The 60,948-nt window shown below is 41.8% G+C and overlaps 3 protein-coding genes across 6 annotated transcripts; 1 reads left to right on the top strand and 2 right to left on the bottom strand.

Annotated features, from left to right (window-relative positions):
- Positions 1–2,324: 2,324 nt before the first annotated feature.
- On the bottom strand, positions 2,325–33,707 carry mmd (monocyte to macrophage differentiation-associated). 3 transcript variants are annotated; one of them, XM_041873635.2, is made up of 8 exons: positions 27,269–27,680; positions 25,919–25,967; positions 25,578–25,659; positions 25,172–25,332; positions 24,487–24,561; positions 5,682–5,783; positions 5,344–5,413; positions 2,325–4,028 (listed from the first exon to the last, which is right to left on the bottom strand). In XM_041873635.2, coding segments are annotated over exons 2-8 (696 nt in total). In that variant the 5' UTR covers positions 25,921–25,967; positions 27,269–27,680; the 3' UTR covers positions 2,325–3,824. The 3 variants fall into 3 exon arrangements, with proteins under 3 accessions (XP_041729569.2, XP_041729566.2, XP_041729568.2); XM_041873632.2 differs by lacking the exons at positions 25,919–25,967; positions 27,269–27,680 and adding an exon at positions 33,062–33,707; XM_041873634.2 differs by lacking the exon at positions 25,919–25,967 and having other exon boundaries at positions 27,269–27,679.
- Positions 33,708–45,468: 11,761 nt separating this feature from the next.
- Positions 45,469–48,650, bottom strand: LOC121556805 (transmembrane protein 100). Its single transcript, XM_041870712.2, has 2 exons — positions 48,235–48,650; positions 45,469–47,075 (listed from the first exon to the last, which is right to left on the bottom strand). Exons 1-2 carry the CDS (start codon positions 48,503–48,505, stop codon positions 46,543–46,545), a joined length of 804 nt encoding a protein of 267 aa, XP_041726646.2. The 5' UTR covers positions 48,506–48,650; the 3' UTR covers positions 45,469–46,542.
- A 1,238-nt stretch (positions 48,651–49,888) lies between these two features.
- Positions 49,889–56,371, top strand: LOC121556815 (phosphatidylcholine transfer protein). Of its 2 annotated transcripts, none has more exons than XM_041870721.2 (6): positions 49,889–50,065; positions 51,548–51,665; positions 53,177–53,256; positions 53,665–53,836; positions 54,010–54,077; positions 55,183–56,371. In XM_041870721.2, the coding sequence occupies exons 1-6, from the start codon at positions 49,937–49,939 to the stop codon at positions 55,261–55,263; spliced, it is 648 nt and encodes a 215-aa protein (XP_041726655.2). In that variant the 5' UTR covers positions 49,889–49,936; the 3' UTR covers positions 55,264–56,371. The 2 variants fall into 2 exon arrangements, with proteins under 2 accessions (XP_041726655.2, XP_045072038.1); XM_045216103.1 differs by having other exon boundaries at positions 49,890–50,071.
- Positions 56,372–60,948: the final 4,577 nt, after the last annotated feature.

Below are 60,948 nucleotides of genomic sequence, written 5' to 3'. Positions count from 1 at the left end.
ACACTTCCTTGCTATTGATTGTCCTCGATGTCACCACTAGGTGTCTCAAGAAGACTCCTGTTATGGGTCCCTTCACTCAGATGACCAAAATATGTCACCGGAGTCCTTTTGATGGTAAAACTGAAAAGGTTTACCTTCAGTCATATTCTGGTATAAACTAAGATTACTAATATTCGGAGCCATGCGTATGTTCACTAGTTAGAAGGAAGTTACAATGGAGGAGGGTCATTTCAGGTTACTGTAGCTGCTGATTGTTAGACTTTTGCAGTTCTAGTAAGCCCCACTACCTGAGTGATATTACTCTCAATGACACTGCATAGCTTACTGAAATCTCTCTAATTCTGGTATAATACTTTATTAAATATCACAATTTACCAAATATAGTGTAGTGTTCCTTACCTGTTGCAGATCATGGTCCAGCCAAGGTGAGAGTAGAGATGATATGAAGTTTTCACTGTAGAGAAATGGCTGAAGGAGGTGGTTTCCCTTATTCACATTTCTATAGCTCATCCATACAGATACCGGTTTTGTTAGTTGTGTGTGAGTGTCCATGTACTTTAACATGCTATTCTGTACCATGGACGTACCATATGAAAGAATAGGATAAAGCCATTACCAGTCCCACATTGCCCACATACCTCCCTGTAGAGTGACTTCCCTACCTCACCCATGAATGGAAAAAAAGTTACCATAATTCTGAGTCTATTCCAGTGCCTTGAATACACTGACTGTTCCTCAGTCTCTCAGCAATGTAATGTCATTGTCACCACTTGGATAGGTTCAGATCTAATGCAGCAAATATTCTATATATATATATATATTTACAATTATATTTTGTTTTACTTATTTAAAACACTGCAATGAACTAATTACCATTGTATTAATGGCAACACCAATGGATTGTTTCACAGAGGGTACAATAATCAAAATAAAAGGAGTTTTCTGTCTTGTATGTCATGGAATGAATGCATAACATATGCTATTCAGTCCTTGGCCTCCCTTTCTTTCCGTAATTTGTAGTGTCTAATAAAGTATTTTCAGTTTCTTTTGATGAGTGTCACACTTGTTATTTCTGCTAGTGTCAAACATTTTCAAACTGTTTACTATATACACTGAGTCTATATAGTACTTAAGCAATAAGGCCCGAGGAGGTGTTGTGTCGTGCCTAAGAGCAGCCCTTAGCCATGGTATATTGGCCATATACCACAAACCCCAGAGGTGCCTTTTTGCTATTATAAACTGGTTACCAACGTAATTAGAGCAGTAAATAGTACTTTTTTGTCATTCCCATGGCTTTCAGCCAATCAGCATTCAGGGCTCGAACCACTCGGTTTATAAAAAAACATTAACACCTGCTCTTTCCATGACATAGACTGACCAGGTGAATCCAGGTGAAAGCTATGATCCCTTATTGATGTCACTTTTTAAATCCACTTCAATCAGTGTAGCTGAAGGGGAGGAGACAGGTTAAAGAAGGATTTTTAAGCCTCGAGACAATTGAGACATGGATTGTGTATGTGTGCCGTTCAGAGGGTGAATGGGCAAGACAAAATATTTAAGTGCCTTTGAACGGGGTATGGTAGTAGTGCCATGCGCAACGGTTTTTGTCAAGAACTGTTTTTGTCAAGCTGGGTTTTTCACGCTCAACAGTTTGCCGTGTGTCTCTAGAATGGTCCACCACCCAAAGGCCATCCAACCAACTTGACGCAACTGTGGGAAGCTTTGGAGTCAACATGGGCCAACATCCCTGTGGAACGCATTCGACACCTTGTAGAGTCCATGCCCCAACGAATTGAGGCTGTTCTGTGGTCAAAAGGGTGCAACTCAATATTAGGAAGGTGTTCCTAATGTTTAGTATACTCAGTGTACATTTAGGAAAGTAATGTCGCATAACTAGTATTTCTAAGGAGTAAAATAACATTTACAGGTGGCTGGGTTAAGGTCAGTTGGGGTTGTTCAGGACATGGTACTAAATGAATGAAACTGCTGGTATAAACATTTCAGTGACGTTTGTGTTTTCCTCATCCACCTGCCAGTTTGATTGATCAAAAAGCTCCCAGGCCCAGCAGCTGTCTCAAGCATCAAGGTCAGTGATTGGAAGGTCTCTTGCTGGGACTCTGTCTGGCTACCATTCTGTCCATGGAGGAAATGAGCAAAGGGGAAATGCAACTCCTTTAATGAAGGTTTGGTTTCCTACACAGAACAATGGAGAAATGTGTTTTCTGTCTGTCTGAACTACAGTGACAAGCACCCAGAGGTCAGCTATAGTTTGAACCTATAAATCTAGTACACATTTACAAGAAAGGGACAAACTGAGAAGAAGGTAACGATGTTGAGGGCATTTATTTTTTATCAACACATTAGTGGCCTATTTCTTACAGAGTGAAAATAGTTTTCTATATGTACAGCACCAAAACACCCAATGGATAAAGTAGAGAGTTAACAAGAAGCAGATGTTTTCCCTACAAAGGCCAGTACGGGATCATGTGCCAAAACAGAATATACAAATATTACAAAACATTGTGGTAAAGGGAGCAAGACATTTCAGAAAATCTACAATCCTTAACAAAATCATCTGATTTCTCCACTTAGCATAGCTAACAAGATGTCAGGGAGGGGAAACAAAGGCATGCTCACCAAGGGCTGTACAGTGTTTTACACAAGGAACATGTGTGAACACTTGTTCCAAAAACTGTCTCTGGCAATTTGAGAAACAAGTGAGAATTCATTTGAGACACAAAGCTAAAAATTGATAAATCTACCAACCATTAAAAACCATTATAGGGTTGGTTGTACATGAGTTTCTCAATAATATGTCATTCAATCAATTCAACCTCAGAGTATAATGGTACTGGTCTTCATAGTTTCTCAACTGAAATGGCAAATACTCCTCAAAAGAAAGGTAGGGAATGCAGTACCTTTGAAGATCCGAAAACACATAACAAGTGAAAATGAATACAAAGAACAGAAGGGTAATTTAGGATGTGAGGAGAGTTTTAATCAGGAAGTGTGTGATATACTAGAACTATCTACTGTACCATAAGTGTGGCAGCAGTGATAGTCTGTGCAGAAGTACTGTACATCTCAGATGTACTGTAGATACTGTATCTTTCTGGAAGTTCAGTCCAATCACAGATACCCTTTTTTAAAGGCTATAACAACTCAAATACTCAGCTTCTGAGCGCTCCATATTTGTGAGAAAGGATACAATTCCACAAATCAGAGTACTTATTAAACAGCATATCCAATGGTTCTTTGTGGTTCTTATCATACAAAAGTGCTTCAGAAAAATAAGTCTTCACTTAGATACTGATTCAGACATTTTGTGTCCAATGTGTACAGTGCACATTTACCTCTGAGTGAAAAGCCCAACTCAATTGAATGTCCTTCCCTACTGCTTTTCAATCAATAAGATGACTGACAGAATCACTACAATTGACAGATGATACTAAGTATGGAATGTGGCCGACTTTCACTTGATACAAAACACTGATATCAATACGGCCCAATGTATCATTACGTGCAGAGAACAATTGCCAAATGGAAGTCAAAAGTTGATCATTTTAGTTGTTTGGGGGTTCCAACTGAACAACAGTTGTACAAAAGCAGAATTACAAGTAGCCTTTGTTCAAGGTTTGTACAGTCAAAGATAAACCGAAAAAACTGTTCCCCACCCGAAAACAGTAAACAATGCATGGTCGTTTTCGTAAACTTTCCTGTGTGCAGCCTCAGTGGGCAGTTGTGGGAGTCTATGTGCTGGTGCCTCTGTCGAGAGGCACAGGAGGGCACTGTGTTTTCAGTTAGCCTACTTGACGCGGTGGGGGTCAGGCGTCCCGAATAGTATTAGCAGGGGGACTCCTGTAGAGGTACTTCCAGATAGCGTAGTAGTGCACGGCTGCAGCCAGCGCCACAAACACGTGCCAGATGGCATGGGCAAACGGGATGACCCCGTCCGACTTGAAGAAGAACACGCCCAGGCAATAGATGAGTCCCCCACAGGCCAACTCGTACAGTCCATCCTTGTTGTTCTGTGGAAAATTTGGGGAAAAATCTAATGTAAAGGACTATAATATTATTCTCCAAGGTTCAGCATATAGTACTGTAATACAAATACCAAAAACCTTTGGAGTCTGGGTGAACTACCACAAGAAGTCCACAAGGGGGCATAGGAGGCTGAACAACAGATATTCTGCTGATTATATTGTGCATGGGTATTCAACTCTTTTACCCTACGAGGTCCGGAGCCTGCTGGTTTTCTGTCCTACCTAATAATTAAATTGCACACAGCTGGTGTCCCAGGTCTAAATCAGTCCCTGATAAGAGGGGAACAATGAAAAAATGCAGTGGGACTGGCTTCAAGGTCCAGAGTTGAGTTTGAGGGATATAGTGGTACACAAGTGAAGTATGGTGATGGAGGCTGTGATCACTACGCCTTGGTGATGGATGCTACTGATAATGTATAGTAAGTAACTAATACACACATTAACAAATTCATTAACTTGATGTTTTTGCAAAAACACCTGATGACAGTAGGCTTTACAAAGGCAAGCACCTTAAAAGGGCAACTCCACCACTTTCCAACCTCATTTTCATTATCTCCAGTACAATTCCAGTGTCAACACATGTGAAAACAGCACATTTCTATGTTTTGTAGAAAAAAATGAAGTTAAAAGTTCTACCCGATGACATCATCAAAAGTTCAACCATTTTAAAAACAGTGATTTTCAAACACTATGAGATTGATGTTGACGTGGGGACCAAGAAAATCCCTCCCTTGCCTTGCACAACCTTGCAGGTTTTGAAAATCACCGCTTTTATTATTTTAACCCTACCCTGTGATGTCACAGAAAAGCATTCCTTTCTTCTTATCTTTTAGTCATTTAGCAGACGGTCTTATCCAGAGCGATTTCAGTGTGTTTTTTTTTTTCATACTGCCTCCCTGGAATCAACACACCCGTTGCAAATTCTACCAACTGAGCTACATTCCTGCGGCATTCTCCCAACCCTGTGGGCATGGTCACAGATCTATCGAACCACAGCTAGCACTGCATCATCCTTAACCCTCGCACTCGAGACCTGGTTTTTAACCACAGATCATAGAAACATGCTGTTTTCACATAAGGTATCTGGCTGATACCAGATATTCTAGGGCCATTTTAATTAAGCTATGTAAAATCGGTCATGTTTAATGCATCTGCCAGATACCTCGAGACAGAGTGTCAATGCAAACAGTAAGCAGCAGATGCAAATGTAAGCAGCACTGCCACTAGCGCTGTGAGTGTGGGTGGTGACTGAGTAAGGAGATTACAGCAGAAAGTCAATATGTAAAACGGAGTACGTTACCATTGATGTCACAACCAACGCAGGGAAAAAACCCATAGTCAAATAGAAGGCGAGCTCAACAACTTTATACCTAGAACAAAGAAACACATAGAATATTCCATATTAAAACAAAGACCTACTTTATCACCAAAAAAAGTACAACATTGACAGCAACAAAACTGATGATGCTTAGCAGATATAACAATGGCCCTGTGTTTGTCAGCTTCATTGTTATAGGATTCATTGAGCCCGTAGTCTGTACATATCCAATTACTCCACTGAAGATTTAGTTTTAAAACAAATATTTACATTGCAAAAAAAGCATAATAATTAAAATGCAAAAAAGTTATTATACTCACTTTTCATGGTAGTTGAAGACATATATCGTTCCTGCAGCAGCCATTAGCCATACAAACCAACGCATGTGAACTGCGAGTGGGCCAAGCTCACGAAGATTCAACCTGGCAGGAGAGAAAGATTATGTTCATTCCACACTTTAGCCTAGGGAAACATACCAACTGCAGGATCCTCATCACATACATGAGATAACTTTGAGTTACTTGTGTAACCCCGATTCTATAAGAATACCAGTGACATGTGTCACTTATGGGATATGCCTAAGGGGCGGGTCACAGGCTCGAAGTATCCAATCACACAGTGTCTGTTGAAGACAGACTGGTCGAGTGGCGAATGAGATGAGACCCCTCTCCTCCATAAAGGGAGCCACTCGCCAGCCAACTGGTCATTTTCAAGCATGCCTCTTCCTTGCGCTCTTGCGAACAGGGAAAAGCGGTGACACATCTCACTCATATTATCATAGAACCGGCATAGTTCTATTTCTAATACTCGTTTCGATGTGTCACTTCTGGGATATGGCCAACTCCCATAACACAGACATGCTCTCTGAAGCCAGGGTAGCTCCAACAGCATCACCCCTCAGAGGCTCCGACACGGAGGGAGTATGCCCCACGAAGGTGCAGTGACATCCAGTCGGTAAAGACCTCCCAACATATGACGGGTGGCCCAACACCCTATAGCGCAAATCTCCCCTAAGGAGATGCCTTAGAACAGTGCCCAAGAGGTAGCCATACCTCTAGTGGAATGAACCCTTCCGGGCTGTAACCTTGCTATTATATTTTCCAATACAATAGCCTACACTATCTCAATATAGCCATTAACGAGGTAGGGGGCCTCCCTTTGCAGGGAGGTGCCCAAAAAACCCTGCAGAGGTTGGCTGCTAGTGAGTGCAGCCCGCTCATTCGTTTTGCAGGCATAGGGCAGACGGTAAAGCGGGTTAGAAAGAGAAGTGTAACATCTCCCCGGCTCAAGAGGTTCCCATGAGAAAGCCTCAGGCGCATTAGACGAGTCCCAGTGATTGGTTTTGCATAAGCGATGCGCACCCTCAAAACAGCATCACAGAGGGTGTTACCCTACTGTGTAACTGTCGAGGCCTGTGTGACAGGGCGAGATAGCAGTCAACTGGACCTTTGGAGATCTTCCCTCTGTCCAAAGAAGTCCTGCAATGAAGCATACAGAGCATTTAAGGAATGATCTGTGTAGGTCACACCACTTCTCCAAAAAAACAGATTGTTTGTTTCTCCAAACAATGGGCGTGTATGAGGGGCACTGGCACTCTGGATCGTGAAAGATCTTGAGTGGCCGGTTTGTCGCATTCAGATTTATCCTCCCACGGGCTATGCTCAGAGGGTCACGGCTACTGGGTGAGGGTGCAAATCTTCCGTATGTTAGGGTCCGTGGATCCCTGCATAACGGTGGTTACCAGGACTGGTTTTAGAGCAGGAGAGTGGTCTCCGCTAACCAGGACGTACCTGGTCATCACGGAAGACGAAGATGAGGGATAAGCCTGTTACCTCGCTCTGCTTAGAGTCGGGGTGTCAGGCCTAGGAGAGAGAAAAAGCATAGGGCATTACCCTTTGAGAGGGTGTGCCGTTGCTTCCACCCCTAGTGGTGCGTAATCACCATGTAGGGCGGGGTCTCCAAAGAACCATTATAGGGTTGACGCTTCTAACAGTCTGTCTTCTCGAGTCAGTCTGGATAGATACGGAGGGCGGGTTCTCAGGGACCAGTTTGAAGTGCCAGCACACGCGTGTCATGCTCACCCTGGGGTGTGATAACGCCACGGGGGGGGAGAGTGTCCCAGTTAACTCGTAATGATATCTCTTAATGAATGGGTCGAAGGCATATGAGCATAATGATTCTTGCAAAACATGCTTGATACTCTTGGACTGCGTCCCTACCAGGTGGCAATAGGTATGGCTATACCGTGTCACCGAGCGGGGTTCTTTGCGCGAGAGAGCGGCCAACGGAATGACGAACGGCGTCAACCGGTGTAGCCAAAAGAAAGAAGGAAACCTGCTGGTTACCCAGATCCTAATCCTATGCAATAGATTAGCTACAGGTAACTGCCAAAATAAAGGAAACAATTGAGATTAATTAATATCCCATCATGCTCTTTATTAACCCAGTGCCCATTCTTATAGAGCATAGAATTTTTTCACCAGATTTCCACCCAATATGAATTCTACAGCGCCTGAGACAGCTTTACACCACCCTTGTGTCACATCCCTTCAATAGAGTTCCAGACACTTGCAGAAACTATGCCAAGGCACATTGAGGCTGTTAACACCCTATTAAGACACTGTGTTGTTTCCTTTATTTTGGCAGTTGCCTGTATGTCTGGTCTGTTTTGGCCCTACCCCGAAAGGGAGGGTTAGCAAGAGCAAAGATCTCCTCAGCCACTCGTTCTGAAAGCGAAGGTGGAGCTGACTAAATCTCAGACTGCGCGAACCAAGCACAGTTAAGAACGGGATGAGGAAAAAACGCCAGAGCGTGGTGGACTTGGTGTACCAGATAGCTGTCTGGGGAAAGTTAACCATTCCCCCCCTCTTATTTTTCCTTGGAAAAGAAAGTACCAGTAATGGAATACTGTACAGACTGTCCTATAGCTCAATACAAATAGTTTTCTAGCAATAGAGCTAAGTTGCCATAAAATTGCCAAAAAAAAGACTCAGAGAAACCCAGTGGGTTACGGTGGTCCTTAAAGTGAACCCCGGAAACCTGATTTCCTGTTTATCGCTATGAAAATGGAGAAAAGTGCAAGTTTCTCCTCTGCCTTGCTCACTTAGTGATGGCACCTCCTGGTGGTAGTACCGAGGAGGTGCCCACATGAGCCTGTTTTTACTGTGTTGCTCATGCAAAAGATAGTTAAAAGCAACAATGCCGTAAGGCAAGGAAAAATTAGGAAGCCATGGTAGAATAGCAAAAGGCAATCTGTCATCCAGCTCCGTATGTCAGAAGAGACCGGAAGGAGAACGAACATGCAGACTTTTTCATCCCTGGCTAAAACCTGAGAAGGTGCCAAGCGGAGAGTCCAAGTGGGATGGCACTCGGGGGGTAAGAGTGCACATCCTCCATCTTCCCAGGTGAGCAATGTCACGAAAAGTGCGCTGCTGCAAAGGGAATAGTTTGTTTTTGCGTTTTTTCCCCCACAGATGTGCCTCCCCACTCTCACACGGCTTACGTTAAAACCCAAGAGAGAGGCCGTAGGCTTTGCACACTATCCTCCTCTGCCAGTTAGGGCTGTGCCCTAGGTTAGGAGGGCGGAACCTTGCTGAGGCCGCAGAAAATGATTGTTTGGCTTCAGGTTTGCCTTGGTTAAAGGGCTTAGCCTGGGTATTGGCAGTCTGCTGTGTCGCTGAGGGTTTAGGGCCCCTAAGGCCAGTTGTTGCCCCCTCCTTGCTGTGAGGCTAAAGCCAGTTGTTGCCCCCTCCTTGCTGTGAGGCTAAAGCCAGTTGTTTCCCCCTCCTTGCTGTGAAGCTAAGGCCAGTTGCAGTGACCAACGGGCTGCCACGGGGCCCAGTTTGCGGGGCAGGCAGAAGTTGAAGGCTTCACCTTCTTTCTTACGCATGCAAACGCGGGCCGAATAACTCCTTGGGTGTCACAGGGGCATCCAGGAGGTCCACTTTTTCTTCGTCTGTCAAGCTGGATAAGCTTAGCCAAATAGCCCTTTCTCACACCACCACCAGACTCATGGTATGACCACAGCCTTAGATGGCATTATGGGAGGCACAGAGGTTTAGATATGTAATCATACAGATCTCATCCCAAGCAATCCAGTTGCTTCCCCACATCCTCCAGTAACTCTGCCTGGTAGGCCAACAATAAAGAGGTCATGTTAAGGTCTCTGATTTAAAGGTTTGAGGCTCTGTATGTCTTATGGAAAATGGAGGCAATAAAGCGCTCTGTCTTTCCAGGGAGGGAAGTGCCAGTAGTGCTAGCAGCACAGCGTGTGGGGTGGAGGTGGTCAGCCACTGACGGTTCCACCATGGGAGGGTTGCGAAACCCAGATCCCTCCATATCGTGCATGTCCTTGCTAGGGAACCCCTAGCCAGGACGCTGCTGGTAAGGGGCTTATCCCATGAGCGCCTAGCCTCTCTGAGGCAGGCTGTGACCGTGGGAAGCAGTTGCTTAGCGGGGGCCATGCGGGATGGGAGTATTTTTCCATTGTGCAGGTCCCTTCCGGGGTCCTGGCCCCACATGGGAGCTGGCCACCCGATACAGAGTCTAGCCGCAGCTTGCTTGCAAATGTTGAGGAGGAGCCCGTACTCCAAAGGGAGATTAGTGGCTCCTCCATCTCAGGGGCGGGGGGACATCGGGACTTGAGAGGGGGGAAGAAGAGTGTCTTTGTCCTCCATCTCAGTCTCAAAGTCGAGGAGACCCACAAGATTAATCCCGTCCTCGTCATGCTTCGCTAGGGTCGTCTTGGGATGGGGCAGCAGTGGCCATTGTGTAGTTCAGGGCTACGCTGAGATGCCTGTTGTAAAAACAATGTGTAAGCTCTGTGGCTTTAGTTAGACCTTGCACCTAATACTAGCTAAGGTCTGCACAGTGAGAATGCTACAGCCGTGAGGCTAGTGATGTGTTGGCTACCTAGCAGCCAACTTTGCTAAGGCATGCTGTAGCTAGCCCAGTGCTGGCCGGAGGGAACCACATGTCGGCAGTTCGGGTAGGTGTTCTCCCACGACCGTAGAGCCGTGAGGCTAACCAGTTGGTCTAGTTAACCCATAAGAGTCTAAGACCTGTTACTACTAAGCTATATGGAAATGTTTTAAGAAGGTCATACCAAGGATCCTTTTGCTATTTGATTTGGAATTTTAAGACCCCTTGTATGGAGGACTAAAAGTGCCACAATTAAATAAATAAATACACCATTAAATAATTACTTAAATGTGTCATTAATTAATTAAAATTAGAATTAAATACATAAATGTGTTATTAAATGTGTCATTAATTAATTCAAATACCGATTCATTTTATGTAAAATACATATATAATTATTTCACTATTTACATTTACATTTCATGATCCTGCATTGCAGTGATTCATGAATTACTTAAAACTGTCAAACTGACCCATCAAAGTCAGTGGGCGGGGCTAACGCGAATCTAGTCTGATCCATTGCTTTGGTCTGAAGTAGAGTAGGCCAACCTGGATAGAGACAATGGAGGATCTCCGTGAACTTTCCAGGGAGTTGGTTAGAGACATTTTAAACTTAGCAGAGGATGTAGAAGCAGGACCTGCTGACCCAGAGCATGTAGCTAGTAAAGCAGAGGAACTTATTGAAGTTGTTGGAGTCATTTCCGCACTTTCCGACAAAGATATCGACCACAGAGTGATTGCAAATCTAGAAGAAGTTGTCCACCGCTTCTCTGGTACCAGGGCACTTCAGGCCCAACACACACAGGGACCGGGGCGTTTGGCGTTTGACATACCGAGTGCAGTTCTGGAGCATCAACTTCTTTGTGGAGTTCCCGCAGTTCAAATTGCAGCGATGTTCGGTGTGTCAAAGAGGACCATCAGGAGGCGCATGCAACAATACAGTTTAAGGTATTTACACTAAATTCAAGAGTTTTCTGTTTATGAATTGCTGCTCTCATACACTCGGAAAGAATATGACGTTTAAGGTAACATTACTTGATGTTGTGTTTTTCTTGTTTGTACAGAAAGACAGATCTCTATTCAGCTGTGAATGATGAGGAGTTAGACCGTATTGTAAGTGAAATTCACAGAAGTCATCCAAACACCGGCTACAAGCTAATGCGTGGTCACCTGAATGCAAGAGGTGTGCATGTTCCAAGTGAGTAGATAATAATATGGGCATTATTTAAATGTATTTTTAATTTGGAGCTCTGCCCCTTTGAAAGGTGAAGGAAGCCCGCTTATGGAAAGACATCGCCTCTGAGATGTAGAATGTGTAGAAGAAATGTGAAGAGAAACACACATTTCAGGATGGCTGACTTGTATCATCAGGATAGACATGTCCTGTGATTTTTAGCCTCCTGTTTAATAGAGGTGGAACAATATCTGACAGTAATATTCTCAGCTGTCCGGATGTGCCCCTGCTGTAAAGGGTATAATATAATCATAGAAAAGCAAAATATCATAGGAGGCAAAAATCTCAGGTCATCTCTGTTCGAGCATGTGGTATCTATCTATCTATCTATCTATCTATCTATCTATCTAATATGTGTGTATATATATGTATATGTGTATATATATGTATATGTGTATATATATGTATATATATGTGTGTATGTATATATATATATATATAAATATATAAATATATGTATGTATGTATATATATGTATGTATATGTATGTATATATATATATAAATATATATATGTATGTATGTATATATGTATGTATATGTATGTATGTATGTGTATATATATATATATATATGTATATGTATATATAATTTTTATATATGTGTATATATATGTGTATGTATATATATATATATATATATGTATGTATATGTATAATATCTGACAGTAAAGTACATTTTTGAAGCTGTGGTGGTTCTGTAATAGTTGACTGTTTTACACACATTATTTATTTTATTATGACACCACTATATCCTCAAAATAAGTAGCCAGTGAGTGTGTGGTTATTCATTTTAAATTCCTCCCCTCAGTCTCAAGACTGCAAGAGTCTTTACGCGGAGTCTACATGAGACGTCTGAGGCTGCGTGTATTAAGGCGACGGCAGTATTTTGTTCCTGGCCCAAACTCTTTGTGGCATATAGATGGCCACCATAAGCTTATCAGGTCAGTGATATTAGCAGATAAACAATGCATCTTTCTATATGTTTCATTACAATTGTTATACAATAAAGTTATATTTTTTCATGTGTTTGCAACAGGTGGAGATTTGCTGTCCACGGTGGGGTAGATGGATTCAGTCGTTTAGTGGTCTACCTGACTGTGGCCGGCAATAATAGAGCTCATACGGTCTTACAGAGCTTTATCGCCGCTGTTGAGCAGTATGGGCTGCCATCAAGGGTACGGTCTGACAAAGGGGGGGAGAATGCAGATGTAGCAGAATTCATGATCAGAAGCAGAGGTACCGACAGGAATTCACACATCACAGGCAGAAGTGTCCACAATCAGCGGTAAAGAAATATGTTTGGCAATTAGGCTCACACAACTAACATACTAGTTGAATGTACTTTAGCATATGTCATAAATTAACAATTTCTCAATTTTATCCTAAACACAGAATAGAGAGGATGTGGAGAGATGTTTATGAACATGCCCTGGACCTCTTCTATCAGATCTTTACTTCATTGGAAGATCAGGAGACACTGAATCCAGACAATGAAGTCCATCTTTTCGCTCTGCACCGGATTTTCCTTCCACTGGTTCAGCAAAGCCTCGACTCTTTTCGAGATGCTTGGAACTTCCACGGTCTTAGAACTGAAAGGAATCAGTCACCACAGCAACTCTGGAGAAGTTACAGAGAGCAAGGCCCTGAGGAGGATCCTACTGAGGTTAACAATGAACTTTAAACACTTTCTTAAAATTGTTTCCCCAAAGGAATTATGGGAGAAAAAAATGGTGCTAAATGTGATACTTTAAATGAAACATTTACTATAGATTATTGTCTCTTTAAAATCTCCCGAGCTTTTAAAGATCAACCTGTGAGCTGTAGTTTCTACAGTGCATACTATGCAAAGCTGTATTATTTTAAAAAACTGAATAAGTAACATTTCATTTCTCACTGCCTTGGTGACCAAAAATAACAATCTTGTGTAAGGACATGTCAAACTAGTTTTAAGTACAAGACTGATTATGCTTGTCATCCATTCAGGTTCCTGAAGAATATGGGATCGATTGGAACGGACCTCACTGCCTTCATCGAGGCACTGTGTCAGTCCCCGAGGTTCAGCTGGCCCGTGAGCTCTCAGATGAAGAGGTTGCAATTTTGCCAGCTCCAGGAGTTTCTGTTACTGATGCACTTAGACTATATGTAGAGACTGTGGAAGTGTTATCAAGAATCTTAGACTGATGTCCAACCCATGTTTTTATTTGTTGTGTTAGAACAAGCAAGGAAAAACTGAAAGTTTACTTTCCTTTTAAAAGAAAGGAAAAAAGCTGTTTCTTTGAAGCTTCCTGTCTCATTATGGTCCACAGAATGACTAACATGAATGCTGTACTGTTAGCACTGAAGGTGCAGAACAGTTTGATTTTAGTAAATGGAAGAAAAAAAAGTCAACTACTGCACAGTGTGTTAATGTTTTCAAAGACACTGAACTTGTGTCAATTCATCTGAACTGTGTATGCATTGACATTAGGGCTGGGCAATATGGAGAAAATCAAATATCACATTTTTGACCTAACACCTTGATGTCGATATTGCAACGATATTGTAAGGTTGACAATTGGTGCATTCACAAAATATCTTCCACATTTAGATTTCGGATAAATAACTATCATATTGTGGATATAATGACTAAGTGGTAAAAGGCAAATAATAGAACAGCTAGAACAGTCTGGTAAGTTCAGAAAATGACATCACTTTACTGTAATGCAGCCTTTGAAACCAGGAAAAGACTAAACTTACCATGTAACGATATTACACTTCTTCAAAATCTAATGGTGCTTTTCCATTACATGGTACCTACTCGCCTCGCCTTTTTTGGTTTTCCATTACGAAAAAAAGTACCTGGTACCTGCTAACATATACTTTTTTTAGCACCTGCTCAGTCGAGGTTCCAAGCGAGCTGAGGCGAGCCGAGAAGGTAACTTTTAGACATTTTGTCCTGCACCTCACACAGCGTCTCAACATTGGGGCTAGCAGGACCGAGTCTTCTCTTGATTTTTAGCCGTTGCAATGAAAGTTCTGTTTAACCGTGTAACTAAACCAACGTAGAGGTGAATAGCGCCACCCAGTGTATTGGAATGTGTTCAGTAGCTCTGCATCAATCCATTATCCGGAATTGATTTGTCTTGGCTTGATGCAGAGGGTAACCAATCAGGCGTTAGGTTCCGCCTACCATCTTTTGATGGGTCAGTTTGACAGTTTTAAGTAATTCAGGAAGCACTCCAACGCAGGACCATGAAATGTAAATGTAAATAGTGAAATTATTATATATGTATTTTACATAAAATGAATCGGTATTTGAATTAATTAATGACACATTTAATAACACATTTATGTATTTAATTCTAATTTTAATTAATTAATGACACATTTAAGTAATTATTTAATGGTGTATTTATTTATTTAATTGTGGCACTTTTAGTCCTCCATACCCTTGAAGTATAAAAAAATATATATATAAAAATTTTTATAAATTATTTTAGGCCTTACTGCAATTGGCCCATACAAATGCATTGAATAACATACAGTGAGGGAAAAAAGTATTTGATCCCCTGCTGATTTTGTACGTTTGCCCACTGACAAAGACATGATCAGTCTATAATTTTAATGGTAGGTTTATTTGAACAATGAGAGACAGAATAACAACAAACATATCCAGAAAAACGCATGTCAAAAAATGTATTAATTGATTTGCATTTTAATGAAGGAAATAAGTATTTGACCCCTCTGCAAAACATGACTTAGTACTTGGTGGCAAAACCCTTGTTAGCAATCACAGAGGTCAGACGTTTCTTGTAGTTGGCCACCAGGTTTGCACACATCTCAGGAGGGATTTTGTCCCACTCCTCTTTGCAGATCTTCTCCAACTCATTAAGGTTTCGAGGCTGACGTTTGGCAACTCGAACCTTCAGCTCCCTCCACAGATTTTCTATGGGATTAAGGTCTGGAGACTGGCTAGGCCACTCCAGGACCTTAATGTGCTTCTTCTTGGGCCTCTCCTTTGTTGCCTTGGCCGTGTGTTTTGGGTCATTGTCATGCTGGAATACCCATCCACGACCCATTTTCAATGCCCTGGTTTAGGGAAGGAGGTTCTCACCCAAGATTTGACGGTACATGGCCCCGTCCATCGTCCCTTTGATGCGGAGAAGTTGTCCTGTCCCCTTAGCAGAAAAACATCCCCAAAGTATAATGTTTCCACCTCCATGTTTGACGATGGGGATGGTGTTCTTGGGGTCATAGGCAGCATTCCTCCTCCTCCAAACACGGCGAGTTGAGTTGATGCCAAAGAGTTAGATTTTGGTCTCATCTGACCGCCACACTTTCACCCAGTTCTCCTCTGAATCATTCAGATGTTCATTGGCAAACTTCGGACGGGCCTGTATATGTGCTTTCTTTTTTTTTTTTTTTTATAATATGTTTATTATTTTCCAATAAAAATAAAGTAAAAGAGACAGCAATACAAACAATGACATTCATTGTACTGTTGGATGGGATGGCCAGTTTAGAGGACAAAACAAAAGTTAACTCACACATACACAAAATAAAACAAAATCCTATTAGGTGGTACGTGTATAAGAAGACAGCATATAGTCATTACAAGCAGTGTAGTTCAGCCAAAAATAAATATTGAGTGGAGTACAGCACAGAGTAGCAGCAGATCGTCAGCCCAGTTATGAAGCGGGACTAGACCATTTATCCAGTATCGGCTGCCATATTTTGTAAAACAATGGACTTCTATTGGAGGTGTTGTATCGAATCTTTTCCATATGGATTACATTCCCTAAATCCCGTAACCACATTTCAAAGGTAGGTACAGTCTCCAATTTCCAAAATTGCAATATGAGCCTTTTGGCTAATAGAGTACAAAGAGAGACAGCTTTCCCCTCCTGGTTATTCCCATCAACTGTACCAAACAGAGCGATCAATGGGTCTGGGGCTAGAACTCTATCAAAGGCCTTAGATAAGTAATCAAAAATGAGAGCCCAGTAAGCCTGTAATTTAGGGCATGTCCAGAATAAGTGGGACAACGTCCCCTCCTCCTGCTTGCACCTCTCACACAGTGGTGAGGTGTCCGGGAATATTTTATGCAGTTTTACTTTTGAGTAGTGTAACCTGTGTATCACCTTAAACTGTACAAGGTTGTGTCTGGCATTCACTGAACTGTGGTTTATATTCCTGAGAGCTTCTATCCAGTCCTCATTTGAGATTTCTGAACCAAGTTCTTGTTCCCAAGCCCTTTTAATGGTGTCTGTGGATACCTCTATGTGGGCCTGTAGCACATCATACAGTCTGGAGACCGACCCTTTTGAATGGGGTTTGACAAGGATCAAGCTATCTAATGTAGGACTATTTGGCTTCATGCCATACTGTGGGATGTGTGTCCTTAAGAAATTCCTGATTTGGAGGTATCTGAAAAAATGTGTTGTTGGCATGTTGAACTTTGCCTGTAGTTGTTGAAATGAAGCTAACTGACCATCTATGTATAGATTACCAATTGTTGTGAGCCCCTTCTCCCTCCACTGTGAAAACACCACATCATCCATTGCAGGGTGGAAAGCATGATTCCGGCTAATCGGGCTGTCTATGTACACAGTGGGTATGTTAAGAAAATCCCTAATCTGTTTCCAGATCCTAAGAGTATGACAAATGACTGGATTGGAGTCATAAGTGGCTTTTTTCACATATGATGGGCTATTAACAAGTGCAGGGAGTGAGGAACGTTGACAGGAGGCCTGCTCAATCAAAAGCCATGAAGGCATATCCTTCCGTCTCATCTCAGGTAAACTTTCCCTCCAGAAAGACACAATGTTCAGATTAGCAGCCCAATAATACAGTTTGAAGTGAGGAAGGCCAAAGCCCCCTCTATCTTGTACTTGCATAAATGCTTCTTTGCAATTCTGGCTGCCTTGTTATCCCATAAAAATGGAGTTACTATTGAATCCAGTTTCTTAAAATAGCTTTGTGGTATGAAATTGGGTAGACATTGGAAGAGGTAAAGAAACCTGGGTAGGACAACCATTTTAATAGCGTTTATACGACCAACCAAGGAAATAGGCAGAGTTTTCCAGAAATCTATATTTTGTTTAAGCTGATATATTTTCATGTCCCAATTCACTTTCAATAGCTGGTCAAGGTCTCTTGTCACTACAATGCCAAGGCTTGTGAACTTGTCCCTCACTGTTCTAAGCGGGGTAGATTGCAGAAATTGCATATCCACAGGCCGTGATATTGGCATCATCTCACTTTTTTGCCAGTTTATCTTGTAGCCAGAGAAGGAGCCGAATGTGTTTATCAAGTTAAGTAATGGTGGAATAGACGTTTTAGGCTTGGACAAAACAAAAGAACATCGTCTGCATATAGGGAAATTTTGTGCTGTGTGTCTTTTATTTTAACAGAAGCTATATCGGCACATGCCCGAATGCGCGTAGCAAGGGGTTCCATGGCTATAGCGAAGAGAGCAGGCGAAATAGGGCACCCCTGTCGGCACCCCTTGAACAGGCGGAATGACTGCGACATTTCCTGATTGGTCACCACGGACGCCATTGGGTGTGCATAAATAATTCTTATCCAATTAATAAATTCCTTTCCAAATCCGAAATGCTCCAGAACCGACATCATATACTTCCACTCAATCTGATCAAACGCCTTCTCTGCATCAAGAGCTATTACCACTGCCTCAACTTTATGATCATGATACATTACGTTGAAAAGGCGTCTCAAATTGTAGTATATATGTCGGCCCGGGATAAAACCTGTCTGGTCAGGGTGTATGATGTCGGAAATATATTTTTTCAATCGGTTTGCCAATATCTTTGTCAACACCTTGTTTTCTATGGGGAGTAACGACACGGGGCGGTACGACGACATCTCCATGGAATCTCTATCTTTTTTCAAGATCAGGGCTATTGTAGCCTCATACAGTGTTTGCGGGAGTTTGGTATTTTCTTTGGATTGTTGAAACATTCGCAGCATAAGTGGAGATAGACTAGCGCAGTACTTCTTATAGAATTCTATTACATATCCATCGGGCCCAGGGGCCTTGCTGTTTGGAAATTGTGCTATCGCTGTGTTAATTTCATCTAAGGTTATCCCTGCATCGAGTGCGGCAGCTGCCCCCCTGTCTAGTTTAGGAAGTTCACAATCAGCGAGAAAGCTGTTCCATAGTTTGTGGATCAGTAGCATCGCATTTTGATTGGTATAGCTCTGAGTAAAACTGTGCAAAGCATTTATTAATGTCCTGCGGATCTGTTACTATTTTACCCTTCTTGTCTTTTATTTTGTGAATAGCTCTAGATGCTTGTACATGCCTTAGCTGTCTTGCTAATAATTTATGTGGTTTGTCCCCCAGTTCAAAATAACTTTGTTGCGTTCTAGCAAGTAAAGAGCCCACCCGTTTCGAAAGGATGGTATTGTATTCATACTTTAACTTTGTGATCTTCTCAAGGACTGTATACGAGGAATTTGTCCTAAAAACGTTCTCCTGTTCCCCTAGCTCTCTTTCAATTTCTCTCAGCCTAGTATTGGCACGTTTCTTCCTCTCTGATGTATAAGAAATAATGTAACCTCTAATCACAGCCTTTAGAGATTCCCAAAGGGTGGAGTCGTCAACATCCCCCGTGTCGTTAGTACTGAGGAAAAAGGCAATCTGCTCCTCCAAATACTGACAAAAAGCCTCATCTTTCAACAGGTATGCGTCTAAGCGCCACGGTCGCCGACCTGTCGACATATTGTCGAAGTTTCAGCACCATGGACAGAGGAGAGTGGTCCGTAATTAGAATGGGGTGATAGGTAACCGACTCAGCTGCTGAGATTAGTTTGGAGTCCAACAAAAAATAGTCAATTCTGGAATATGATTTATGAACTGATGAGAAGAAAGAATAATCCCTGTCTGTTGGGTGCGTCAGTCTCCAAATATCGACAATGTTAAGGTTTGTCATCAATGTATTTAGACAGACACTGGCATTTGATTGTTGAAGTGACCTTGATAGCTGTTTATCTAAAAGAGGGTCTAACGTACAGTTAAAGTCACCTCCAACAATAACACTTGTATCCGAGATATTTGGTATGGCCTTAAATACCCTTTGAAAAAATAATGGATCATCGAGTTGGGTCCATATAAATTGACCAAGGTTATTGGTTTTGAATTCAGTGTACCAGCCACAATAATATACCGACCATTAGGATCTGAAATCGAGGTTGAGTAAACAAAAGGAATGTTTTTCCTTATCAGGATTGCTACCCCTCTCGCTTTTGCATCAAAGTTAGACTGGTATATCTGACCGATCCAGCCGACTCGTAGCTTGGCCTGCGCGGGGCGTTTAATATGAGTTTCTTGAAGAAGCACTATGTCAGCACCCAGTGATTTAAGATGAGAAAAAACCTTAGCTCGTTTCACGACATGCCCTAATCCATTACAGTTCCAGCTGACTATCTTTATTCCACCTGGTCTACTCTGTGCTCGGTCACTATGTGGCATTTCTTATTTTAAAGCAAATTGCTGCTGTCATACAAAACCCAGAAGAAAAACGTCCGCCGCATGCGGAGCTTGTCATGCCACCTGTACTAATAAACGTGAACATAAAACACAGACCCCAACCCCCCTCCCGTCCCTTTACTGAGTGACTTCCCCAAACGAAGCACTCCTTGGCTAACACACAAACGTTAGGGTGTCTAGACATAAAGCTTGAACTAACTCGTCGTCTATAGATGCTCCGCATATAAACTAATATTAAATAACACTTAACTTAACTCTCATGTTAGGGGGTGAGTGGCGCTAAAACATGACATGCCAAACAATGCTATATTAGCCACAACATCTCACCTATCCTATAAGTCCCAATTTCTGATCTTCTGATCGAAAAGACATAGGCCGGAAATTCAATTCACACACATTCCTGGCCTGTATTTGGCCATTTAGCCTGCTGGCACAGCCGTTCTGTATCCTCAGCCGGGAAGCTTGCTTGTCAAGAACAGATCTGCCTCTTTTGCGTTGTCAAACGTACGTGTTGATCCCTCGACTGTCACCTTAAACCGGGCTGGGAAGAGGAATCCATATCGGATGTTGGCCGCCCTGCATTTGTTGCGTACCTCATCATACTCTTTCCGTTGGTTCCTCACCTCCAAGGTAAGATCTGGGTAGAAAGACACCCTGGCTCCGTTGTAGTTAAGGGGGAACTTTTGACTAGCCAGCTTGAGGATGAGATCCCTGGTGTGGGGATAGTGCAGCCTTACAATGAATGGCCTTGGTGGCCCGCCCTTGGCCGGCTTCGTTGCCTGTGCTCTGTGTGCGCGGTCGATCAGGATGGCCGTTTTGAAGTGTTCACTCCCCAGCAATGCCGGTATCAGCTCCGAGACAAATTCAGTGGGTTTCCCTTTCTCCGTGTCCTCCTGGATCCCACATATTCGGATGTTCTGGCGTCTTGAATGCGACTCGAGCATTTCCAGTCGGGCCTTCAGGGTTTTGTTGTCATTTTTGAACGTTGCGCACTGTTTCTCTATGTCCTGTAGCCTGGCCTCGTGATCGATTGTCGTCTGCTCAACCTCCTGCACCCTTCCCTTAGTTGCCTTCACAGTTTCGGCCAAAGTCCCAATACTCTTTGAGATATCAGCCAACCTTGTGTCCACCTTCTTGCTTAGTGCGTTTATGGCAGCCAGTATGTCACTTTGAGTAGGATCTGTGGGGGAACTCTTGGAAGCTAGCCTCTTCAGCTAGCTCCTCGTGGGTCGGCGACGTTGAAATTGGTTCGTTGTCTATCTCATTCCAATTATCTTGTTTAGCGCCCCCTTTTTTGTTGCCTTTTCCCTTTGTCATATTTGTTTGAAGTTATAGGTTGTGAGAGGTTAAGATAAATATTAATTTGTTTCAAAATTGAGCGGAGCTCTAGCAATGCACGTCTACTCCATAGCACGCTCTCTAGCGCCCCCTATATGTGCTTTCTTGAGCAGGGGGACCTTGTGGGCGCTGCAGGATTTCAGTCCTTCACGGCGTAGTGTGTTACCAATTGTTTTCTTGGTGACTATGGTCCCAGCTGCCTTGAGATCATTAACAAGATCTTCCCGTGTAGTTCTGGGCTGATTCCTCACCGTTCTCATGATCATTGCAACTCCACGAGGTGAGATCTTGCATGGAGCCCCAGGCCGAGGGAGACTGACAGTACTATTGTGTTTCTTCCATTTGCGAATAATCGCACCAACTGTTGTCACCTTCTCACCAAGCTGCTTGGCGATGGTCTTGTAGCCCATTCCAGCCTTGTGTAGGTCTACAATCTTGTCCCTGACATCCTTGGAGAGCTCTTTGGTCTTGGCCATGGTGGAGAGTTTGGAATCTGATTGATTGATTGCTTCTGTGGACAGGTGTCTTTTATACAGGTAACAAACTGAGATTAGGAGCACTCCCTTTAAGAGTGTGCTCCTAATCTCAGCTCGTTACCTGTATAAAAGACACCTGGGAGCCAGAAATCTTTCTGATTGAGAGGGGGTCAAATACTTATTTCCCTAATTAAAATGTAAATCAATTCATAACATTTTTGACATGCGTTTTTCTGGATTTTGTTGTTGTTATTCTGTCTCTCACTGTTCAAATAAACCTACCATTAAAATTATAGACTGATAATTTCTTTGTCAGTGGGCAAACGTACAAAATCAGCAGGGGATCAAATACTTTTTTCCCTCACTGTATTCACTACATGGTACAACAGATAGTCACCCCCAAAAAAATCTAAAAGGAAGTTTGTTCTGAAGTGTCTATCCTATATCTGAGAGATATAAGAAATATGTATTTAACCCCTTATTTTGGGCGCTAAACAGCCTCCATATATACACTACATGACCAAAAGTATGTGGACACCTGCTCGTTGAACATCTCATTCCAAAATCATGGGCATTAATATGGAGTTGGTCTCCCCTTTGCTGCTATAACAGCCTCCACTCTTCTGGGAAGGCTTTCCACTAGATGTTGGAACATTGCTACGAGGACTTGCTTCCATTCAGCCACTAGAGCATTAGTGATGTTGGGCGATTAGGCCTGGCTCGCAGTCGCCATTCCAATTCATCCCAAAGATTTGATGGGGTTGAGGTCAGGAATCAAGTTCTTTCACACCGATCTCAACAAACCGTTTCTGTATGGACGTCACTTTGTGCATGGGGGCATTGTCATGCTGAAACAGGAAAGGGCCTTCCCCAAACCGATGCCACAAAGTTGGAAGCACAGAATCGTCTAGAATGTCATTGTATACTGTAGCGTTAAGATTTCCCTTCACTGGAACGAAGGGGCCTAGCCCGAACCATGAAAAACAGCCCCAGACCATAATTCCTCCTCCACCAAACTTTACAGTTGGCACTATATATTCAGGCAGATAACATTCTCCTGGCATCCACCAAACCCAGATTTGTCCGTCGTACTGCCAGATGGTGAAGCGTGATTCATTACTCCAGAGAACACGTTTTCCACTGCTCCAGAGTCCAATGGCGGCGAGCTTTACACCACTCCAGCCGACGCTTCGCATTGCGTATGGTGATCTTAGGCTTGTATGCGGCTGCTCGGCCATGGAAACCCATTTCATGAAGCTCCTGACGAACAGTTCTTGTGCTGACGTTGCTTCCAGAGGCAGTTTGGATTTTGGTAGTGAGTGCTGCAACCGAGGACAGACGATTTATACACGCTACGCGCTTCAGCACTCGGCGGCCTACAACTTCGCGGCTGAGTTTTTCCTAGACGTTTCCACTTCACAATAACAGCACTTTCAGTTGACCGGGGCACCTCTACCAGGACAGAAATTTGATAAACTGACTTGTTGGAAAGGTGGCATCCTATGATGGTGCCACGTTGAAAGTCACTGAACTCTTCAGTAAGGCCATTCTACTGCCATTTTTTGTCTATGGGGATTGCATGGGTGTGTGCTCGATTTTATACACCTTTCATCAGCAGCGGTGTGGCTTGAATTGCCGAATCCTCTAATTTGAAGGGGTGTCTACGTACTTTTGTATATATAGTGTACTTCCATAAAAATTGTCGACTGCTACCGGGGGACCTTCAGACGATTCTTGTGAGGCCTGTGGGCGTCCTAGAGCAAAAGAACTGACATGTACGTAAGATTAGTGTGTAGCCCAAACTGTTCGGACGCTACAGACGATTTTGCGAGAAGACCGATTTTCGGGATGTCTCATGGTATGACAAACACTGCTCTAGCTCTGTCACCGCCGATGCGGAAGTGTTACATAGGTGGATGCGGTGGATTGAGACGCATCCAATGCAAAAAAACATATCTCTAGCTTAAACCGACAGATCTTTTATGTTTTTTAAATTATTTATGCTAATTAGATTTCAGCGGGGGCGCAGACATCAACCTTAGGGGGTTAATAAAAACATGTAAACGTAGATTTTAAATCAGACGAGAGAAGAGAGCTAGCAATAGTAGTGTTGCTGGTAGTAAGGCTGGTGCGGTTAGCTTGCTTTGCAGCTAGCTTAGCCAGGTTAGCTTAAGCATTGCGGCGGGAGCTAGACATTTGTTAGTGTGGTTAGTTAAAGCCTTACAGCGTGTGCTAACCTAGTTAGCCGAAGCGAGGGCTAACCGAGTCTCGGTAGCTAGCCGTGTGGCACTACCTGAAAACCGGAGGCTGAACGAGTAGAAAGTGAATTCTACTCGAAGCAAAACTTTCCTTTCGGTCAGTACTCAACACTATCGACAAGAGCTGAGGCCCTAAGTTCGGCAGCATTAACCTTACGGTTCGCCTGAGAACAGTTCACTAGCAAGACAGGAATGTAGTTGTGCTAAGGAGAGCTTTTAGTGAACGCGGTCATGACCAGTTGGCGGGCGAGTGGCTACCTTTATGGAGGAGAGGGGCTCACCTCATTCGCCACTCGACCGGACTGTCTCCAACAGACGCTGTGTGATTGCATACTGAGCTTGTGATCCGCCCTTTAGGCGTATCCCATAAATTACATATCGAAATTGGTATTAGAAATAGAACTTACCACGGTGTGTAGGAGGCTGCGATGAAGAAATAGATGACCACTCTATCACACATATGAAAGCAGTGCTCCACAGACCTAGAATCAAGACCAATAATTCAGTATTTCTCTCTTTGGCCTTTGGTGTCTGCCCACTCATACCTAGTATCCAATTAAAATGACTATCTGCTGGGTGCTGTATACTATAACTCAGGTAGTCAGACCTGTTACTGTAGTCGGACCTGCTACTTCAAATTACACTCACTGGAGTATCTGACATAGGCTTTGAAATAAGCACCCACGAATAGGCTACCATTGCAACAAGTGCTGCTGGTAAGCTCTTGACTTGGACATTCATTTTTGCCAACACATGGTTAACCTTTGTTTAACCAGCTAAACAGCTGCTCTTAGCAAAAATGTGTTTGGAGTTACCTTTCTAACTAATAGGCTATGAGTTTACACTTCCTCTTTCAATTATAATGTGGGGAGGTCAAAATAATCGAACAAATCTATTCATTTTAAAAATGTTGATTCCTTCTCCTTTCCATTATCATTCACCTGATGATAAGACAAGACATGTACAAAAAATATATTTGCTAACGTATGATGGGGTCCCTGGGTCACCGTTTTGCCTGGGAGGTGGTCCCTTGGCAAGAAAAGGTTGAAGACCCCTGGTCTAGTGTGATAGAACGTTCCTCTGCCTCCTCACCTCATGTGGCTCTTCTTCCAGGTGATGATGTGGAACACAGTGGAGACCAGGAAGAGGGCACACAGGCCCATACCGTACACCCAGGCTGTGATCTTCTCCCAGCGGTCGTCTGAGAGCCGGTGCAGCAGGGCCATGCCCACAACGGCTGGTACGATGAGGAGCTGCAGGGTACAGACAAAGGGAGACGGATTAACATTACCAACTGTTGAAAACTATCCTTGTAACATACACCCAGTGTAGTCTACAATTATAGTGTTTTTGGTCAAATGTGTTTTCTCCATAACCCTATCAACACCAGGTAGAATTCTGTCAATAGAATTAAGCATGGGAAAAACAACAATTGAGGTCTGACATTTGAAAACCAGTCTTTGTACAGTAGGCCTACACTTAGGGAACGTGAACTCACCGCGTGAGTATAGCAGTTTGCAGCATGCTCATAGCAGGTGGGCTGGTAGCGGCAGTTAGCAGAGGCCCGCCTGTTCATGAACCTGAAACATACAGCAACATGCAGCAAGTGTTACTGGGGCAGATAGCGGGGAGGACTAAGGGCTGTTCCAATACTGGTGTTAGAGGTCATCCTGATTGAGTGCTGTTCCAACACTGTTTCTGGGTTGTTCATGCAACAGTGTACCATGCTAATTGACGAAAGCAGGAAAATAACACACGAGAAGACCAAAGACTGACATAAGTACATCTCAAAGACAAATAGCATATAACTAACACAAGTAGGCCTACAGGCACACTCACATTTTAGTGATTGACCAAAATCCATGTAAAAGGACCCATGAGCACCAACCTGAAGTTTATAAGAGCATATCATTTGTTTCAAATGAAAGCTAAGAGTCTGTATTTTTTTTAAATTAAAGCATATATACATTTTTCAACAATTTTACATCCTAAAACATTTGGAATAAGCAAAGGCTTTGATTTCTGGTCACACAGATCGAAGTAGAGTAGAGTTCAGTACAGTAGAGCACATGAGTAGAGTACAGTATAATATACTCTACTGGACTGAACTCTACTGTGCTGTACTATATACTCTACTGTGCTCTCCTGTGATGTCCAAACTTGTGAAACATAGACGTCTATGATTGGTAGAGATTTGGTCCGGTTTAGACCAACAAAATTTGGTCATGTATGGAGGCGGAGCTCATTAGAATAATAGCCAGTGTGTAGAATAATACTCAAACATGCAAAGGAGGATATTACATTTTTATACCTTTGTGTACCTATTCAGGATACATCACCATGAAGAGAATGAAATTCATAATTATACATTTCTGCATAGTACAGATCAATGACCCATGATGTCAATCTGTTACAGTCATTCTGTTACCGGGTGTTGATCCACTTCACTTAGTGTAGTTCAATAACCAAAATAGATTTTTTCAAACTCAAGGTGTCATGTCATAGCTGACACCCCATTCTTTCTACAGATATCTTTGAATCTTAATTCGAAGTACTTATTTATGTTTTTTGTTTTTTTACGTGGTCACATAAAAAACTGAGGGAGATTTTACTGTCATTCTGTTACCAAACTTTGCATCTGCACTGTTCCTCAAATAAGTGTTTTTGTAAAATTTTCAGTGGCAATTGTTAAAAGTATAGTTTTGCATATAGGTGTATGTTTTTATAAACTTTGCAATCAATAGTTTTTGTTTGGCATACATTTTAAAGTGAAAAGGTGAGTCTCAGCCTCACTCTGATAACATGGAATTGCCCTTCATCAATTACTTATACCCATTATTTACAATGCCATGATTGGACAATTATGGCGACTTGTTTTACCGGATTTCCATCTACCTGTGCTACATCCAAAGACTGGCTACATTGCGTTTCCTGGTGGGAAACATTGGAGCTAGTAGGCTATAGTACTGCATGCTACAATAGCCATGTTCTGCTTCATTCATGGCTACAAAGTAACAATCCATCTAAGAAGAAGGCTCAGTAAATGCCAATAGCTAGGTTCACTTACGTTAACAAGACCACTTGCCTGAACAAATGAACGCCAGCTAGCTATCTATCTATCTATCTATCTATAGCTAAATTCAACATAATGCAAACATTGGATGACTGCCACATTTTTAGCTAACCCACCTTTGAAGGCTGTTCACTCTCATCATTTCAATGCCTTCACGCAAAACGAAGGGCGGAAATCACGAAGCAAGCTTTAGCTAGCGAGCTACAGTCAAAAATAGGAAATCAGCAAGCTAGCCAAATAGGAAATTAGAAAGCTAGCCAAAACAAGAGAAAGTGAAGGCCCAGCTAACGTCATCAACTAATCAATCCTCTGTACACATGTCGATATACCTCCAGTCCAAATCAATACATCAAGACACTATTTTAGTATTTTCCTTAATACCATTTATGCTGCAAATATTAACTAGCGTCAATCGATTAAATTAATACTATCAATTAGAAAATACATATCCTCCTGACACTTGTGTCCCCCTGTAGACACCGGCGTTGTTCCCTATTTCACGATTGAAATGTGTTTCGTTCATGCAAAGATCTTTTGAATGACGAATGCTTGAACCAATAATAGCACTAAAAGTGTGGGACGTCATCCTATCAGACCAATCAAAGATCTGATGACAGTGTAGGTGTCTGGAGGTGGTCTCAAAATCTCACACCATGATAGACATATGTAACAGTAGTAGTTATTTTTGTTTCTCAACCAGCAACCCTGAGAATGGGTTTCCACTAGTTACCACAACCACAAAGTCAAAATGCTTTATCGTAAAAATTCATGAGAACAAAAAGTAGCTTTTTGGTCTTAAATTACGGTTAGGTTTAGGCATAAGGTTAGCAGTGAGGTTAAGGTTAGTGTTAATGTTAGGGTTAGGTTTGAAATCAGATTTTAATTTCAAGAAGATAAATTGTATAAATGTTGACGACCACCTGAACATGCATCAACAGACACAATATTTGTATATTTTGAGTCCAATATCACGTCCTGTGTCATGATTGAATCATTTATTTTCCCAAATTTAGTCTTTTAGTATTGACTTTTTATCTCAGTGTCAATAAACTTGAGCAAATAAACTGATATTACATCATAGGCCCTGTTTCAACAGATGTATATTTGCATGCACAGAGATTAATTCACAATGTTATCAGATGCAAATATGTCCCTATGGGTAATTGTGTTGTGCTGTATGTGGACAGGACACAAAACAATGTGTTGCTAGTCTATGTTGAATTGCACATCAGCAAGGTATCTGATGAGCACTCTCTAACCAGTATTGTAACTCAGCAAGGTATCCAGTGTTGGGGACTAGTGAACTACATTTAGTTCAACTAGTAAGTCAATTACATTTTGCAGTAGCTTGGTGGTAGTTGAACTAAATTCACATCTTGGTAGTGTTTTCAGTAGTTAATTACTTTTTTTTGCCATGTAGTGGTGTAGCTAACCAATTGAACTACACACTACTTTTTTTTGCTAAAATCAAATATGGGTGAAGTAGGCAAGTATTTACTTTCTTTTTCTGCATCAGACCTGCTTAATTCTCACTTGAAACACTTTTTGTGTGCCTAATTCTCACTTTTTTGTGTGTTTAATAGGCTAAATTACACATTCTGTTAACATCTGACTCCAGAGTGAACTGTTCTTGGAATTTGTAGTCTGTGACATTTCAGATTTACGTATGATAATTTTTCACAAAGTAGTTTGGATGTAGTGAACTACTTTTTCTAGGTAACTTTAGTTAAGTAAACTATATTTTTCTAAAGGGTAGCTTTAGTGTAGCTTAACTTCTTCCAGTGTGAAGTAATTGGTAGCTTGGTTAACTATATTTTTCAGAGTAGCTTCCCCAACACTGAAGGTATCTGATGAGCACTCTAACCAGCTGAGTTACATAACAGTGTCAGTATTGTAACTCAGCAAGGTATCTGATGAGCACTCTCTAACCCACAGAGTTACATAACAGAGTCAATAATGTAACTGGATCATTCAGGAACAGCATTAGATAACACAACTCATAGCTGTTTACATAAGACTTTAAGTGCGATATGCAGGCTCAATGAGTTTTAAACTGACAAATATCTGCAGTTTCTTTAATCTTTGGGCTATTACAACCAGAGTGAAACATAAGCCCATACTGACCCAACTTCACAGCAGTGGCATTGCACAAACCCTTCAGAACCATTAATAACCAGCACATTTATGCATGTGAAGACAACGTTCCCAAATGTATCCATTTTAATGTTTGCATTAGTAAACTCAGAATAAGATGCATAATCAACTCCCTTAGAGAAAGATTTCACGTCATATTTGGCAAGCCTCTGAGTATGAATTCATCTCTCTGGTTTTATATGTTGTGATGCCAAAGGATTACAAAAGTAAGCCTAATGTGTATTGTACGTAGTTCATGAAAGTAAAATCCACTTCTTGCACAAGATCCTATCCCTAGGGTACACCATGCCCTGGACAGTTCAAATGTCGTTTATCCAGCCCAGGAGGAGCTCATTGTTTACGAGCTGTGGAAGTACAGCTGAGATGTGGGAGGCAGGCAGGCAGGGTTTTTAAGAATGACATTGGCAGAGACAACAGGAGGATGCGAGCAGCCATATGTTAGGGTTTAGCGTTTCCTTGTTCTTGCTGCAAGGCTGCAGTTCCCCATGGTGCCATGCTAACACCCCTAATGTGATACAGGACTGAGACATGGAGGTTGGCATTCTGTCATACAAACACAGGGTTTAGCAGCTCAGTATAGTGTCCCTGGGTTTATAAATATGCTATAAAACAGTGTTTAGCTCATTCTATTTCTGACACTGTTACATGTTTGAGGCACATGCAGAGTTCATCGGTTACACCACTCTGCTCACAGTCAACAACCTGAAGACCCATTTCACTTCCTCCACTAGCCACGACAACAGTGCAAGTGAAAGAGCTCATGTTACAGGGGAAGTGAGGTTAAAGGTCCCTCGGGTCAGGTATTATGTTCACCCCTCTGTGTCACACTATGGCTACACATACTGTAGAGTCTGTGTGTGACCTATTTTCATTGATTGCTTTTAAACACTCAAAGCTTGCCCAACGAAGTCCTCTGCCAGGACGTAAAAGCTCTCTACGCCATGTAGAATAACAGTACTAAATAATGCTCCATACTGTCCAATGGCAATGTACTGTACTGTACATGCACACCGCAGGCCATGCTGTTAATATGACATCTTTAGTGGCTACTGTAAGACAGACACTGGTGGGACTACCCACAGGATAACAGAGGCTTTGTGAAGACACGTGATGCCAGGGTTAAACAGCTCTGTAATTGGTTTACTGTTTCATGCTGAAATGCAGTACCTCTAAAAAGGGAAGACATGGGAATCCCAATACTATGGATTACAACAGGCCGGAAACACCTCTAGGAAAAGCCACGGTATATCCACATCCGCACACTTAGAATAACAATGCTAATACTGTCCTACAAATATGACAAAAAATGTAAAGGTGTGATATTCAGATGCTTAATGAAACAATGTTGTCAATGTGAAAAGGCAAAACATCTAAATACATAGCTGTGCCCTTTGAGGTTTTAGTAAAGAGATTAAACAACTAAATGAACACATTTTGCAATTCATGGCATGGTGGATATATTAGTGTATATGATAGCCATGCTATCATTGCCCATTTCAATCATCAAATCAAACTTCTGTAAAGTAAGATAGAGCCTGTGTTGTGTCCCAGCCTCAACAGAGTTAATAAATGATCTAGTAGCTAACAAGCTGAGTATGGCGTGTTCTTAACCGGTGCAAAGCACATTGCCCCCTGTAGCAAAGGATTACTGGTGTAGTCTCTGCATAGAGGCATGAGAGCCGGCCTGCACCCAGCTAATACATTGGTGCAACATTGCTCTTCACTGTTGAAAAACTATTACAAGCATTTTCAGATATTTGTAACATTTGGATTTATGTTCACATTATACATGTTGCCTTTTCTAAATGTTACAATTATTTGTTCCCATACAGTAGATTCTTAGATGGGATTCTGTGGCATTCTATCTCAGTGGTAATCATTTTTAATCTTAATACTCAGCTGAACATGATCCTTTCAGATTGCTAGAGTTTATCTCATCACTTGGAATCTCTTGATTCCAGCTTTAAGTAAAATACTTCAAGAAATGTGTCTTTCTCTGTCAATAACTGATACGGAGATGGTGTGATTCCCTAGGTGTTGATGTTGTTGTACTGTAATGTTCTATTGGTACTGTAGGTGTTGATGTTGTACTGTAATATTCTGTTGGTACTGTAGGTGTTGATGTTGTACTGTAATATTATGTTGGTACTGTAGGTGTTGTTGTTGTACTGTAATCAAGCTATTGGAGCTGCTTTGCCAGCTTTGTCTGCTCAGGGCAAGGTGCATACATTAGCATTTCTAAGTACAATGACTAAAACAGCTTAATTTGTTTATGCTCCAAGTAAGATGGCGTGGGCAAAGCTATTTCGGTGTGTACAGGTGCTAGTTTTGGCAGTGACTACTACGGGTTTCCGTCACACCTTCGAGTGAATGTATGATTACAGGCGTTTAATTATATTACATGCAATGGGCTTAATTCAGTTTATAGCCTCAGCTTGCACTCTCTTTTAGAGTTCCTAATTCAAGCAGATTGACTGAATAATTGGATAAGTCTTAGTTACAGCCTCTGTCTCACAATATACTGTTGTCGTTCAATGGCGTCTGTGATGGCCTAGTGAATTGTGGGAGGAAAATGTATGGCCACGACAATCCAAACCTACCAGTCCTCATGAGGCCTGCATTGTGGATGCATTCTCCCCTTTCAGCATTAGGACAACAAAACAAAAGACAGACCACCTCTAGCATCTCATATACCTATAACACAGACGCCAAATGGAAACACTGCCAGTCAGAATAAAAGAGGAAAAACATTGGAATCAGACAACCTCAGTCAAAGAATCTGTGCATAAATTGGGCTATCTAGTAAATCATATACAGTACATTTTTTTATTTTAGCAGACGCTCTTATCCAGAGCGACTTACAGTTAGTGAGTGCATACTTTTTTCATACTGGCCCCCCGGGGGAAACGAACCAACAACCCTGGCGTTGCAAGCGCCATGCTCTACCAACTGAGCTACAGGAGGCCCTGTACTCACTCATACAGAATGAAAAGGAATAGCCTTTAGAATATTTGATTTGACAATTTAAAATCCATATAATGTTACACCAAGCAACAGATACAGTTGAAGTCGGAAGTTTACATACACCAGCCAAATACATTTAAACTCAGTTTTTCACAATTCCTGACATTTAATCCTAGTAAAGATTCCCTGTCTGAGGTCAGTTAGGATCACCACTTTCAAGTTATATAATTGGCTAATGGCTACCTTAGTTTCCCTATAAACAAGACGCTACACCTACCAGGAAATGTTGGGCAATCTCCTAATCTGAAAATGCCAGGGCACACTTTGTAATGCACTTGATTGAGATAGGGCAACAAGTCTGTCGTCGATGAAAACATTCCACTGGCAGAGCATCATACAAATTTCTATCAAGTAACATTTGACAAAATAGTGAAGCAAGATGACAACGAACGCTCACTGAGAGGGGACAGACCTGTCTCTCTTTAAAATGAGAAATTATCTGGTAATACTTTGTAACAAATTTAAACACTGAGGCATTTTGTGATGTAAATTATAGTTGAGCTACATGCAAAGGTTTGAAAACTGCAACCATTTTTCAGTCAATTGCATTTCCCTCTCATGTCTTGTAACACAAACCACTGTTAATAGGACAGCTCAAGGAATTCCATGTTGATTATCAGTTGTGTCATTTCTTCTTTTAGAATATGCTGTAGGCTTCTGTGATCCACCAGAGCTTTCTAAAAGAGGGATTTCATGTGCATCAACACTGCACACACACGCCACTCTCTTACCGTCTCAGACTGGTCTTCTGCAGGTCCAATCCTAGCATTGTTCTGGCTTCCAGGGAAGAATACAGTCTAAAAAACAAATGTATAAACAGATTTTAAAAAAACATATATGTACAAAAGTTTATCCCGCTGCGATAATTCCAACGGGTGGTGGACTGAGTTATTCAGCACCACAGTAGTCCTTCTAGACCATGGTGCTCTTCTTCTCCCTGAAGTCTGGACTGGGCTGAGGCTCGTATGAGGTGACCATATTAGTCTGGTCCCAGCGTTGATGTTGTGGAGAAGGGGTGGTCTGCTGCATCACCACCAGTCTGATGGGGGATTGGGTAGGCACAGGATCCGGCGCATACTCCTTGGTTGGATCCTTGCCCCGGCAGTCATACATTATACAAGATATCAGGAACACCAGAAGCAAGATAACATAGCTGGCGATTAGGATGCAGAGGTTCAAAGTGACAGGATCAATCTCCGAGAAGTTTTCCTTAAAGCCCATGGTAGTTGCCTCATGCTGTGCGGCCCAAAGGCCCAGAAGAAACAGGTGGTGGACGGGAGAATGGAAGACGGTCGCCTTCAGTGGAGCTGGAATCACTAAACTAGCCAGTGACAGCAGGGCTTTCTCTCTATCCTCGTCAATCTATCCTTGTCAATCTCCTCTCTCTCTCTCTCTCTCTCTCTCTCTCTCTCTCTCTCTCTCTCTCTCTCTCTCTCTCAGATCACAGTGGATATGTGGCTTTGTGGTAAAAATACTTTAATCCATGCCATTCCGCCAACCTTGAATTTCTGTGATCAATGATTAAAGCTGCTCTGTTTAATAACTTAAGCCTCAGTTGTAATTTCAACAACTGAATCCGGTATAGAATTCTGCCCATTTAAAAAGGCCATTTTTAAAAGCCTGTGTTATATCACCAGAATCTGTTTATCAAGGGCATATTAATTTAGGAAACAGCACAGATTTAGAGAATTAACAGAAAAAGCAGGGTGGGGACGGACAGTCTGTCGTTAGTATGAACATGTGTATGACGCATTTATGAGTACTGTGTTCTGTGTGTCAGTCTGTCTATCTGTGTGTGTGTGTGTGTGTGTGTGTGTGTCTGTGTGTGTGTGTGTGTGTGTGTGTGTGTGTGTGTGTGTGTGTGTGTGTGTGTGTGTGTGTGTGTGTGTAATAGTGTAATCTTAATCTTGATTGTGAGTGGGGATTGAGAGAGAGAGAGCCATCTGGCTAAATAGAGACCAGAGATAGCAACTAAAAAAGCTACTCAGATGTGAAAGAGGGGTCTTTGACTTTCATATTTTCAATGTTAAATATCAGTGCATGCATATTTATTGTGGTATATATTTGTGTGATCATGACTTTTCTGTTCACTGTGTGTAGCAGAGGATTGACACAGTCGTTGTAAGCTGCCGCTGCAGAGATATCAGAGGGCGGGTTAACGGAATTGAAAGCGTTCCTATGAGGTCAATAATCTGTGCTGACACGTCAATTAAGGCAGTGCCATTTTTCGTTTTCAAATACACATGCTCTGTGGAAGAGAACTTCCACCACAAGGACATTGCTTTACCATATTTATTTACTGATATCCTTTTACTGAGTGAAGATAATTTTGTTCCTGTGGCATGATTTTCATCCTTTTGCTTTCAAGCGAGAGGGTAAGATGAGCAGCAGAGGGCAGTCATCGTCGTCAACATGAGCTGTGCAGTAGGAACAGCACCATCTATAGGATGATAATCTGAATTTTGACCCAGACTGCCATCACACACAACACACACACACACACACACACACACACACACACACACACACACACACACACACACACACTCCTGTGTCTGTCATGTATGGGGACAGGCAAACTGTAATGTTCTACTTGATGTTGTTGGTAATCAATATTTTTTAAATTAGGCACTTCAATACAAAGGGATGCAATTTGCATTTTTACGAGCTCATACATGAGTTTTAGATTGTATTCTTGAATGAAGATCAAACCAGATGGATCCAAAGCTTACATGTGAATGACAGCTCTGTTTTTAGAGTCCATGTTCCTCCGGATCTTTGAAAGCATCCTCAAGTAGCCAACTCAAGTGGCCATTCATCAGGATGAGTGTCTACAATGGACAAGCCCCAAACAGATGACATGGGTTATTAGAACAAAGGACAGAGCACGAGCCAGCAGCATTAACAATCCTCACTAAGACAGTTTCATTCTGTCCGTTTATCCACATCAAAACAATTACCGGGTAATAATCTATTGTAAAGCCAGTTAATCAAAAGATGATGCAAATACATTTATAGAAATAGATACATAAACAAGATTATGCTTTACTTTTCTACAACAAACTGTTTTAATTCGAAATTTCTTTGAAAAATAGGTTTTATGTTTCCAAGTAACATCAGAGGCTTAGTTAGGATTCACTGTTACTTCATAGCAGAACTGGATGTTCAGGCCTTTAATACATGTTTAATGTTCACGTGACCAATGTCAAAGGTTACAAGGATTTTTCATAGCCACACGAAAATGTAATGATCTAACTGTCCATTTGGACAGTGATTTAAAACCAGAGGGTTATTTTGGCCTCTGAAGGACAATCAATACAATATTTCATGAAATCTTATGAAGAAGACCAATGCCTTCTCTGTCTTTGAGTAATAAGTCCTCATTGAGCAACCATGTCCTCTGACAGTCCTCTTTACGTCAGTCAGATCGTCATCACTCGTTAATCTGGTAAAATTCCCAAAATGAGCATCTGGAAAATGCTACGCCCTTGTGTGGAGGCCTCAGCATTAACAGAGTCAGCCTGTCTGTTTGTGTATTGATATACAGAACATTTTAAACCTGCATTTTTGGCAAATGGCAAATGTTACATTTTGGCAGTGAGATGACATTGTGGGTATGGATTAATATTGGTAAGGTCAATTGCAGCATCAGTAAGATTACTTTGTGCGTTGCAATCCAAATAGCTTAATGTTCAAGATTACTAAACTAAAAATAACACATTGACATTGGGTTGAAGGAAAAGCTGAGGGATGTTTTTGTTGTTGAGTTCTTTGGAAGTGATTACAGGAGAGGATATGTCAGGTTTGTCTTTCTGTCCCATGCCCATGGGTGGGGTCTCTCTCCTGTTTATATCTGGGCCGGCGATCTTTCCCAGCGCCAGACCTGGTGCCAGGGTGTCCGGCCGTCTCCACGGGACTGGAAGCAGACATGAGAGAGAGATGGACGCCCTGAGAGAGCCGGGGAGAAAGGATATGTGGAGAAACCTGCCGGAGGGACTTGGGCTGCCCATCTGTTGTCTCTATCTGGATGGAGCCTGTCTGTGTGTGGATGTCTGAGGATGCTAGGGGAGTTTGTCTTTGCTTTGACTTTTCCGCTAACAAAAGCCTTACTTTCTGCTAGCGCACAAAGACTTGCTGCATGTTTGTTTATTTTCCCAGCATGCCACTAATCCTTGGTGGTGTCCCTCCCTCCATCAGACATATCCTGACCCCCCACCCTCACCACAGGTCCACAACAAATGAGTTACAAGGCATACATATTCAAAAGGTCCCTCCCTCTCTGCAATCCAACACAATGTGATAAATTGGCACTACAGGGCCCCAAGAGCCTTTCTCTGGCTATACTAGCTTCACGTTCAAATACTGAGCAGCATAGACCTTTGTCTTGACATGTATGTATTCAAGCACCCTTGTCTTTGTTGCTATGGTGTCTCTGTGGGCAACCATGAGGGTGCCCCAAATGTAGAAAATATGCTACAACTTAACTGACATATAAGCATTAATCAAGCATGTTTACATTTGAGGTTTAAATGCTCTGTTTTACAGATCTGGAAATTACGAAATTCAAAAGGCGGCCCTGGAGTACACTGTGTTCTTTCTACTACTAACGAATGTAAGATATATTTTATAAATGTTTGGAGAGTTTAGCCATGCCAGTAAAAAAGATTGCAGAGTTTCAGGGCCAGGCTTTTTTAAATCATTTTTGAATCCGTAGTGCTAATTTTGAAATGCGTTAGAGTATCAATTTCTCACAACAACCCATAAAATCGAGACCTCCTCGATGTGGCAAAGATTTCCCAATGACTTTAGTGGGGTATCATCTACTCCCAGTCCGTATCCTACATGGGATTACTGGGATTCGTTTCTATCTAAAGAATGGAGGAGTCAACCAATATTTTTTTTTTTTGCTGAAAGGTTTAACTAAACTGAAGTTTCAAAGTATCAAAGTTTCCTTCCCCCATTAAATATACCATTCCACATCCGGTTCCTTTTCATAAGGGTTTAGTAAGTTTAGAAAAAATATCAAAGTTGACACAGCCCCGTTTACTGGACATAAGGGAACTATTACTCACTTGGAGCTGCCCAAGCGCCACAGACAGTCATGAGGCTCTTAAGCCAGCAGATGTTGTGAACGTGAGCCTGTTCTTTGTGTCTTCAGTCTCCATGAGTTACTCCAGAGATGTTCCATGAGGTAAGCAAAGAGGCAGGGTTATGCAATCAAAAGACAGCTGAGGGCAGCTCCTGTTCGGCCTCAATGTGTACAAATACCACAGGAGAGACATACTGGTCCATGGTACAGAGAGTAGAGGGGATCTAGACTGAGGAACCAGGGGGTTAAGGATTTGTTTCGTGTTGTGTTAATTTCCTTCAGAATTGTTTTTATGAATAGTATAACTTGTTTGATCAGGAAATTAGACCTGAACAGGAAGGAATCAATGTGTGGTGTGGCAAACCAAGCTTACCCACACTTACCCTACAGATTTGTTCATTCTTTAGTAATTGTTACCACATTGCTGTATCCTGTAGGCCAGACCTTTCTGTACATGTGCGAGGGGGTGTAGTCCTACTGTGCACAGGTCATCACATATTGCACTGCCGGTCTAGCCCTGTCTGATAGTGTTGCCATTAGCCTGCATTCTTGACATTGGTCCCAAAACTCACAGACTAGTTCCACTTTACCTCTGTATGCACTGTGTCCCCAGACCCAAATCGTGACCTAGCAGCTAGCCTGATATATTAGTAGTGCATTATGATAAGACTGATAATTTCAGAGTAAAAAGACCATTAAACTGGACCAGGGTGGAGCTGTACCTCTCGAGGGGACAGCAGCTGGCGGGACAACGGTCGGACTGAGCCTCTCGCAGATCTGATAAAGGCCTAAAGGGAGCCCTTTCCTTCCTGAATGGCGGACTGTTTGTGTTAGCCCGTCCTCCGTCTCTTCTTCTGGGTGTGGGAACCTGCTCCTCCCAGAGCTCATGGCTTCCTCTAGTCAAGGACCCCACAAAGCACGACCAGTCTGTATACCATGTGACTTACATTTAAGGCCCAGCCTGGGAGAGGAGTGCTTTTACAGTGGTGTTAAACCCCACAGAAACTATGTGACATAAAAGACCCTTACGGAAACACCACATGAATTTCACGTGATCACATGTGAAGTGTTTACGTGATCTTATGTGAAATTAATGTGATAACATATGACAACATGTAAAGCAACATGTGATAACATGAAACTACACATGTGAAAACATGTGATCACATGACTTCACATGTGGAATTTCAAGTGAAATCATGTGTTTTTCAGTAAGGGGACCGACAGGACCTTTAGTATCTCTCTTTATGTCAAATTACAAGCATTGAAATGGTCTTTAGACAGCACTAAAGTACAGATGTAGGATCTTAATTTGATCACTCTTTTGTTGCTGAGGATTTTTCTGCACAGGAGGAAATGCAAACTTGTAGTGTATTCAAGGTTTTAAAAGGATTCTAAAGTTTGTAATTTCCACTTGAAAATATCAGACTTTATTTGCCCTAAAAAAATGCATCAACCCCTACAAAACATTTCCATTAATTATAATCCACATAATAATTCACATTTCCTGTTCCTTCAGGATTATTTTCCTGCTGTAGTAAACTGGCTCAAATTAAGATCCTATATATGTAGCCTACTTATTTTACTCTATATGAAGCCTATGTAATACTTTGTAAAACTCTTCTCTGGCCATATGTCTCAGAACACATTGCAACATATAGCAATCAATGTTCTACATACTCAGGAGGACAGAAAGCTGTGGACGAGGGTTTTCTTTCTCCGTCTAATGACTTGTTTTATTTTCTTTAAATCTCACTCAGCATCAAATAGACTCTTTCCCCTTGAAGCTCCAGAGGAAATCAGATTTGGGGCGCTGCAAAACAGATGCCCTGGCTGTGTCCCCTCACCATTGTCCTGCATATGTCATCGGAAATGCTGGTGCCCTCTTCCCTAGGCAGCGCTCAGAAGAACGTCCAGGGCTGATTAAAAGCCTGCTGAATTATACCCCGAGACCACATTAAACGCTCCCCCACTGTGTCCCACAGTAACCTATTCAAACTTGTTCAGGATGAGGTGGTGCTTGGAGCTGGGGTCCCGCTGCTCTCAGCTGGGCCACATTCCCTTGTTGTGCTCTGTGTGACCAGGTCTGACCAGGTCCCAGGCTCCCAGGCTGGTTTATGGGGCCATAGCTTCTTGGTGTGAAAGTTACCTGACAGAGTGTGGCAAATAGGAGAGCTTCTGGGCTTTCACTTAATGTCACACAAGGGCAGAAGAAGTCAAGGTAAACAAATACACATTTCTGTCTTGGTCTCCATTAATACATTCAATGGATGCAGAATTTAGATTATTCCCTCTATATTTTTTATTTTCCCCCAAAGATTAATACATTTACAGCATAACTGTATTAATTTATCTGTTGAGGAATAGCAAGGTGGTAACCTAACCAACAGCAGAAGTAGAAGTTTCTACATACCATAAAGAAATATGTATGCAACTGAGTTTTTGAACGCCTATAAAGGAAAATCCAACCCTTTACAAAGTAGCTCAGCTGTTCAGATGAAAGGAAACTCTGAAGAAGCTACTTCCCATGACATCATTGGGTTTGTTAAATGACCTCTGCAGCTGTGTCAGACACACCTTGTCATTTCCTCCCCAAACCACTCCAGTTATTTAGTTAATTTACTTAGGGGAAAAATATTGTCCATGCTTGCCAAGATATTTCTTGGCACACATGCAAGAATATGGTACTGGAAAGAGTGAACACCTTGCATTTATTATTGCAGTCTAAACAATTCCACTTGAGGTCTTCCAGCATTAACTCACTGTCCACAATGTTTCTTTACAGTAAACTGATATTCTAGACACAGGAGACACATTAATCATAGAGTTTTTATCCACTGTTTTGTGACTTTAAAATATATATCATTTTACAGCACATGTACTTTGGTATATTCTCTATTATTTGATCAATGAGAGAGTGCAGTTTTCACCTGCCTTGTGTATTTTTCTCAAATACTTCTGTAATGAGCATTTGCATGCATGCACACACACACACACACTTTTATTTAAGATGGAAGTGCAATAAAGAACCACTGATTAATAGATAACTCTTCAATTACAGCTGTTTCCCAATCCCTGGTTTCAAAGGAGAACTTGCAGATTACAAACAGATTTCCTGAGGCAGAGTTGGTAAATACTGTGGAAGTCGCTTTTTTCCTGTTGGTGTCAGAGATTGCCACGAAACAGCACTGTTGGTCTTTTACACCATGACAGGAGTGATTGTTCCTCTGTTGTTCCAACACGGGTACAAGGATTAGATTGTTTCAGGGTGAGAACTCCTTTCAAGATCAACATTGAGCCGACATATTGACCATGAATACCATATCCGTCACTGCCTTGCCATAATATTTATCTCTCTAAGCTTTTTGCAATGCATTGTACTTCACAAGATACAACACACACCATGGTCCAACAGAAATTGGGCCACTATCCTGTGTAATGTATCACAGTGAAACCAAACTCTGACCATTTGTGTTCTCATCCCTCTTTTCAGACAAATGGATGACATTTATCTTCATGCTTGATGGAGTCAACAATACGGTCACGATAGGATGTCACTCTTGTGGTTTCCCTTTGTGCCGTTTTGACGTCCTTCCCTCTTTGTTGCATGATGGGAATTATTTTCACCCTTCTCCAGCAGGCAGCTGGTTGAGGCTCACTAAGTTTGAGAGGTCTTGATGAGGAAAGAGTAACAAAGGGAAAACACTGTTAGCAGTACATTTTTACATTTTACGTCATTTAGCAGACGCTCTTATCCAGAGCGACTTACAGTTAGTGCATACATTATTCTTTTTTTATTTTCATACTGGCCCGCCGTGGGAATCGAACCCACAACCCTGGCGTTGCAAACGCCATGCTCTACCAAATGAGCTACCTCCCTGCCGGCCATTCCCTCCCCTACCCTGGGCCAATTGTGCGCCGCCCCATTGGTCTCCCGGTTGCGGCCGGCTACAGCAGAGCCTGGATTCGAACCAGGATCTCTAGTGGCACAGCTAGCACTGCGATGCAGTGCCTTAGACCACTGCGCCACCTTAGACCAGTACACTCCTTGGTTTAATTAGGAAGTCTGTGGAGAGAGAGACAGAAGGGTGGCTGGCTACAAGGAGACAAGAGGTAAAATACTACACAGCACAATCGATTAGAAGATGAATGTGCTACTTCGTTGTTGGGCATTTGGGGAGCTGCAGCTGCTTCAACCGTCAAGATTGTATCAATCAAGATGGCCTTTTGTTATGGCTGAGGGGAAGAGAGCCCTGTAGTCTGACTAAGAATGTATGGACATAATACAAAACAAAAACAATTGTTTCTAGAGGCCCTGACCCACCACCCTTCCAAGGTTCTACACAATGTCCAGACTCAATAACGTCACAGTGTCTATTGATCTTGTGCTGTCTGTCGTTCAGACATATTTTACTCTGCTGAGAATTGTTCATGTCGTTGAATCTAGATTCAAAACTCAAGTTAAACTGCCAGATACAAGATGGTGAAGAACTTTACAGCTTGAAAAAAGGCTTTAAAAAGGCTTTAAAAAGCAGTGCTTCACTTTTTCTTTTAAAACAGTGGGACATTGTGGGTTGAACTGAGATTTAATGGCGATCCATTGCATCCTCTATCCCTCTGAGTTGTTGAGTTTGTCAGGAAGGGCTTTACCTCCAGTGTGCATGGGAATGAGGACATGCCATGGGTTAGGACCCCAGAGGCAGCGGGCAGGCAGCACTTCAGACACCTCTTTGAGAGCCGTTGGCACAGCATGAAAGAAAATACAGTCTCGGGCAGTGCCAGTGAAGATAACTGTTGTGAATGCCACAGTGGCTTTTCTGTTCCTTTTAAGGTAAAATGTGCTTCTTTGATAATGGATGTAGTCTGGATTTATTCCAATAAAAAGTTATTAATATGTTTATCCTCTCCAAGTTGTCACAATAACCATTTGTTTAAGAGAACTACCACCATAATTGTGGTTAACGATTGCCTTGAAATATTTTTTGATAAGCCCTTTATTTATCTTGGAGGGTGTGCACTTAGTACCTTTCTGAAGGAGTAAGAAGAAAACATGGCTAGACAAGGCACTTGAAATATAGATTGCAATTTTTGAAGGGCTGAACCAATACATGGAATTCAGTGGTTGCTCTTTCAGTTATCAAGAACATGGGCCAATGTTGAAATTCAGCAGAGGCACAAGCTTAAAGTCTGAAACTCCAAGTGAACAAATAGTTCTGACAGTGAAAATTTGGGAAGGCAAGCATTCTTACAAGCAACTGCTGCAAGAATCTAATCAAAACCCTCTCCTGATTGCCAAGGTTCCACTTTTGTTGTATCCACTGACATAACCATCAAAGAACTGCTCACGTTCAAGAAATGGGAGGGTTGTGTCTGATAAGCAGGCTAGCTGCCTATTGTTTCCTGCATCAGCTGGCCTGGACCCATGGTCCCTGAGTGTCAGGTGGGGTGAGTTTACAGAGGAAGTAGTGACATGGGCCAATCCTCCAGGGGAAAGGTGGCTGACGCACTCTCCAGCTCTTTAACCCCCCTTGTAGAGCAACTAAACAGTCACACCCCAGCTCTTTAACCCACCAGCCCTTGTAGAGCAACTAAACATTCACTCTCCATCTCTTTAACCCACCAGCCCTTATAGGGCAACTAAACAGTCACTCTCCATCTCTTTAACCCACCAGCCCTTATAGGGCAACTAAACAGTCACTCTCCATCTCTTTAACCCACCAGCCCCTGTAGAGCAACTAAACAGTCACTCTTAACCCCCAGCTTAGAGCAACTAAACAGTCACTCTCCATCTCTTTAACCCACCAGCCCTTATAGGGCAACTAAACAGTCACTCTCCATCTCTTTAACCCCCCAGCCCTTGTAGAGCAACTTAACAGTCACCTCGAAGTGACTTTACAGTGGTTTGGACTTACGAGAAGCTCTGACCATAGAATACTTAAAATGACAGTTTCACATTGATCAGAAACCCAGTTCTAATATTCATAACAGCAACTTATCTCTTGAAGTGAACATTTGTAACGCAGATTTTAAGTGGAGAATCCACAATTGGGGCCTCCCGAGTGGCGCAGCGGTCTAAGGCACTGCATCGCAGTGCTAGGACGTCACTACAGACCCGGGTTCGATCCCAGGCTGTGTCGCAGCCGGCCACGACAGGGAGACCCATGAGGCGGCGCACAATTGGCCCAGCGTCGTCAGGGTTAGGGGAGGGTTTGGCCGTGCTCTAGCGACTCCTGTGGCGGGCTGGGCGCCTGCATGCTGACTTCGGTCGCCAGTTGTACAGTGTTTCCTCTGACACATTGGTGCGGCTGGCTTCCGGGTTAAAGAAGCAATGTGTCAAGAAGCAGTGCGGCTTGGCAGGGTCGTGTTTCAGAGGACGCATGGCTCTCGACCTTCGCCTCTCCCGAGTCCGTACGGGAGTTGCAGTGATGGACAAGACTGTAACTACCAATTGGATATCACGAAAAAGGGGTAAAAAGTACACACAAAAAAAACATATGTGTTCCTTTCCACCAACAGCCCTAACAGCCTAATGATAACAGCGTGACCTCACAAGCAACGATAAAAAAATATTTCTGAAACATTTGGCTCTCATGTTCCATGCCAACCAAGGTCATTGATTGGACGTCATTTTAAATAGAAGCTGTAATAAACAAGCCCTTTGCTCCTCAGGTACCACATATTTTGATTATTTCAAGCTGTTTATGGTTTAGTCATGCTTCTCTTACCCATTCTGGCTTGTGACAGCTAGCCGTTATTCCCTCAGTTGACATCTGGGCTTCTTCAATTCAATTAAAATAATTTGATCTAATCTCACTTTTGTCTTAATCATAAACATCATTATCTGCTTGGCAGTCCCTGGAACAAAAAAGTGACACACCGAATTCAGAAAGAGGGTACGGTTGTGGACAGCACCTGTTAAATCCCATATCAGGTCACCCCTTTTTTCCAACTTCACTGCTTTTAGCCTTAGCTGCTGGTAACCTGTCATGCGGAAAAGGGACACATCTTACTATGTGATTAACATTTGATCTCAGAGTCAGGTGTCTGAATGACTCCATTCTCCCCCTATAGTGAGCTCCCCTCTGAGTGGGGTAAGGTTCGCCCTCAAAAGTGACAAAGTGTGTTGTAGGTGCTCCTCTGACGCAAGCAAACCATTTAGTTGTAGTGTCTGGTGTCACAGGGACGCATAGCAACGCAAATGCTGCCTATAAATATACCTCCGCGTCTGTGCTATTTTGAACCAAGTCAAACAGGAGAGTTCAACTTCCTTTTACCTTTGGGAATTTTTGTATTGAAAGGTAGAATAGTATTGATTCTGTTGGCCAACTGAGCACTGTTATGCAGATTATTTGGACTTCAATATATATAGTGGAAGAAACGGTGGAAGTGATTTCTCAGCTGTCAAAGCATACAGTGATGTCACCTTTGGCAGCTACATAATTTGATCCTGACAGAGGTACAACACAACAACAAATGGTTAATAAAAAAAAAATCTTAGAAAAAATATTAAGTAGATATTAATACTGTAACTTATTTATATAATATATAAACAATATTTCTTAGCTTTATCACAAACACATTTCATTCACTGAAATGTAATCATAGGCAAACCTGCCCTCAGCACAGTTTAAACAATCAACAAATGGCAGAACAAGTGCATAAGGTTGAATACACAATGGGACCCCAGGATAAGGAATTGGACCTACTGGTGTACGTCATGAGAGAAGACACACTTCCTTCAGTTCAGTATTGAATGTTCAAGTCACACCACTTAACTGCTTTTAGCAGTAATGCTCTACTCTTTCTTCTTTGACAAATACAATAAGTGAGACACATTCTATTATGTAATTTCTGTCATAAAAACCCAAAGCTGAAATAGACCATGTGCGGTTGTGTAAAACAGAAAGATCATTTCATTTGGTATGTCAAGCTAATAGCTGATATGAGCCAGACTGTCTCATGGAACACTTCGACTTCTCCCTTATATATCAGCTGTTCTCTTCAGAATACACACATGCTGAACCTTTGGATCATGAAAACAGACACAAATTAAATGTTTAAATATGGATGAGAGTTTATTAGACCTCACTATAACCTATTAACAATTGATGTACTGTTAACAGAGAAGTCATACAAATGATTATATTAAAGTGGAATAAAATACTAAACAATTTCATTTCTCTCAATATATGAAATACATTTACTGACAATGGCAAGTACTGCAAGTACTAACAACAAGTCTGTGGCAAGATGCTAGTAATTCCAAAGAATCTTGTCGTCATAGTTACATAGAACACCATGTTAGTCATGGTTTGGAACAAAGTGCTTACAGAGAATACTTAATAAAGGTTAACTCGATGTAAGTTACATTTCGTCAATAATCATATTCCTTCATAATGCAATACTACCTATATCATCCTAAGTACATGTACTATATATAATTACTGTGTGACATCTAATTTACTTTATCTCTGAGCTCGACTTGTTTAATAGAATACGACAATAGACATCAAACAAAAACAAAACGTTTTTGTGTCCCGATAATGCCAATATATATCATTGCATATGAACATGTAAGTACCATATTCCCATGTCAGGTAATTGAACATAATTCTGTGTGAGATGAAAAGGAACAATCAGACTTTATGTCAGCTGTATCTTTAAAACATGGTAAATGAAGCAGGATTCATTGTTCTGGATTTTCCCATGTCCCTCTCCTTTCAGACCACAGTCCCTCCCAGTAAATCTAAGCCACCAAATGCAACAGTAGATTAATGGGAAACATCCTCTCCATTGCTTTGTACAGTGGTAATTTGTTTTAATTCTGATACATTCAGTTTGGCTGTCTGCCCAGCTTCCCAGATGTGGCCAGTCTGTTTGACAGATAAAACCCCAACAACTTCATGAAAGCTAAGATGTTTTGGCTTGCTTAGCCTGTAGACAGTCTGTGGTCAAAGCCTTGCAGGTCAACGACCCACCACATAGACATTGGTCGGCCATGAAAACATCTGGTTACAGCTGTCTCCACTCCCGAATGCTTTCAAATTAACCACTACCTCAAGTTCCTCTCGCACCCAAACATATCACCGATGTATTTTCTCTCCTGATGATCAGTCTTTCCCTTCATGCAAAGATGCTCCTCTGGTTTGCGACCAGTGCAGTTTGGCTTTCCCTCCGCCTCTCCTTTTTTCTCTCAAGTCTCATCTTCCAGCATACTGCACTTAACGCCAATAGCACCAGTCCAGCAGATAGTAGCACCAGCCCAAAGTAGGAGATGGTGGAGCCATGTGAGTTGAAGCTGTAGGCCACAGAAGTGACCACGATACCGGCAATGAGAATGACCACGCCAAATGGCACTGTGCAACGATAGCAGGAGAGCTCTGCACCACCTGTGGCCGCATTCAGTTGGATTTCAGTGACCAAAGGGATAGCTACTATAGTCACAGTCGGAGTGTGGTCATTGATGTTGGCCTTCTCCACGATGGCTCTTTCTGGGGCTGCTGGCACTGTCATGGTGTCTTTACTGGGTTCCTCTGGCATCGCAGGATCCAGCATCAAGGTTTTGCTTCTTTCAAACCACAGATGGGTCCTCACTTTAACCACAGATGGATCCTCACTTTTTATATCCTGAGGTTGTTCTGTCAGCGTGTCCCAATCTATGTGAAGAAATATATAATTTGTTATGTCATACTGAAGGGAGTCTCAAAATCCATATGTTCCTCAACATGTTGCCCAATTGTAACCTCACTGGACATAATAAAATAGGCCTTAACAATCATTTAAGTAGCTATTATGTGCATGCAGATTGCCTCAGTCGGAACTGTTGACAGCTTAAGACATAAGCCTTCATTTGGCACTTAGTAACTCCAGGCAACCTCCTTGCACAATGCTAGCCTTTGGCCCAGCAAAGTCAGAAATTGGCTGAATGACGCAGAACCACTCAACCTTGCACGAGCTGTCACATTCCCTGGAGAGCGTGGGAGATGGCATTACAAACTACTCCATGAAATGTGAGCAGCCCCAAAATCATCAGCAATTTCACAAGCAGTCATTCTTTCTCCATGTCTGCAAACTTTGCAAATATAATTTAAAAAATAATTCCAGCTGCTTGTTATGCCACATTAGTCCATGTCATAACATCTTATAAATGTATTACTCTAATAGGCCTAATGCAAAGTTGTAGACCTAACTTGTTTTTGCAATTGATAGGCTATATGGAATATATTTCAATTATAGCCTATTTATTGTAGTAGGCCTAGTCCTTTATTATAGTAACCTTTGTTGATAAGGTCCCTTATGGAAAAAAACTAATTAATTTCATATGTGAACATATGAAGTGTTCCAAAAACACATGTTTTCATGTGACAACATGTAAAACAACATGTGATAGATAACATGAAAATACACGTGAACAAGTTTTCACATGATTTCACATCTACAATTCCATGTGAAATTATGTGATTTTACACATGTAAAATCATGCGGTTTTGCTGTAATGGGTATTATGTTTGAATTGAATTTCAATGTGTCTAGAAAGTTAGTAATGGAAAATATTGTAGCCCTAGTTGTGCCACATGCATAGGCTATAATTCCGATGACTACATAGTCTACCTACTGTATATAAACATGTTATCATCTCAAGTTGTTATAAAGATTACATAAATGGTGACATATCATGTACGAGGCAAAGTGTTTGGGTTGGAGAGTTCGAGTTTTACGCGTGGACCAACTGCCTATAAACACACAGTGAATATTGTGTGATGAAAAAAAAAATCTCCATGTTCGATAAGTGTCTACAGAAGTGTTTTAACTTACCTCGCACGCATTTTCCATGCCCGCACCGTTTTAAAAAGTGGTTTCGCCCATCGATGAATAAAACAGGGACTTTAATAGGCTTTTGTATTCCAGTAACTCCGTATAATTTCAAAAGCCGACACAAGTGTGACTCCCCTCCGTCTTTATGTAGAATACATTGTAAGCCAGATTCAATGTGTAGGTCCAGAACACAGTTCCACTCTCCACTTCGCTCAGCCCGTCTACAGCTCGCCCCGTAAGCGCTCGGTGTTGGAATTTGACTCCCATTCATCAGATGTCCCCTGTGCGTTTCCTCCTGTGTAAGAAAACGACTGTTTGACTGCCATCTTCTTGCATTGCAAGCACGTTTGTAGAATATCGGTGGCTATGGGGGTGGGGTGATCCAAAAGCTGGCCACACGTTTTTTTATTATCTTGGCTTCAGAGGAGGGGGGACCTTTTAACCTCTTTTGACTAAGGGAGGGCCAACATGAAGCACAGCTGTTTGGATGTCGAGGCACATTTATTTAGCCTAGAACTGTGCAGTAGGCCGTTGAAGCAGATGTTGGCTAATACGAAGATGAGTAATAGCAGTCGACTTATTACAATATTATCACATCATTACACACAAACATACATGCACACACACAAACATACACACACACATACAAACATACAAACACATGCACTTCAGCCTAAACGAATATCCATGCACACATCTTCATGTTTGGATAGTTTTAATTAAAACAAGGGACTCTTTAAGATGAATGACATACGGTCTATCAAACTGGAATCATGGTTCATAGGACCTATGTGTCTGGAAATTCATGCAGTCACACACCCATGCTATGTCTGTAAACCAATGGTAGACACCAGGGCCTGTGGATGGGATATGCCTACTGCCACTCCAAATATGCCTGTAACACAAGTGCTCCCTAAGAAAGATCTGACACATAGTAATGTGATATGGGGTGTTGTCTTGTCTCTTCCTTCCTGCAGTAGATCCCTTTCCCAAAAAGAGACAGTGGCAACAGGGAAATCATGGCTCTTCCACAACGCCATTACCATATACTCTTCTGCTGGAAAACTGATTTAAGTAATATGACATATTTCTGAACCATCTTACGGAGTGACATCTTTTAGAGTGATTATCATTTGGGCCTACCTTCAATCAGTGGTATATGTAAATGCTGAATTTGCCTGGCGTGTTTGCAAAACAAGGGGGCAAAGGATGCTAAACCACAGACCCAGGGTTCTACCTCTGGAAGTTCATAAAGGCATTGATATATTTCATTCAAACCACCAGATGTAGGTTATCCTATATTTTGAAATCGCCTACAGTTTAGGGATTTCTAAACAAGCAACTGAGACAGGGCACCAGCAGGACACAAAGCATTACAGATTATGTTTCCTCTCTATTGTATTTGGAGATGGTCAGTGCTTCCAAATGATATTTTTCCTTGGATGGCACTTCAACTTTGGGTTAGGATAGAAAGAGGAGCATTCCAAAAACATTACAGTGCAGATAGTCATTAATCACACACACACACCGCACACGCACAGTTTAAATCCAAAATACAATTTCTAACATAAAAATAAATGGGTAGTGATTCTAAGTATATCACTGGAATGTTTGTGACGCACTTCAGCGCACGTACGGCGTCTGAAGCGCACACACGGAGTCCTAGATCACATGATCCAATGTCACAGCAGGGTTTGAAAACATGTCGCTGCACTTTACAGATGAGGAATTTCTGGAGGCATGGAAGGAATTAGATAAACCTCAGTTGGAGGGAGGATGGGAGTTTTTCACAGAGACAATGGGTGTCAAAATCTACCGGCTGTATGACAAGGTACATGTAAATTACTGTTTTGAGAAAGGAATAGAAAGTGAAAACTGCTGTGTAAGCTTATTAGCTGTTAGCCTCGTTAGCTTGCGAATCAAAAGCCCATTCATTGTGATTATGCCGATTTGCGTGATTGAATGACGTACTCTCATCGATCTGTTGGATGTGTCTCGCACGTAGGCTATTTTCACGTTTCATACGTTGTATTATTTTCACGTTGAAGGGGACATTTACATGAAATAGCATAACAGACTTTGTAGCCCACGTTAGACTCGAGGAACTTGCCCACTGGCAAAATGCGGAAGTCGCTATTCACCATCATCAACTACAGCGTTTTAAATGTAATCTTGATGATTGAGTAAACTAGGGGAGAGTGGGGTAAGTTGAGCCATTCAGAATTCATGTAAACATTAGTTTTGAAAACATAGCTTGTCCCAAAAAAAAGTGGTATCTTGGCACGGTATGGGGTAAGATGAACCGCCTACAAATTTCTGTACAGAATTAAATATTACCACTACCTATTTAAAACCATGTCTATCTTTATTTCCCAAACACAATTCAACACAATTACAATCACTTTTTTTGTATTTTAGTCATTTTAAGCATCTTTTAACACATGCTTAACACCTAACAAACACTTTGTACTTTTTTAAAACACTTTTAACATAGGCCAGGCCCTGTTATTACCTCATATCCCAGTGATAATGCCTTGCATTATGCTTGGAATTAAAACACTTCAATTTGCTCAACTTGCCATTGGCTCAACCTACCCCAAGGCAAACGTTTGGACTATATTTGGCTTCCACAACCCTCTTCCACAACCCACACAGGTACAAGGATGCACTTTCATGCTAGGTTTAGGACCTCATATCGAAGCTTATAGAGACCCCAACTGATGTATAAAACAATCTTACAATTCTCTACTTTGGTTTAGATACAAGCAATAAATTCATTTGACTTGGTGAAAATCTGTTTATTGGACCTGCTTAACATTTTTTCCATGTGGTTTCTTCCTTCACAGACTGGGCTCCAGTGATTACTTTTGTGTATGGTTTCCTAGAAACAAGGGTGGCTCAACTTACCCCACTTTCCGCTACTTATTTATTTGAGGCTATTTGTGTTCACAAGTAGGCTAGAGATAGTGGGATGAATGGCACCCTCAGAAATATGCCAAATATTACATTTTGTGCTGCGTCTATAGGGTATGGTGTGCCAAATTGTAGACTAGAACTTTACGCATGCTCAGACATTACCTTTTCACAGAATGCACGTTTGGTTTTTATTGAACCCCCTGCCTAACTCTATCCCCATCTCAAGTTTCTGTATAAATAATATCCTGTGCAAATCCAGCAAAAATGTTTGGGTTGCAAGTTGAAAAAGGCTGTTTCTCCAACTGGCAATAATCAGAGTCCTGTGGTATGGGATTAGTTACATTGTAGGCGTGGTACATATTTGGAAGAGAGAACTTCTTTCATGTGCTGTTCACAGGAAACTGGACTTTATGAGTACAAAGTTGTTGGTGTGCTCGCCACCTGCACTCCAGAACTGTGTGCTGATGTCTACATGGACTTGCCCTATCGGAAACATTGGGATGGATATGTCAAAGGTAAAGAGTGACACAAACTCTCCTTTACCCTAGATCGACTTTCTTCCATTCAAACCTCTTGTCTCACTCAACCCCTAATAAGGGCCATTTTATAAGACTCATAACACATTCATAAGCAACTAAATTCTGTCAGTTTGGTTGAGTATTGATGACATGGTATTGCATATTAATGCTTGCTTAATATGGTGCTTATTTATGCATGTGTTATTGTTCTTATGTGTAGCCCCTTTAACTCTTACCAAATCATCTTAAAAATGCATCAGATCATGATAAATCCTGCACAGTGCACACTGCACTTGCAAGCTAGGCTAGTTCTTCACTGGGCCTGTGAGCCCAACGAAATAGTTGAAACCATCGCCTTTCCATTCTCCTTTTCCATTCACTCCTGTTTTCTATCCCAATCAAACCAATCCACCAATCATAACCAAGAATCCCTTTTATCTCCGTTTTTATGAGGATCGCATCAAGAGCACAGGGCCCATTTGGCAGTTAATAACTTTTCTCATCTTTTGTTCTCCATTGCTTCCCCACAGTATCCAACAGGTAACATGTCTGTCCACCTGAACTTTAGCCATAGACTGTAGCTATTGATGTCGTAGTTGGGTAGCTAGCACCCTGGTATAGCCATAGGCTAATGTTGTTGTGTCCTTTGTGTATTAACGTGCTTAATCCAATGTTCATATAAGCCTAGACTGTGTGAACAAACAAGGGAACTTGAAGATGTTCTTTCAAGGGCTTGTGTCTTGAAAATGTAGTTTTTTGTTTCCTCGACCCTCTGAGAAATAACCAACAGGTTCCATCTTAACAAGGTAGGCCTAAATCATTGGCCATATTTTGTTTTGGGATTTCCAAATACTGTACTGTTGTCCTTTTCAAGAAGAGACACTAGGGATATGGATATCTTGGAAATGATAACAAACTGAAGTAACACATTTGCCTCTCCCAGAGACTTGTTGCGTGAGAGGGTGGAGTGGGCTTTTTATTGGAAACACATCCTTGGCTTCAGCTCTGGACTGCCGTCAAGCTTTTTGCTGTTGAATAAAATTGCCATTTCAATAGATTGGATAGATGCTGTATTCTGAAAGTGCTGTTGGTGTCTGTGCTTGCATATGTGATTTGTATCTTGACGTGCGCTGTACATTCTTAGAAAAAAGGTGTTCCAAAGGGGTTCTGCAGTTGTCCCCATAGGAGAACCCTTTTTGGTCCCAGGTAGAACTATTTTTGGTCCCAGGTAGAACTATTTTGGGTTCCATGTAGAACCCTCTCTGGAAAGGGTTCTACATGGAACCCAAAAGGGTTCTACCTGGAACCAAACGGGGTTATTCAAAGGGTTCTCCTTTGGGGACAACCGAATAACTCTTCTAGAACACTGAGCACCTTTTTTTCTACAACCAAAAATATGTTTTATTTAATCACGTTATGAATAGTATATGATATTATAGTATAATAGATGATTGATGTTTTATGATGTAAACACTGCTTCATTTTTGTGTGCCTTTTTGTGTTTGCAGAGCTGCATGAGAAGGACTATGACGGTCGTTCAGCAATCTACTGGGAGGTGAAATACCCGTTTCCTCTCTCAAACAGAGACGTATCCTTAATGAAGTACAATTTCTAAATAAATAATACCTGTAGATAATATCAGGTCATCATGTTTCTCAGTAAAAGCAAATAGCCATTTTTTATTTTTTTAATTTTTTTTACAAAATACATGCTCCCTATACAATATCACATTATCCTGTTCTATGTATTCACCCACCCACAATGTCTCAAGCTTGGTTTTCTCTCTCTCCCCCTTTTCACATCTACAATGGGTCCGAAATGGTGAAGTGAAACCAAGTATGGTTTATAGTATTAAGAGGAACGTGAGCAATGTATTGTTCTTTAGGCGACAACATGGGAAGGTATATTTTCTCAAGGAGTAACTGATCCAGTCACATGGTGTGGACCACATTACCACATTATCTCTCCCAGGCTTCTTTAACAGTGTAAACCTCAGTACGTGTACGTCAGGGAGCGGAGGGACATTGACGTGGATGGCAGGAAGATCTGGGTGGTCCTGGCTAAGAGCTCCCCACAGTCCCCGTTACCAGAGAAGAGTGGGGTACAGCGAGTGAATGACTACAAGCAGACTGTGGCCATGGAGAGTGATGGTGCCAGTGGCACTAAAGGTACTGCTCACTCAAGAGTACACAAGATACAATCAGAACTCATCCCTGTAGTACCATTTTAAATGTCCATAGGGGAAACTGTTCAGTTGTGAACTTGAATCTGTTGTGGATCTGTCTGTGAAGTCACTTGCTTTTTATTGACAGCCATGCACATTTGCATTATTTTCTTTCAGTCTTCATGAATTACTTTGATAACCCTGGTGGTAATATTCCAACCTGGCTTGTGAACTGGGCAGCTAAGGTGAGTTCAGACCTGAGTGCCTCTATACACTCATAGAAAAAAGGGTGCTATCTAAAACCTAAAAGGGTTCTTCGGCTGTCCCCATAGGAGAACCCTTTGAAGAACCCTTTTTGATTCCCGATAGAACCCTTTTGGTTCTAGGTAGAACCCCTTTGAGTTCCATGTAGAACCCTTTACACAGAGGGATCTACATGGAACCCAAAATAGTTCTACCTGGAACCAAAAAGGGTTCTCCTATGGGGACACCTTTTGGAACCCTTTTTTCTAAGAGTGTAGCAGCTCATCTTTTTCTGTTGGTGGGATGGCTGACATATTCATAGTAGAGAAATAATAAAGGAGTACTATAGAATTATTATGAAGACTGTTTGTTTACTCACGTGTATATCTACCGTAATTTTCGGACTATAAGCCGCGCCTTTTTCCCCATTTTTCGACCCTGCAGCTTATATAACGGTGCGGCTAATCTATGGATTTTTACAGCTAACGGCCACTAGAAGACCTCCTAAATCTATGGATTTTACAGGTTACAGTCCACCAACTTTAACTCTATGGGCTCTATGACCGGTCCGCGCCCCCACCTTTAGCGGCGGGCTCCAGCAGGAAAAGCTGGAGGCCGGAAAAGAGTGAGACAGGTAGCGCGCAAAGTGAAAGTGGAACCGAGAGTGGTACGAGAGACAGAACGAGAGACAGAACGAGAGCAAGACAGACAGACATTACGAGAGCGAGACAATTTGTCTCTTTCCCGACAATCCCCTCTGTGCACGAACCCTTACATATGGTAATTAAACATGAAAACACCTGCGGCTTATAGTCCAGTGCGGCTTATATATGTACACATCATTCAATATCATTCAATTTAGCTGCTGCGGCTTATACTCCGGTGCGCCTTATAGTGCGGAAAATACGGTACTTGCCAGGTTTGAATGCCCCAGAGCATGCCCTGTTATCTCATATGGAAGGCTTTATTCACGCTGTTAATCGCAAGCAGATGTTTTGTGTTATGATGCCAATGGTTCCTCTCTGTTGCCCCATTTGGGTGTGTCTACTCTGCTAGTCTATCCATGACGTTCATTGACAAAGACAGCTATTCCCTGTGTTTCAACAGAGCGGAGTGCCTGCCTTCCTCACAGACATGCAGAAGGCCTGTGGCAATTACTCAAACTACTGCCAGAAGAACAAGAAATGAATGCCCTTGGTGGGAAGTCGCCTCAACGCCACAAGGATTGTGCATTTTTCAGCCCATCGTTCAATAAAGTTTACACTTACGGTGTCATCATTTTTTTATGATACTTTGAGGGGCATTTTGGATGTTTTGGATATGGTTGGGGACTTATTACGAAGTCAATAGGTGAAAGTGGTGTTGGGGGAAATCTGCAGCTGCATGTGTTACTGACTGGGGCATGTACTGTATTTTAAAGTTGTCTATTAGTTGTTTAAAAAATATATATTTAATTAAAGTTATCTGGTACTGAATTCCTACTCCAATGTAAATGTTGCATTTTGGGCTTGCCCACAGTAAGGGCTTGGATGAGATCTGTATTGATCTACCCTCTGTTTTAACGAGTGCTGTGTTTCTGTTTGACGACAATGGCTTTTCCTTTTACTTTGCTGTTGTTTCTTATGGTCTAATGTACGTTCTTGTTTTTTAAAATCCTACATTTTTTTAATGTATGATCAGTCAATTAATTATATGTATTTTTGCACTTGTGATTAAGCACTGAAATCAAATCAACTTCCAAACCTTAATGTCTAAAGGAAAACATACATTGCTGTAATTATACTGTTCATCAGCCTATTAATTAGTGAATTTAATTAGTGAATTATTAGTTTCTCAGCAGCTCTATTGAGGAATGATTTCTGTACTCTACAATGCAACATTGTTTCTTAGGCAGGCAAGGCAGCTATGGGAGCTGGCTGAATCAGAAAGACTATATATTTATTTATGTTTTGTATTTCCCTAATGGACATTCTGAATGTACAAAATCAAATAAAATGTTTATTTTTATCATTAAAAGTTGCCAGCACTGATTTGTTGTGATACTTGAAATGTACAAGTGAAATACTTTAAGTTAATTATTCATATTTTGATATTTTCTTTCAGGATATGATCATGGCAGCCTAGCTGAAAACAACAACCCATATCCCATATTGTTATCAAGTAGCAATCTTGGGGAACTAGGCCTATTCCTCTTTACCATTGTGTGGTTACAATTAGGCCTATAGTTCTATGGAGGTGATACAGTATGTATTACTATCTAATAAATACATGTCAATAAAATGACGGCTGAGATGGAGCACTACCTCATGCATTATTTTACTGAAACCTGTACATGCTTTTCAATACAGAACTATCACCTTCAATGAACACAATTTGCAAAAATTGTCTTTTCCACCTTTTGGCGTTGACCAATGAAATGAATTGTTTCTGTGGCTCGCGCTCCCCCTTGCGGAAAAATGATATGTTCACGCCGCGCGGCCTTGATGTTGCGTGATGAAGTTGATATACATTACTTGACCTTTCAAATTTGATACATTGTATTCACGAACTTTTTTTTTAAAAAAAGAAAGTAGAAAATAAAATTACAGACAACTCTTACCATGTTAAAATGGTATAGCCTAGTCTACATTTAGCAGTCTAGGCCTACTTTGCAAGTTGTATCTTAAAATTCGTCGACAGCATAAAATCCTCGAGAGGCCTGAAAAACGGAACCTCATGAACAGTGATGGTGATGAGTATGGTGAGTCCTATAGAATTTGGCTGGCTACAGTTGGTATAGGAGCCTAGTTGTAATGAGGCTATGTTATTCTCATAGGCCTACTGGAATTAACCTGTTTAATTTGTAGGCTACTGTAGGTTGTAAGAAAGTGGACCCTACCTTCTTGTCAGGGGGGTGCTAACTGCGAAGCATCAGGAGTCAGCCATGATTCAGCTGGAAGATGGGGGTATTTATTTACAGGTGTAGAGGGTAAGATGGACCCATAAATATTTACATGTTGACGAACATGACTGACAAACAGAAACATTACAGATCAACTAAAGGGCCCAAAATACTGAAGTTACTGGCTTCTAAGGCAGAGCGCCTTCAAACTGGCAGAGCGTCTATAACTTTGACAAAGCGTAAATAATTACTCACACAGCTGAGTTCCAGAGAATCAAATCAAATTGGCCACATGCAACAGGTGCAGACATTACATTTACGTCATTTAGCAGACGCTCTTATCCAGAGCGACTTACATGAGCAATAGGGTTACCCTAGCACATCGACAGATTTTTCACCTAGTCAAGAACCAGCGACCTCGGTTACTGGCACAACGCGCTTCCCTAAGCTATCTGCGCCATTACAGTGAAATGCTTACTTACAGCCCTTAACCAACAGTGCTTTATTTGTAACGTTAACAACAATCTGAGAAAAAGTAATAAATTAAAATACAGCAGTGAGTCTATATATAGAGCTACCGGCACAGAGAATGTCCGGGGGCACCTGCGGAGGTATGAGACATTACTGTAGAGTTAAAGTCACTAGCCTATAATGACCTGTAGGAGCATGCATCCTGAGAGGTGTCTTTTGAATGAACTACACATTTATAGAGGTTTGGGTCCATTTATTGTTCAGATTGGTTTTTAAATCTCCCTTTAGTTGTTTTTTTATGCACCCACACATTTGGAAATTTCCCTAAAACAAATTGGGCATATACTGGATTAAATAGCATGGTTAAATAAAATAAATATATATACATTTTATGTATTTAAAATAAATGAATGATATACAATATATATACAAAAGTATGTGGACACCCCTTCAAATGAATGGATTCGGCTATTTCAGCCACACCCGTTGCTGACAGGTGTATAAAATCGAGCACACAGCCATGCAATCTCCATAGACAAACATTGGCAGTAGAATGGCCTTACTGAAGAGCTCAGTGACTTTCAACCTGGCACAGTCACAGGATGCCACCTTTCCAACAAGTCAGCTCGTCAAATTTCTGTCCTGCTAGAGCTGGCCCCGGTCAACTGTAAATGCTGTTATTGTGAAGTGGAAACGTCTAGGAGCAACAACGGCTTAGACACAAAGTGGTAGGCCACACAAGCTCACAGAACGGGACCACCGAGTGCTGAAGCGCGTAGTGCGTAAAAATCGTCTGTCCTCAGTTGCAACACTCAGTACCGAGTTCCAAACTGCCTCTAGAAGCAACATCAGCACAATAACTGTTAGTCGGGAGCTTCATGAAATGGGCTTCCATGGCCGAGCAGCCGCACACAAGCCTAAGATCACCATGCGCAATGCCAAGCATCAGCTGGAGTGGTGTAAAGCCATTGGACCCTGTAGCAGTGGAAACGTGTTCTCTGGAGTGATGAATCACGCTTCACCATCTGGCAGTCCGACGGACGAATCTGGGTTTGGCGGATGCAAGGAGAACGCTACCTGCCCGAATGCTTAGTGCCAACTGTAAAGTTTGGTGGAGGAGGAATAATGGTCTGGTTTTTCATGGTTCGGGCTAGGCCCCTTAGTTCCAGTAAAGGGAAAGATTAACTCTACAGCATACAATGACATTCTAGACGATTCTGTGCTTCCAACTTTATGGCAACAGTTTGGGGAAGGCGCTTTCCTGTTTCAGCATGACAATGCCTCCGTGCACAAAGCGAGGTCCATACAGAAATGGTTTGTCGAGATCGGTGTGGAAGAACTTGACTGGCCTGCACAGAGCCCTGACCTCAACCCCATCGAACACCTTTGGGATTAATTGGAATGCTGACTGCGAGGCAGGCCTAATCGCCCAACATCAGTGCCTGACCTCAATAATGCTCGTGGCTGAATGGAAGCAAGTCCCCGCAGCAATGTTCCAACATCTAGTGGAACACCTTCCCAGAAGAGTGGAGGCTGTTATAGCAGCAAAGGGGGGACCATCTCCATATTAATGCCCATGATTTCGGAATGAGATGTCCACATACTTTTGGTCATGTAGTGTATCACCTTTGCAAGGCATATGAACTAACAGGTTAAAGAGCAAACAACACAATTATCACAACACATACTGTGTCCCCTGTAGCTCAGTTGGTAGAGCATGACGCTTGCAACGGCAGGGTTGTGGGTTCGTTTCCCATGGGGGGCCAGTATGAAAAAAATTATGCACTCACTAACTGTAAGTCGCTCTGGATAAGAGCGTCTGCTAAAATGACAAAAAATGTAAAAATACTGTAGGCTTTAATAGGGCTTTTTTTTCTGGCTTGGCTTCCCCAGTGATTTTACCTACGCACCGCTACTGGTCACTGAGACCAGAGAGTGCCCCCCTCCCACCCTCACTGTGTCCCTCTCTCTGACGTTTCACTTCTGCTGACCTGTCAGCGAACTGGACATTGTTCTAGATGTTTCCTGAGTGAAAATGGTGCTGGCTTCCTATGAGATCACCACCTCCCTAGTGTCATTGCTCTAGGCCTAGGATATCTTGTGTGAAAGCCCTCCCATCAACCCCAGAGAGAATAGCTTTGTCTTTGCCATTACGTTCCCAAAGCACTGTCCAGGTAACTTTCTAGTCATCGGCATATAGCCAGTTATTAAAATCGGAATGTTTTGTTGTCCCTTTGTCAGGCGTTTAGCCACTCGCATGTACAGTAGGCTACAGTGCACACAACATGCTATCTATAACCTTTGATATTGATTCTTAGGCCATTTGCCATTAAGGAGTTACAGAAAAATGCAATCATGGAATCACTACCCACTGGGCAAACACTGGTTGAGTCAACGTTGTTTCCAGGCGATTTCAATGACATTAGGTGGAACCAACATGGAATAGACATTGAATTGATGTCTGTGCCCAGTGGGTATTGTTTAATCATCAATGGAAAGTGAAGCAGGGCCTAGTGCTCACTGATTTCACTGTGCTGGAGATTGACCACTTATTTGGTTCTTCTCTTCTCCCTAGAGGTCTGTGGAGTGAATAGTAGAACTTTGAATGAACATCATCTGCAGTGAGGGTCCGGTCTCAATTTTGCCTCATTACTTCTTTCAGCCCTGAGACTATCAGGGAAGTTCAAGGAACACATTTGTGTATACAATTCATATCTCAATTTGATGCATGAATACTTTACTGTCTTAATTACACTACTGAATTCCAATTCCCTCTATGGGCCACAAAGCATAGGCTTGCATTAGTTATTTTCATTGAGGAATCAAAGGCACATTTCAGTACTGGCAATGTAAGTGACGAGTCAAGAAACTTCATAGCAAATAGAGATGAATCCATTTACGAGATAGTAGTAGGTCGATGACTTTGGAATTAGATTAAGGTCTTTGAATCTTGGAACAGTTTTTGAATGATTTTCTATGCATCCATTCTATTTAGGTGGAACTGAATTATGAGAGTATTGATAAAAATCAGAGCCTTACATTTCTATTTTTATGCAACGTTTTATCCGCTGGAAGTTCTTTAGTGAATAATATTCAGTTCTCAAAAGGGTTCTTTCCATTGCCAGTCTTTCACAAATGGAAGACAAATATATTTCTTGGCTAGCCATTGTATTTTAGAGGGAGGTTCTTTTGATTGGTAATATACAGGGCTAATTAGCTTAAGAAAGTGATATACTTTTTCTCCTGGACTCCTGCTTCTCCTAAAAGTCAGCTCAGATTTCCCAGGTGCCTTGCTGTCTGCCAGAGGTAACACAATAATGGCTCTGCTTGGAAATGTATTTTTTCAACCTCCTTTTTGGGTGATTTTTAATAGATTACAATTATAGATATCAGTGTGCTCTGGGAATCGGAATCCTTGATCCTGAATAGGCTTTTATATGATTTTATACAGTGTTATGCAAATCAACTGTAGTTCAACTCAATTATACATGCAGACTCACATGTGGTTCTACCTGAGCCCA

Source organism: Coregonus clupeaformis, unplaced genomic scaffold (genome assembly GCF_020615455.1).
Source record: "Coregonus clupeaformis isolate EN_2021a unplaced genomic scaffold, ASM2061545v1 scaf0610, whole genome shotgun sequence".
NCBI lineage: Eukaryota > Metazoa > Chordata > Actinopteri > Salmoniformes > Salmonidae > Coregonus > Coregonus clupeaformis.
Note: the sequence above shows the minus strand (reverse complement) of the source record. Positions and strands in the feature narration are given on the sequence as shown.

Bases quoted from the DNA above. Each gene is read 5' to 3' on its own strand.
- LOC121556815 (XM_045216103.1), top strand. From the start codon at position 49,937: ATGTCGCTGCACTTTACAGATGAGGAATTTCTGGAGGCATGGAAGGAA. The intron at 53,837-54,009 runs GTACTGCTCACT...ATTTTCTTTCAG, and splicing joins TGGTGCCAGTGGCACTAAAG to TCTTCATGAATTACTTTGAT. The intron at 54,078-55,182 runs GTGAGTTCAGAC...GTGTTTCAACAG, and splicing joins TTGTGAACTGGGCAGCTAAG to AGCGGAGTGCCTGCCTTCCT.
- mmd (XM_041873632.2), bottom strand. From the start codon at position 33,099: ATGCTAGGATTGGACCTGCAGAAGACCAGTCTGAGACG. The intron at 5,414-5,681 runs GTGAGTATAATA...TCTTTGTTCTAG, and splicing joins GTCTTCAACTACCATGAAAA to GTATAAAGTTGTTGAGCTCG. The intron at 4,029-5,343 runs GTAACGTACTCC...AATTTTCCACAG, and splicing joins CGTTGGTTGTGACATCAATG to AACAACAAGGATGGACTGTA.
- LOC121556805 (XM_041870712.2), bottom strand. From the start codon at position 48,505: ATGAATGGGAGTCAAATTCCAACACCGAGCGCTTACGGGGCGAGCTGT. The intron at 47,076-48,234 runs GTAAGTTAAAAC...TTCTTCACATAG, and splicing joins GCATGGAAAATGCGTGCGAG to ATTGGGACACGCTGACAGAA.